At 38.1% G+C, this 72,089-nt stretch overlaps 1 protein-coding gene across 1 annotated transcript; it reads right to left on the bottom strand.

The window, feature by feature from the left end:
* Positions 1-14,449: 14,449 nt before the first annotated feature.
* Positions 14,450-62,143, bottom strand: col13a1 (collagen, type XIII, alpha 1). The gene is made up of 34 exons (XM_070841622.1): positions 62,099-62,143; positions 58,742-58,777; positions 56,997-57,023; positions 56,703-56,729; positions 55,373-55,399; positions 55,220-55,246; positions 54,720-54,746; positions 52,104-52,145; positions 48,616-48,708; positions 48,031-48,072; positions 47,900-47,917; positions 47,219-47,245; positions 46,769-46,813; positions 44,586-44,612; positions 39,788-39,874; positions 39,637-39,663; positions 39,486-39,521; positions 39,316-39,372; positions 39,205-39,228; positions 39,070-39,123; positions 33,952-33,996; positions 33,668-33,802; positions 27,939-28,010; positions 27,702-27,743; positions 27,535-27,585; positions 27,146-27,172; positions 26,914-27,000; positions 25,438-25,473; positions 22,889-22,942; positions 22,745-22,798; positions 22,002-22,037; positions 18,472-18,558; positions 14,698-14,736; positions 14,450-14,577 (listed from the first exon to the last, which is right to left on the bottom strand). Exons 4-34 carry the CDS (start codon positions 56,703-56,705, stop codon positions 14,575-14,577), a joined length of 1,431 nt encoding a protein of 476 aa, XP_070697723.1. The 5' UTR covers positions 56,706-56,729; positions 56,997-57,023; positions 58,742-58,777; positions 62,099-62,143; the 3' UTR covers positions 14,450-14,574.
* Positions 62,144-72,089: the final 9,946 nt, after the last annotated feature.

Below are 72,089 nucleotides of genomic sequence, written 5' to 3'. Positions count from 1 at the left end.
GTGCCAAGTCTCCCACTCGCCCTGGTTCCAGTCTCCGGCCCGCTCCAGTCCCCGTCATCTGCCCGCTCCTGTCCCCGTCATCCGCCTGCTCCGTTCTCAGTCATCTACCCGCTCCAGTCCACCTGGGCTGCCAGTTAAGTAGCCTCCCTCCTCGGCTTGGTCCTGAGCACTCTTGACTCTACCTGTGTTTATTGTGTTGGGGCTCTTTGTGGTGTTTTGCCGCGCCTGGTTGCGCTTGTATATTCCTGTGTCCACATTTGTGCTGTTGTAATAAAATACTGAAACCAGTAACTGTGCGTTGTGTGTTTTTTGTCTGCACTTGAGCCTCTGTCTCGCTACATAACAGAATTAATCTTACTGTTTTATCCACAAACTCTTTGCCATTATCTGAAGATATGCGATCTGGAAGTCCCCACCTGCTTATGACCTTGCGACACAAAAACTTGGCAACAGACTGAGCATCCTTCCACTTGGTAGGACAATCCTCAGGCCATCGCGAAAATCTGACCACTACAACTAGCATATATCTCTTACCTCCAACTGGTTTTATGTCAACGAAATCCACAACTAACTCGCGCATAGGACCTTCAGGTGTATCTAATGAAGTAGCCAGTGAGTGTATGTCCCCTTCAAGGACTGGTGCTGTGCTGGATTTTTTTTCATTAATGTTATGAACTTTGCAGAGATCGTGCTATTCTTTTGTTTAGTATGATGTTTTGGCACTAGTTTGGGTGACTATGTGTTCATTTATTCATTTTTTGTCTTATATATGTCTTTACTAGTTAATTTGTACTTAATGTTACTGGAAAAACATGCAATAAAAACATTTTCCTTAAAACACATTTTTCTCTGATACTTCCATTTGCACCTCTCCATTTACAATTTTGGATTTATGTGTTTGTCCAGGTTTTGGGATGTCTCTGAGATTGATGCCTCTTCCTCAATACTACATTAACAACTGCTATCTGTCTTTGTTTAGATTTGCTTTTCAAAAAATGATTTATGTTTTTTCATTTTTCCATCCATAGAATTTATGGATCTTTTCAACGGCATGAAATGACCGTAGATGGAAATTGTAGACAGAATTTTAAAAACTCTATATCAGTCACATAGTCAGGGTTTTGCAGATTTGTAAGATACTGAATTCTCTTCTGACAATAGGATTGTGCCATGAATAACAAAGGAGTTGCTTCACTGCAGTTCTAATAGCCAAAGCAAAAACCCACTAACAACCAAACAACAACAAACATCATGCATGTACAGAAACAGACATAAAACTAATTTTTTCCTTCTGAGTCAGTGGCAAATTGAACTTTTTTACTTGTACTGAACAGTGAACATGTTTGGCAATCAGTGACAACAGCTGCCATTGTTTTAATTACAAAAAGTAAACATTAAATTCTGTCAAGACACTAAACTAGCAGGTACTCAGCATGTGAACTGCAGTGAACACCTCATCCCCTGTGGTGAGAAGTCACTTTAGGTCTTGGAAAACAAACTTACATACATCTCATTGCAATGTTATGGTCATACAGGAATCTGCACAATGGTCACCCAGCAAGATTTCTTTTGAAAAAACACAAAGTGTACGGTACATGTAATACTCCATTACCTATATAAGAAAAAAAATGAAAACACATGTAAATAGTGCTTCATATAATAGCATGCAAATTCTGTTTAATGCCCTCTTATCCATTCTATATATTACACGATATTGTTCTCATCTGACAAGTACAGAATTTCAAACTAATTACAACATACATCAAAATGTCAACTTTGATCAAAATAAAACAGTGTTAATTAACAGTTTAAACATTTTTTTCCACTTAATTGTCTTACATTGAAAATTTGAATACAAACAGTGTAACCTGATGAACCAATTACAACTGTTGTTGTAAATACAAAGAAGAACGTGTACTTTACTTGAAGAGGTGTGTGATGCAGTCTTCATTTTTTCAACATTCATGGCTGCAGAAAATACTAGTTTCTGATTGACTTGCATAGTGGGAGGTTGCTATTTTACCATTTCAGATTTTTCTTGTAACAATCTCTGCAATGTTATCAAATACAGAAAACAGGATTCTCCCTAATAATGTAATGGTTTTTCTATATTTTTCTTTTTTTTTTCTTATATTGTACAGTGTATCCGGAAAGTATTCATACCGCTTCACTTTTTCCACATTCTGTTATGTTACAGCCTTATTCCAAAATGGATTAAATTCTTTTTTTCCTCAAAATTCTACACACAATACCCCATAATGACAAAGTGAAACGTTTGTAAATTTATTAAAAAGAAAACAACACATGTACATAAATATTCATATTGTATCAAGGCACAGATCTGGGGAAGGGTACAGAAAAATTTCTGTAGCACTGAAGGTCTCAAAGAGCACAGTGGTCTTTGGAACCACCAGGACTCCTCCTAGAGCTGGCCGCCTGGCCAAAATGAGCAGTCGGGGGGAGAAGGGCCTTGGTCAGGGAGGTGACCAAGAGCCCGATGGTCACTCTGACAGAGCTCCAGCATTCCTCTGTTCCTCAGCACAGAGCACATGGCGGCCTGCTTGGAGTTTGACAGTAGGCACCTAAAGGACTGTCAGACCTTGAGAAACAAAATTCTCTGGCCTGATGAAACCAAGATTGAACTCTTTGGCCTGAATGCCAAGCGTCATGTCTTGAGGAAACTAGGCATCGCTCATCACCTGGCCAATACCACCCCTACAGTGAAGCATGGTGGTGGCAGCATCATGCTGTGGGGATGTTTTTCAGCAGCAGGAACTGGGAGACTAGTCAGGATTGAGGGAAAGATGAATGCGGCGAAGTACAGAGAGATGCTTGATGAAAACCTGCTCCAGAGCGCTCTGGACCTCAGATTGGGGCGAAGCTTCCACCAGGACAACGACCCTAAGCACACAGCCAAGATGACAAAGCAGTGGCTTCGGGACAAGTCTCTGAATGTCCTTGAGTGTCCCAGCCAGAACCTGGACTTGAACCCGATTTGAACATATCTGGAAAGACCTGAAAATAGCTGTGCACCGACGCTCCCCATCCAACATCATTGGGCTTGAGAGGAACTGCAAAGAAGAATGGGAGAAACTCCCCAAATCCAGGTGTGCCAAGCTTGTAGCATCATACCCAAGAAGACTGGAGGCTGTAATCGCTGCCAAAGGTGCTTCAACAATGGAGTAAAGGGTGTGAATGCATATGTGGATGCAATATTTGAGTGTTTTATTTTTAATAGATTTGCTAAATGTTCTAAAACATTTTTCATTTTGTCATTGTGTGTAGAATTTTGAAGGAAAAAAATTATTTAATCCATTTTGGAATAAGGCTGTAACATAACAAAATGTGGAAAAAGTGAAGTGGTATGAATACTTTCCGGATGCAGTGTAGATGAATATTGGTCATCAAAACTATGAAGGAACACATATGGAATCATGTAGTCAACAAAAAAGTGTTAACAAACCAGAATACGCTCCTTCTTGGTCAGATAGCCCTTACACAGTTTGGGGTCATTGTCTGAAAAACAAACGATGGTCCCACTAACAGATGGGACCAGATGGGATGGTATGTCACTGCAGAATGCTGTGGTGGCCATGCTTGCCTGCAATTTTGGACAAATCACCAACAAAGCACCCTCACACCATCACACCTCCTCCTCCAGTCTTCACGGTGGGAACCACACATGTAGAAACCATCCGTTCACCTTTTCAGTCTCTCACAAAGGCAGTTTCATCATAGCAGTTGATAGTTTTAGCGACTGCGAAAACATTCATGTCTTACAGCAGTCATGTCTTTTTAGTTGAATGATTCTTACCATAGTATGGATTAAAACAGTAGTCGAATAGGGCTATTCACTGTATATAACTGTGTACCAATCCTACATTTGTACAACTGTTACATAAATCTCATGACAATATCACAGGCACTACCTACACTTATTTCACCACTTAATTCTGTTTCTGTTTTCATACTACTGTGCAGAGCCGTTTGTTGCTATATGCGGACTATGCAAATGAATAGGGCCCCTAAACCACCAGGGGGCCCCAAAGCTGCATGTTCAGCCTCATCTGAGGAGAATTAAAATTACCTGTCTTTATCTGTAGCTATCTCATGTGTTTATTATATCCCTTATATGCTTAAGAAAGTTAATGTAGGATATAAATAAAATAAGCTGCAATGATAAGCTGTGGCTAGTATTTTTGTGGCATAATTAAGTCACAATTGTTGGACTCCACTGTCACGCAGTGAGTGACATGCGGGCCGCCGACAGGTACGATGGGAATGATTGATAACTACCCATTATTCCCGTTAGTGAGGATATTCATGGAAAACAGCGTTATGGCATCAAAACAAATTTGCAGAAAAATGCAAGAAAAGGAGAGGGAGAAAAACGGTCAAAGGATAAAGGTAAGGCATTTTTTCGTGATGTGGGGTACAGTGAAAGTTGTCTCTCAGATATTTGCCACTTAACATTACTGTAGGATTACTTATGATTCATTTATTAAGTTTAGTGTGTATTTTATAGGCCTCCAATTAGAAGTGTGCTACTGCTTTATAATACACTCTGATGTTATAAGTATTATATTTAGTGTTGATTTGTTTTCAGTGTTGCACTTTAAAATAGATGCTGGTTTATTGTATTTTTATTCCAGGCATTCAAAATTATTACTATTTTTTTAAAAACACTTAATATCTGTTTTATTAATTGACGTATAGAGGATTGTTGTTTTCCTTGTATTATTGTTTTTTATCAGATTAACTTGCCTGGGTGGCTCAATTTAAGATGTTTAATTTTAATATGAGAGATTATCATGTCTGTGGCATCTTCGTGGATCATCGAAAGGGTTAAGAATCTCTCCATCGTAGTTTGACAAACTAGGGGCTCCCCCACAAAGCTAGAAATGGCCCTGCTACGGTGCAACACTTGCAATATCCTGTGCAATACACACGTATGTATTTTTTTTCCTCTCATTTGCATTTATTTTTATATTTGTAATACACCTTGTTTTTGCACTAACTCTACTACTGACACTTTCTTTCAGGACCTTTTCTGTCTCCTCTGTTGCTGTAACAAGTACACTTCCCCGGTGTGGTCTAAATACAGTCTCTCTTATCTTATCTCTGACTGACAGATGTAGGGGACTGATGGTCTCAAACACATTAAGAAGGCAAGAAATTCCACTCTTCACTGACAAGGCACATGTTAAAACTGAAAACCATTCAAGGTGTCTACCTCAAGAAACTGACTGACAGAATGCCAAGACAAAGCTGTCTTCAAAGTAAACGGTGGCTACTTTAAAGAATCCAAAGTATAAAATATATTCTGTTTTGTTTAACACTTATTTGTTTACTACATAATTCCATGTGTGTTCCTTCATTTTGATGTCTGCAATATGAATCTACAATGTAGTAAATAAGAAAGATATAGCAAAACCATCAAATGAGAAGGTGTGTCCAAACTTTTTGACTGGTTCTGTAATTTCTGGGAAATCACATTTTCTCTGCCAGTTTGGTATGGAGGATGGCGCTGGGGAGGAGCACTGGCTGTAGGAGGTATGGCTACGTAGTGTGTGATAATCTAGTAAAAAATTCCTTAAGCTATGTCACATATATAAAGTGACTTAGCTAATGTATTGTATTGTTTCCTTGAATAACTGTACTTTGTCTAAACATTACCTAGTAGTTTTGGCGGTTAAAGTCAACTTACTTCTCCCTGTTGTTTATTATTGTTTCCATAATGATGAAAATCTGATTAATTACAGCTGTCGCTGTGGGCCTAACTGAAGACTTGTTGATAATAATGGCTAAGCACAATCCTGTTTACTGGTAGGTAGTTGGCTATGTCTGTTAACTGGTCATTTAGTGGTCTGATAACATCTGAGGATGGAGCTTTGACAGTCACTAGAAGCAAATTTATGGCTCTTTTTTGTCAGCCCTAAATATCATGTTTAAACAGATACAAGCTTTTTGCATACATACATGTGTTTTGTCGAAACAATCACTTGTATTAACATAACATAGCAACAAGAATCAGCGTGATGTGGTGCAGTGAAAAAAGTTAATGTGGTGTGTTCCTCTTCAACAATGAGGAAATCTAGTAAGCTAGCGAGTTACATCCATGTAGCTATACAAAAGTGACCAAAAAAATGGCAGCAGTTGTGGATATGTTTTATGCAAGCTGTACAGGTTGCTGAATATTGATAAACAGAAATAACAACTATAACATTGACACCCAATCGTAATGAAAAACATTAAGGGAATTGTTGTTAGCAACTGCTACTGGGTTGTCTGAAAATTATGTCGGGGGACAAATACATCCCTACTGGTACAAATCAAAACAAAACAGCACTCCCAAACAGATATCAGCTAACACAAATTAAATTAAGTGAAACTGAAAGGCAGTCTGAGTGCATAATGGCTTACCAGAAGAAAAATGAAGTAAATTAAATAAATAATACCTAGTACACAGACTGCCATTAACAAATCTGTCTATCACAGCTTTGTGTACTCTTCATATAAAATGAGTAGAATAATGCCTTTATTTGGATTAAGCACTGCTAAAAACACATTTTAAATGGTCACAACCTGTTGCATATGGTGGATCAAAACTTTTTTTTAACATACTGACATAAAACTTACATTTTTGAACCTAAATTCCTGCACACAATTGTTCTTGCTTTATTTGTAGTGCATTACAGAAAGAGTACACTTTTACAACTCTACAGGTTAAAGATACTGAAAAGTAAATAAAAGAAATGACCAACTTGTAACAAGTACACAAACTGTTGTGCAAAATTAAAATGTGAAATTTAAAGCAGGAACTACAGACACAACTTTCACATACAAATCCAGAAGGTGTATCTACAAAATTAATTAATTGGTGAAAAGCTACATTGCCTGACAGGAAAATTGCTATTGAAATAATAATGTTAAACAAGAAGAGACTAAAGCCTACTTAAATGTTTCAATAAAATTAGATGTTAACAATTGTGAAATGTGGTCTTTTGCATGATGACTGAGACAGCTCAGGGCACTGCAACTTGAGAAAACACAAGTAAACAGACAAAATAGTGAAAATAGTGCTTTGCTTGTGTTTTCTGAAATTACAGTACTTGAAGCTCTCTTGACCACTGCACATTTTCTATTGAAAATAAAATCTATTCAGAAATAGCAATAATAGATCATTATTTAGACTATGTGTATTCATACACACAACTTTTGTCTTAAATTAAAGAATTAGTAATTGGTAAACCAACGTTCAAAAGCTTGGAATCACCAGCCACAAAGTTTGATTGGATACAGTCAGATGGCTGAGAGGACTGCTCTGTATTTTTGAATGGTCTTTATTGCCTTTAGGTGTAGAACACAATATCTTTATAAAAAACATATTACTGTAATGAAAAAAGTAAAAGTACTAAAGTGTTCATGGAAGACAAAACACTGTACAATAGTTCAACCAGACATCCCTCTTAACAAACATTAAAGACAACGAAATCTATAATAATAATAATAATGGAAGCTTAGCATAAAATGCTGTCCAGATTTAAACAGGAACAGGCTCCAGCTTCAGTATCACATTAATAATCATATCTTTACCAGCTATCCTTAAAACTCATCAGGAAAAAGAGCAAAACTTTTCTTTCAGATAATGCGTGTGCTCATCACTATATGATTTTTATCTGTTGAAGTATATGTACTCCCATGACTACATTCATAGCTATTTTGAGTTTCGGGACAATTGGCCCAGCAGTTTCAGACAAGATCTTGAAAAGAGGAGAAAATTTGAGAAAACTGTAATAAAATCACAAAATTTTACCTTTTTAGAAAAGAGGACCAGTGGAACAAAGATGCTCTGGACTTGAGGGAAAATGAAAAAACATACTACATATGGATGAATTGCCACATTGCTGGTAAGTAGGACATGGCCACCTGGGAACTGAAACCACAAACCTATGTATCCCCAGAGAAAGTGACTTACTGACTGTGATGCTAGGAAGACATGGTTCCTACGCACTTCACAACAGTAACAATTTGGTGATAAAATCATTCTGCTGGTTTCGGGTGTACTGTCTGTTTGACCACGTTTGACAGTAAGACATTGGATGTCACAGGGGATTCATCATTGGTAGTGTTTGTGGAGATGTAGATGTTAAGTGATTTTGAATATTTAGCAAAATATGGAGTGACAGACTTCTGACCATTGTATCAGATATTATATTATATACATTTATATTTATATATCTAGAAATTTTGATTCGTTGCAAATAAGCTACACCATCTTTAATCAGTCATTAATAAATTTTTTCCATCATCATCAGCCATGACCCTTGATCATGCAAAACTAATTTCATACGAAACTATGCATCCAATGATGAGATATACATTTTTTGCATTAGTTAGCAATAATGGTGATTTGCCTAGTGATGAAGTACAATGTGCTTTATTACTAAAGGTTAGAGAAAACACCTGAATATTTGTCTTGAATTTCAGGTTGGCATCTCAATGTGGTCGTTCATAAGTTATTGCAAAACTTTTCAAAATGACCTATTTTCATAAAAATTGATTGGCTTCTATAATTGGTGTGGACTGACACAACACAGCCTTTGACAATTTAAGATCAGCAGAGTCCATAGCTAACAAATGGCCCAGCGGTTTCTGACATCAAAAATACGTTTTTGCAAAGTTGTTTTGATGCAAGGTCAAGCTGTCAAGCTGTTTGACGTTAATGAGTATGATTTTATTTGCCTACGTAGAGGGTGGAATTTTCGAACCACCTACCGGTTTTGGTGTTTGTGGCATCTACATTTTTTCCTGCTCAATCCCCAATGAAAACAAAAACAACAGTGGTCTAGCAATGAGCATCTTTACATGGAGCCCTAATAATAAGTAGAACAAAAACAATTGGTGTCCGAATTATAGGCTCCTGCTTTTATCTATACATTACAGCCATTATTGAAGAAAAGAAGAACTATAGAATAGGTGATTCCAAACTTTTGAAGTGTGATGTACATCTCACCTACTAAATATTTTTTTGTAGGTACACTTCCACCTGTTGAAACCATGGAACTTCATTAATTTTCAAACTACTGAACTCAAAAACTGGATAAAAACAATTAAATAAAAATGAAATATCATTTTGACCTAGGTCTGTTTACAAGGCAGCTGTCAAAATGTCATACGGAATGCTTCTGCTTCTGCTGCTTCTGATACAAATTGGATATATGGAGCATGCAAATGTGAAAATAGTAAACATACAAAGGCCAAAATGCATTTTTCAGAAATTGTAAATGTATCAAGAATCACTTGTCAATCATCTGTACATAATCAGTGAATGAATGAGAATTCCAATGCTTATTCTGTATGCAAAATCATGTTTCATCAATGCAACCTATTTACAAAAACTGAGTACTTTTATACATACAATATTTTATCTTATATTGTACTTACAATACTTACAATAACATAATTTAATCATGTGTCCTTTAACACCTCAATACTGAAAAGTAAATAATATTATATATGTGACCAGGCATGTGTGATGCTGGTTTCTAAGTATTTTCTGTACAAGACAATCATTCAAGCTAAATGTCATAGCTGCAGGTGAAGGGATTTTTGACAAAGCAATCAGTCAAATAATATCAAGAAGGAATCATCAAGAGGGTCTCCCTTTGTTCGTTTGGTTTTTCATGGAAACACATCCATTTGCTATGTGAGCTGTTCTGAATTCTTTAAATCACCATCACAGTATTAATGTCACAACAAGCACAATAATAGCATGTGCTAAAGTGTCCATATCTCGCTGTCTCTAGGATTTAATAGAGCAAAGTGTATGCAGTCAAAGAAACACATCAGTAGTTATAAGTATCACCCTGTGGATGTGATGTTTGTGCTGTCCAGAGAGCCTTCACTGACTAATGGTGCAATGTCTTTGTCTTCACTTTCCAGAGAAGTTAAAATGTGCTCACTGCTGCCATCAGAGTCTCCAACTTTACTGGTCCTGTTGCCCAGCCTCCTGGAAAAACGTTGAAATGCCAACTCCAGGCTTGGGTACAAACTCAAAGATACTTACAGATGCCTTTAAGTTTTCTTTTGTGGCCTCATGGAGTCTCTGGTTGCCCTACTTCTTAGCCAGTTGGAAAGGATGTTGACCCTTTAAAAATGTGTGTAAATACAGTTTGATTACTTAGGAAACACAAGCAAAAGAAACCAAATTTATATAACACACAAAAGATTATTTATCATCAGTCTTTGATGTCCAGTGCATTTCCAGAGTTATTTGAGTTACTTGTATTGCACCCTGTATTGTATTGTATCATCTATCTTAACCCTCAAAAAGCTTGAATCTTGCATTACTGACCTTATTCAGCCTGCCCATTACCATTTCCGTGTTTGCCTCTTAGTACACATTGAAATAATAATAATAATCCACATAGCCTACAGTTTAAAAATATGAATTCACATCCATATCTATGAGTCACATAGTCTGACACAGGATTAAAAGAGCATCTTTGAAAATTGGACTACATGTTATCGTCAAGTACCTTACTATACCTGGTTGCAGTAGTTAGATATTTCCATCATGAAACATTTTCAAGAGCTTTGATGCTTAACTTTTCAATGTGACAGTTCATTACTACTTTTTGGGGTAATTTAAGAAGTCCAAATGATCTTCTGTGAATCTGTGTTGCAAAAATAGTTGATTGTTGATTGATGATTGGTTGATCAGTGTTTGTCCAAAGAGTGATAAAAATTGATTAGCTCCACAGTCAGCTAATTGGCAACTTACAAGTATTACAAGTTAACATATTTGTTGGCCTGGAAGCTGTTTTACAAACATAATCAGGGAAACTGACCTGATCATGTTTTTAGCACATTTATGTCCTCTTTTAATTGCAAACACACCTTCCCTACAACAAGGGTGGAAAAGTTCGGCTGTTGTCATGGTGTTCAGTAGTTATGTTGTATTCTGGTCTAGGAATACCTTTAATTAAAACAATCTCATTACAAGCTTGTTAAACATTAGTGCAACCTTCAAATATGATATGTTTATTAAGTCCAGGATCTACGGTGCATGTGAAGAACGTCTCCAGCATTTTCCTCGTTAAGAGTCTTGGGATTATATGCAATTCAGATTTATCTTATCTACCTTTATCAAACAGTGTCACCAAATCCACTCTCACCTAAAAAACTTGCTCAAATGATGTTTCTATCACCAAATCATTCAGGTTAACAGCTTCTGGGTACATTTTCTAACCCAAGAGCATTTATTGCCCTCATGGTAATATTGCATTTTTATGTGTTTGGTGCCTGGTCTGTATTGTTTATTTTTTCCTGGATTTAGTTTGTCAATATCATTCTATCATTCCCATAATGAAAAAAAAAAATGCAGAAAACACAACTCTGGATTGCACAGGAAATCATGACTGCTGTTTGTAAAGTGTTTGTTGATGTAAGACATTTGGTCCTCGAGACCAACCACAAATAATGTCTTGAATATCATTAAAAGACTCAAACCAAAACACATCATTAAGTCCATGCTGTCAGGCACACTCAAATTCATCATTGAATCAAAGAAGGTAAGTATTCCTCAGAGACAATCAGCATACCAATACAAGTGACCAAACCCCTGTATAGACAAGATTAGGTGTACATGGAGGGTTGAGTAGCATCATCCGCATGAGAAACTTCATCCAGCAAAAATAAACATAGGTAAAAGCAGTTCCATCTAAACTGTATTTCACCCAGATTAATGTTGGCTCTGTTCCTTAAACCAATATCTGTTTATTTTTAGGTTTTTAGGCTTTTCAATTGTCATATTTCAGGGGTTTACATCAAATTTGTGTACACTAAGAAACTAAGAAATCTAGTTGTGAGCAGAGGTTAGGCTGAACTGCAGATAAACCAGATGGATGATGAAGCCACTTTCTAAACAATAAAATAAAATAAAAATTACAGTCAATCAATAACTTGTAAAGTATTTTAATTTTACACATGTTAATTGCTGTTATAGATTGATGATTTTTGTCTCAATTTTGTATTTGATTACTGTCATTCATTCATGACTTACTGTGGCACATGACTAGTGCAAAGTAAATGTTAATTACTATTAGGCTTCTTTTATTTTTAAGTAAAAAAAAAGTTTTTGGAATACAAAAAGAACTTATTACACAATTAAATTGGTTGTCTTCATAAGATACACAGCTGTAGATAACATGCTGTAGACATCTGTCCTTAATCTATAGTCTGACATAAAAACTCACTTAAACCAGGTCAGCAGTAGGTTGAAGGTATGTCTTTAACAGTTTACTGAAGTGACATTGTGTGATTTATTTGTACTGAAAATCAACATTTTGAACATTTCATATTCGTTTAATATGACAGCAAAATGAGGCCCACCAAGTGACTAAGGCATGAGTTAATGTGAGGTACTGAGCAGCAACTGAACAGAATGTATGTTTTATTGCTGAAAATGATCCAACGACAATCTCTTGTGGTAACATCAAATTGAGACAGAACAAAACACAAACAAAGCTTTGTCAAAGAGCAGCAGCATATAATGGACCAACTTCTACTCTAGTCAGTCCACCCATTTCTTCAACACTGAGTCACTAGGTAAAATTATGAGGTTAGCTTAACGAGCAGAGCTATTACATGAAAATGCTTGTGGATAAAATGTTCTATACTTCTCAATTAAAAAAACATCTCCATTGGATCAACATTGTCCAAACAGGTTATAGCTTTCTTCATAAATGGACTGGACAATGTGATGATTGCAGCAGCATGCCTTAATGGTGAGCAGCAATATTTCCATTCAACAATGTGCTGTATGCTTTGCCTTAGATTAGAAGAAACATAACCAGTTTACAAACACAACAGTTAATACATTAAGCCTGACAGCCATAGAGCAGCAGGTGGCTGTCTGTGAAAATTGACAAAATGATTTACAATACACTCAAACCAGAAAGAACACACAGGAAGCTAAAACATAGAGCTGCTGCTTTCCTGGCCTACAGATAAACATTTATTTTTCAGGATCTTCATGCCTCAACCTCAAAGCTTCAAATGGTTAAGAGATCTTGGTTGACACCCTCCTCCAGGACACAAGTGTTGGGTTTGGAGATGAACAGCAAAACTCTGATTGTCTGGAATACTTGATTCCTCACAGCAATGAAAAATCAGACCTCACTGACTGAATTAAATTAAAAGCTGTCCACTAATGATTGATTGATACACATGGTGTGGTATGGTGTGGTTTGTATGTGCCTATTGGAATTTTCAGTCCAACATCCATGGACTACCATTACAAAGCCATACCAGTCAAACCCTAATTTACATAACTTGTGTAGCATGACAGGACATGCAGACTCTAGTGACAGCAGTGGTCATCACACCCAACTTTATTTGGATGGGACAATTAACAACATATATATTTTTCATGAAACATTCACAGCTCAGGTTTGTGATGAGGGTGACACTATCCAAACTGTCATGCTCCCCTGGGGAGCAGCACAGAAGATTCCATGCCAATTTGCTCATTAGCAGATTATTTGTAGCTTTTTGGGGTATTTTTTTGCATATAACTGAAGGGTGGAACTGATTGTGGCATTGAAGACCCAGCCAGGAATCACCCTTGATGGTATCTTCAAAAATTACTAGAATTGTTAAGAATGATCTTTTTTGGATTTGTGGAAAATTATAATATGATACCTACACAGAAGGTAAAAATGATGGTGTGTGCATAATATAAAAAACTTGTTGCCTGTAATGTAATTAGTAATGTGTAATATGGTATCCTCACTGTGCAAAGTCATTTAGACATTTTCCCCAAGTAGCTCCTGATGCAAAAAAAAGGACATGATTCAATGACTTCCAATTCACCCACCAACATTGCCAATTGTGTTGGTCACTATACCAAAACTGAGGGCCCTGCTGTCAGGAACTGAAACTATGAAACTAAAGCCCCTCTGACCCCCTCTAACCAACACTGCTACTTTATGGTACTGCTTAATAGGCCAAAACAATAAAGAAAAATCTGACGACAGCTCTAGATCTGATCTTTTAGGTATATACATGTTCATTAGTACAATGTGAGCAGAAGACCAGAAATTCTAAGTGCAGACTCTTACTTTCTGTCACTGTGTGAACATGTAGTATATATTTGGTTTTTTTTTGTTATCACTTTATCACAAAGAGGAGAGTTCAACTAAGTCAACTAACTAATGCTAGCACATAATCTTTCCAGCCCCACACCTCAGTGCAGCATGGTCTATTAGAACAGAACAAAATGACTTAATACAATAAGTTAATACGCATTATCCACTTCACATTATGCACAAATATCATGCATTTGTAGCCACATTATAATCTTTACTAATCTGATCATATTACAATAATCCATAGATATAAAAAACCAATACATAAGAATTATCATAAGTATTAAAATAAACAATATGTACAAAATGTTGCCATATCTTTTTAGGAGTTTAAAAAATGTTTCTACGTGCAACAGAATAAGGTAAAAGTAAAAAAATAAATATTCTATTTACAATCACATAAGCCATTCCAAAGTTATCGTCACTGCAAAGAGAAAGCAAAAAGCAAAATATAAAATGTTAGTTCAAACAATGTTCATGGTGAAGTATGTGAGCTGCTGCATTCATGAGCGACATGAACAACATGTAAAACTCTCCAACTTACTTTATTCCAACATCCTGGTACAGGTAAGCCATCGTCTCCCTAGAAAAAGAAAATAAGATACAAAGTAAAAAATACTGTATGCTTCAGACATGAACAATATTACCATTGCAGGTGTGAAGTATTGTCTTACAAAAACTGTTTGCAATTGTATGAAACAGGAATGTGTTCATCTATCCATTTATCCATATTTCACATTATATATACATACACATATATGAACATTTATGAAAAATGCAATAAACTTCATCATAGTTGTTTTCAAAAGTTACTTTTAACGTAGTGAAATGAATGAAAAAAATCCAGATATTTCTCATCATAGCCATGTAGCATGTTCTGCTGACAATTTTTAGAGACTGCATAACACATTCATCAGCTAAATTCAATTTCAGATTTGGGGTAATTCAGTATGAATTTGACAACTATGGCATCATGTTTTGTTCCCAATTGTAATGACAAATGGTTCTAAATTTGCTACTGCTCTAATCTGAACCGTTGATTGACTCAGATTAAAGTTATACAATTATCCAGGAGAGTGTTCACTGTGTTAAGAGTGTTTCAGGAATATGAAGAATATCATTAAAAGTAACCTTTGTAGTTTCTAGTTAAAATTACTTCCAGAACCAGTGTATCCCCAACTTTACTCTGTGCTATTTGTGATTGAAACTAAGAATCCATTGAGTATATTCATTGAGTATAAATATGATAAACAAATGAGACCACAGCCAAAGAGATTAGCAGCTTCTATATTTAGATGGATTTGGCAATAAATTTGGCAAAATAGATTCCTGTGCCGCTTTATGGCGCTAAACAGGAGAATGGCACTGTTGCTCCATTACAAGCTGGAGCTTTACAGTTCCTGGGAAAGGCAAAACCAATATTTTCCAACATAGTTTTTAATGCTGTCAAAATTAACATGTTAATTTATAATTAATATGGATTGACATGTTAAAAATATACATAATTAACACACGTTTTGTTTTCTTTGTTTCGTGGGCAGTGATCTTACATGCTCTAATGCCTGTAAGTGTGTTTCTGCCATAGGTATACATGTTTCAGCAAATAGGCTGACAAAAATAACAAATTCTAAATGATGCATTCAGTGCTGTGTCACTGTTGTCACCACCACACTACGGCACATCCAGATGCAGTGTGTTCTGGAAAACTGGAAATGGTGCAGCAACCACAGCTCGTTCAAACAAAGGTACATATTTGTTCTGTTCTGTTCTGTTATTTTTTGCTTTATTACGACACATGTGAAAGCTGTTGTCACGGTCACGCTCCTGCTGGCAGTTTTCTATGTGTTTTTTTGTCTGCTAAGTGGGTGTGGTGCTCCATTCATCCAGCCTAAACCTGAAACATGTATATTCAGAGGTCTGTGGAATAAGAGATAGTATAGAACTGCAGATCTTACTGTGCCATAATCTATGGTGCTGTGTTCTTTTGCATGTAAGAAATTACTGTCTTCTAAATTTTGTTTTGTTTTGTTATTATCTGTTAGCGTATAAGAAACATATCTTTCAAGCTGACAGTCAATTTCGAGGTTCTTTATGGTTATATCTGTAGTTCACAGGAGAGAATTTGTGTACAAGGTTAAAAAGAATACTATGAAACAATATAATTTGATTTTAAATATAGTTGCTTTGTGTTGAATCTACATTAATTCCATGATCTTCCTTTGAATATCCATTATTTCAGGCTTCAGTCTAAAGGGAAAAAAATGCAATTAGTTGAGATTAATTGCAGCAAATTGTGAGCCTAGTCCAGATATCAAAGAGACCTATATTGTTGATCCCTTTCTCAATTATTATATTTATGAACTGCGACCGAGGTAACTCCAAATACCAAGTCTAACCGCCTAGAATCCATTAGCCTAAGCCTTGAGACAGGACTACATCTGCAAACTCAGTTTTGCTGTAAATTTTGAGGTGTCCTAAGAATTGACTATGCATGCTGAACCCATATGCAGATTAGGGAGAGTGTTTCGAAAATCACATTACCTGAAACTCTGACAATCTGTTAACAACTGTTTACTAATGTAGTGCTTGTTCTAGTTCATTTTATGAAGTGATGAAACATCTGCTTTACAATACACAGCAGTGCCAGCAACAGACAGTTCCTGGGATGTGCATTTAGTATCATTGTCTGAGAAATTTCCAAATGCAACTCTACAGACCCAAAGCGGGTGGAGAACAGTGGAAACAAACGCAGAAATCACATCAGCAGGTTACCACACCAAACTTGAGAAATTAATTGTGCTGTAGTGATGCTTTCCTGATACCAGGACTTGCTTTGACTAATAAAGCCATCTGGTTCATCTCTTTTTCATCACCTGTGGTATTCTGTTGCTTTGAAGATGGAGAAAAGAGGTGCTCCATGCAAGAGATGGCGTAGTAAACAAGGGATTGTAAAGAAAAGCACATTACACCATTGCAGTTTCATGACTATATATTTAGGATTATTCCTGGTTATGTAATAATAGATGATATTAGTCACAATCACCTGCGTGTGAAGTTAACATAGGAAGTTTTAGTGGTTGTAATGGTAAGGGTGAAATTAATATTTATTTTCAAAAGGAGAGGTTTGTTGCATGTTATTTATTAAGGTATATAGAGTATTTAAAGTTCATGCTTTTTACTAAAGCTTTTTTCAACTTCAATAAGTAGATTTATAATTCCATGCAAACATGCATGTTTTGTGAATCTATTGTGCAACATCTGAGTGCCCATAGTCAGGCGTATGGTTAGGAATAGCTAGAGGCATGCTGGGAAAAATGAAGGGAAAGAAAGAGCACCATACCACAGGACAAGGGGCATCCAGCCCATCCAGGCCTGGCAAGCCCGGTTCACCTTTTTCCCCTTTAAAGCCTCGGAAACCCTGTTTGTGAAATCAACCATTTAAAAAACAATTTTGCAGCTCATGTGTAGTAGAGGAGTATTTCCTCCACTGCTTGACGACAGGAAGATTTCCATTCTTTCCCCTGGGTGTCTGGATGCAGGTTTCCTGAACATGCAGGTAACCTGGGATGGACAGGAACTGGGTTCACTGAGATGAGTTTGAAAGATTTATAAAGCTTTCAGGTATAGAATGTGATGGCAAATTTCTTTGAAAACAAAGTAGGGGTTAGTTCTCTACGGGTTTGATTAAGAGTTACGCTACCATAAAAATATTAGTTTTCTGGTCAGGTTTGGGCAATTTCATTTCATAATTTTCTGTTTGGGTCAAGTTTGGGTTTGCATCATTGCTCCTTTGGTTCAAAGGAGGTACTAAAGGCATGATTTTGGGTGGGTTTCAGGTCTCAGGCCTGCCAAAGCTCCGGTTTGATTGTCTCAAACCTATCCCCGATTATTTAAACTGAAGGACAGATTGAAGAGCTGCAAGAGGAAGGCAGCTATTGTTGTCTCAAAATTGAGACAAAACACTGGATACTCATCAGCAGTTGATTCCTGGTTCCTGTTGATCTCATTCCTGGAAAAAAAGAGGTTCCTCTGGCAGAATTGTGGTCTGTGGTCCACCCAAGTTAATTTTTCACCTGATAAATCTATTTTCATCTGTTACCATACCTTTCCTTTGCTCTTCATGAAACCTTTTTAATGGATGAATTCAATAGCATATCGCCAACAGGCGGTTGATTAGAACCACTGAATGCCAGAGACAAAAGGAAGGTGACTACTGAATACAGCAACAGAGAAACTAAAGCTCTATGGGATTGTGTTGTATTTTAAGATAGTGCTCCTTCCCTTTGCCTCTTGGTTACACATCAGACTACTGACATACCAACGGACAGGGGGCATCTAATCCAGGTGCTCCTTGGTCTCCCTTATCCCCTTTGGCCCCCCTGTTGCCTTTCTTGCCCCTCTCTCCCTGCAAACAACAGTGTATTAAAAAGACAAACTTTAGTCCTCCTCATCAAGCCACACTTAAAGCAAATGTTTGTTTGTAAGATTTCATATGTCAGGTATTCTCCCTCATACTGTATGCAAGTTATTCTAATGTACAAATAGGTTTGGAGTGCATTTTGATATTTTGATTTTAATCACAAGATTTATATGATTTTGTAATGTAAATTATAGTGGGGGTAGGTAAGTATGGGGAGTTAGGGAGGCGAGAGTAAAGCCAGTGCTGTTGATGAGCAGGTTTCATCCAAGCATTTTACCAAGGACAACATACTACTTGGTAGATTTTGGAAGGCTTGCAAGTGGGAAGTCAGAAACATGAGAGAGAGGGAAGTACTTTATGATTAATTAAGATAATCTGCTGAACAAAACATTAAATATAAGCGACAGGGTAATGTCCAAAAATGAAAGCTATAGAATAATGAAATCGTCCACACCTAGGCTAGAGACTAGAGGCTCCAAGCTATATCAGATGCTACTGGCACATAACACATTCGACAGTGGATTTGCATTATGGGTTGGTAATGTAGGTGCCAGGTTTTGATGAGGAAGAGGAATGTATGAAATAAAAGACAATTGCTCAAATTTTGTTGCACTGATTGACTTCCTGACGATCTGATTATGTTTTAGGAGTGCAATGCTAAATAGTGACGTATTCTACTCAGTTTCAAGCACTTGGTAAGACTTCATTACTACTGTATGCAGATTACAGGGTAAAACAGGGCCATTGCAATCATGGAATTAACACCTAGAAGAACACCTGCTCTCCAAGATTAAAGGCTGTAAAGGATTAGATAAAGAAATTCATAGGGAATACAGTACGATAAGAATGACGATAGGCTGCCTGACTACAATGTTCTCCCATTGCTGCCCTTAGCATTCCTGGCACAACTGTAGTCTCATTTTTAGACTTTCTTCAGGTGAAGGGCTTCTGTTTCAAATGCTTTTGTCTTCAATGCAAAACCCAGCTGTAAATGTTACTAATAGAAGGCTCACATTTAAAGGTGAGATAAGTTAATGTATCTGTGAAATAATGTGCAGACTTGCTATTCTTTGACAGGTTTGTGTGTTAAGAAATTATGAAGCCCACTGCATGAGTTCTCACTAATTTGAAAATCATTACAAGCCTACAAATAGGGCAAATTAATTATCAGCACCTGCTGTAAAGGTACTGGTTACATGTTGAAAGATTCAGCCTAGGTCGCTGTGTGGAATCTCACTTTGTTCCTAAATCATAGCTTCAGTATGTGAATGTGTGTGAAAGAATGGTGTCCTCCAACTTCGATTCCTCTGTATGAATAATGTGTCAGTGGGTGACTGTGAATGTAAAAGTGCTTTGAGTAGTTGAAATGTCTAGAGACGCTATATGAGTACAGACCATTTACCATTCACCAAACTAAACATTCAACTGTCCTTGAAATTGATTAGCTAAAAAACATTGAAAACAAACATCTAAATGCAGCACACATTTTGACAGTGATGGGAGAGCAGTGTTTGCCAACTTGGGGTATGGATCAGGAGTTGGAGGGAATACATGAAGGCTTGCAGGGAAGAGGCACTGTTAAGTAGGAGAGGGAGGAGTAAAGAGGAGGTGTAAGAGGAGGAAAATTAACCTAGGACTACATTAAAATGCAGGAGGAAGGAGGAGCAGGAGGCCAAGATTTGTGAGAGGAAGAGAGGGCAACCCCGGCAATAAAAAGAGCCACGGGCCACAGAGCAGGGTGGAGGGAAGTGAAAGGGGATAGGAAGACCTGCGGAAACAAAGGAAGACAGGACAAAGAATAAAAATACCAACACTATCCCATAGCTTTGTCTTCAACACCTTCAACTGGACAGACATTTATGCCTGTTTATCAGAGATAAAATATTGTGGTAGCTGCGCACTGAAAATATTTTTTGGCTAGATGCCAGTTGAATGTGCTGAGAGAGCTTATGAAATGTGAAGACTTAAAAGAGGGGAGTGGAAATATTAAAACAGTCACAGGTTAATGGGAAGGAAACAGAAACATTCTCTTAGAGGAAGGGTATGCGGACATTACAAATATATTCTTTGATACTCCGTAATCTTGTTTGGTTTATTTCTGAGAGTACAAGATGGATATCAATCTAATTTTTGTGTGTTAAGTACAAAGCTAGAGTTAAGGACATGGCTCTGTTCAAAGGTAAAAATAATATGTTTATCCGTATGCTAAGTACTTCTGTGCAGCATTTCTTGCTAAAGCAATTGCAAAATATTGTTAGTAAGCAAAGACTTTGATCTCTGTGCAGGCACATGATATCAAACCTGACAACCTCACAGTGATTATAAGACCTTTAGTGGTAGGTGTATGTGTTAACTTTACAAAGAGCCAAATTCTGCTTCCCCCATTTCAATCTTTATGTTTGGCAATGCTAACTAAGTTCTGCCTCTGATCTCTGTACTTACCCCTACAATAAATGATTTTGAGTCAATAAGGGCGGTGCAAACAAGCTGTATCACATAGCGTACCAATTGAAGTTGATATGGCAAATACTGACATATTTATAAATGAACATACAGAACTACATTAGCTGTCATGTCTCGCCTCTGGTCATCTGATGAATTTGAGTCCAACATTCCCTCTCATTTTAGCTCTGGCTCTGGCTGCCAGATGCTTCTAGATGCTCCACTATGTCCACCAGTTAGTAGTTGACCTTGTCTGTCTGCTGTTTAAGGCTAAGCAGCCTAGTTCTATCAGAACTAGGCTCAAAACTGCTTTAGGCTCAAAACTGCTGCCTGCTGCTGCTGGAAATGACACTATGAGAGCGGACAGAGTGAACCAAAACAGTTCTGTTGTGGGCCGTAAATAACGACAAACATATAGTATAGCTGTTTAAACACATAGACATGAGACTGATATCCATCTCTTAATTTCAACTCTAAATTGAATCCACATTATGATGTAACATAACAGACAATAAAATAGAAGGACTGCTTGATGCAAACATAACCCAAGGTCACTTAACACATTTAACTTTTTTTTTTTTAGTATAATCAAGAATTATGTTCCTCATGACGTCTGATCTGTTTAAGTTTATTCTGAAATGCATCTCAGACCCCTAGCTTCAAAACAAAGCCGAGGGCAAAACAAATACATTTCCCTCATAAGGCAAGACATATTGAAGTGTTCAGGGTCATTAAAAAAATCTAAGTCAGCTATATGACTCGTCTGGCTTTTTTTAATGTCAGGAAACATTATTTATATTCAAAGCAGTTACATTAGCAGAGGTACAATAATGTTGTAGAAATGTGCAAATACCAGCCTGGCCTATTCTTATATGAGACATACAGACTTTGTAAGTGGTCTGACTGTATTCTACAAATGAAACCTGAATCATGTCACTTGGGTTCTTCTATCTATATAACTGACAACACTACAGAGAGTATCTTACCCGGTTCCCTTTAAGTCCTTGTGGTCCTACTAAACCCTGAAAAAAGAAACAAGAAATATCACTGGTGGATATACATGCATGTTACACTTTGGTAAATATACTTCTTTGCCATCTTAGATCATGCCCAAACTGATATTAGCACTGTCTCTCATTCCTTTCAATGAGGCAGAAAAATATGAGTTTATCCAGGAAGAGACATGGCTAAATTTTTCCCACAATGCAATGCAACATCAACAGCAACCTGCACTGGCCTATATTCCTAGTAGATTACTTTGAAGGGTGAATGTGATAAACCTACTTTTTACCTCACAATTGTCATCTCACAATTGTTGGGGATAAAATGTAATAAAATATATTACCAGTGTCAGTCCCTAGACCTACTGGGTGCAAAAGTGTGAGATTGTTGTAACTCATTATGAGATTATCGTATAGTGACTATACAACTATACAAAAACTTTAGGCTAATGTCATGACAACATAATTGTCTGTTATGTTTTGATTGTACGTAAAACTTAAACGCTTCACATTTTTAAATCTTACATGCATAAGCAACCTGGACAACTCCAGATTTCATTGTGATATAAAATAAATTGAATGACACACATTCAATGTAAATTTAGGGCCACTCTGGTGTCAACCTGTCATTGTGCCATACTGTCAGAAGTCTGGTAAAAACTTTCACATTGCTGCTTCCAATTGGCTAAAAGATGTGATGAATATTTAACATGAAATTACAGACTTACAGGGATGCCTTGAGGCCCAGTTGGTCCTGGTAATCCTGCATCTCCCTTTTCACCCTGTGATGAGACAAAAAACTAATTGTATATTCTCCTAAAATTATATACTATGTTTAGAATAAAAGCAAAAAAAACCACACAGATACGCACTCTCTCTCCCTTTGGTCCTGCTGGCCCTGGCACACCTGCAGGTCCTATTAATCCCTTTAAAGAAAAAGGGGGAAATAAATACTTATTAGAAGATACAAGCAGTACTAGAGAAAATATCATCCTTAAATGACTCAAATCAGCAAATCAACAAGCTTTCTGGTGGACATGAATAGATGTCGTGAAGATAACGTCATGGACCATTTATACCAATTTTTTTTTACTAGTTACAGAAAAGGGTTTAGGACATACTTTTCTGTCCTGACACCTATAGCATAGCACCAAGCTGAACTACATTCCAAACCATTAAAAAGGAGGGAAAATGAGTAAAATGTCAACAGCTGCAGGTCTCTGTCTGCGTAGCCATCAGGATTGAAGAGGAAGATCTTGCATCTCAGGCATATCCGTACGTACAGTGCTGTTTGGAAAACAAATGTCCAAATGCACCGTATGACATATCAACATGCAGCACAGGCATCTCTGCATGCTTTACTCTTGGATAGTTCTTAGCAATGGCAACTTTGCAGCTCAAGTACTGATTCAGGAACATGAGGCAAAAACCCATTGAGACAGGGTTGAGGACTGAGGATTAACACTGTTAAGGCATCCAAAATCAGATAAGATGGAAATTCAAAACAGTACTAGGGAACATTCCTCTTAAGTGGCCCAAGATAGTGGTCGGAGACAAATAACAGATTTTAGGTAAATTTGGAAGACTATTAGACTGAAATAATGTAATGCTTACAATATCAATTTATAATATTTTCTCTTAACCACTTGCTCATAAACACTCAATAAAAGATGGCCATATCCAACATTGTAAAGAAATGCTACAGAAGAGAATAAGGGCCATATGTGAAAAAAATGATTTGAGATCTGACTTAATTCTCAGAATTCTGACTTAAAACTCAGAACTGCCTTTCATAGTACCAGGGAATTGAGAAAGAAAACTTTGCCTTTGCTTAACTTCAATGTTAGTGCTAAATGCCTGTAATAATCTAATTAATATTTACCCTATATTTCTGTAGTTTGTGGATGTTGATCCTTCTATATGTGGACAAGCTTGGTTTTAGGCCTTATTGGTTATGTATTAGTGCTATTTCTATAGTGAAGTAGATTACTCCAAGATATCTGATTTGAAAAACTAAAACTTAAACTGCTTCAAGTGTCTTTTGATGTAAAGCACCTGTGTAGAAAGTTGACTTTCATTAACCAGGGCATTAACAGTGATGGGAAAAATGGCAAAGTAGAGATGACTGGAATGACAATTGAGCATTTATGTTTTAACATTTTAATAATGCTTTTCCCCCCTCATAAACACAAACAATTGATAAGGATCACATGAATCTGTTTTTTGGAGTTGTGACCATAACATGTCATAAAAAATAATCTTGTCAGTGTTGAAAAACCTATGTATTGGGGACACTATTTCCAAATGACTGCAAACATTTCTTTCTTTGCTGACATTTCCTGTTTTTATCAGAAAATGTTGATACATGTATATCTGTAATTAGCTAGTATTAGCCAGGCCTAGACAGATAATCCTCCAGTGCAAATGGGATGGCATTTATTATTTATTGAATGCTCTTCTTTGTGTATTCAGGAATTTAGACTTTAGTGATTGCTATAGGGCAGGGTTATTCAACTAAAATTCAAAAAGGCCCAGTCAGAGAAAATGTGTTAAAGCAAAGGTCCGGAACATCATACTGTCTAACTTGATTTAGTGTGATATGTAGCCTAGTAGTTATATCAACGTCTGCATGTGATCAATAACTGACTGTCAAATCAAATAAATTCAGTATGATTCAAAAACATTTAAGTAAACAGACACATAATACTGTAGATAGGTAGAACGTTCTTGACTCTGCTGCATTTAGAAATAAGAGAAAATAAATAAAATTGTTTGAATAAATGTGCATCTTAAAATAAAGTTCATAACTCGAGAAAAATAAAGTTTAGCAGCAGTTTTCTTTAACTGTCACATCTTGACTGAACAGTCAATCAACTTTACAATCTATAAATCTCAAACCCACGTAGCGTCACGTGGGATGGCTTAACTCAAATGCAATTGGTCTGTGCGTTTCCTGATCTGCTCAACCAATGACACATTCAACTAACACTAGAAAAGCTGCACTGGTTAAAATAGAAGCATCTTGTCAAATTTAAAATCCCCTTATAATTTATTGATAATAGGTCCGGGTCCGCATAAGATGGCGTCTAGGTCCGGACCCGGACCGCGGTCCGCCAGTTAGCGACCTATGCTACAGGGGCTGTGGGCCATGAGGCCATCAATGTGATGTATACTGTGTAGAGCTAACATGGCTACTACTTTCAAATTTTCATGCCAGTGCATCCTCAGAATCCTCAACCTTAAACAGTCCTGCCCTCACAGATCTATTTTAGAAAGGAAAAGAGACAGGACAAGCATAGGAAGCAGGAGAGCAAGCGGACATGACAAGCAGACATGACAGACAAGCAAGCTGTAGCAGGGGAGTGGAGACGGATGAAGAGGAGAAGGGTGAGGGGACCGGAGCGGGACTTGCACCACTCACCACGGGACCTGGTCTGCCGTCTAACCCATGAGCCCCCTGTATAGTGTTGTACAAAGTTAGAGAGCAGAGATGATGGTGGTAGAAGGGTGGGGGTTGGGATAGGGATAGGGGTGGGGGGGGTGGGGGGGTGGATGAAGCTGTGGTGACTCAAGTGACAGAAAAATCTATTCAGATGACGACAAATGAAGGGTGATGGAAGTGGCATAGGTGGAGGTAAAGTGAGTGACAGTAATTGTGAGTAACTTTGTCTGACGTCAAGTCAACAAGCCATGGTGTTAACACTCTGTTTTCACCTTCATTGTCATGATATCATCATATATCATATCTTCATTGTCATGATTTGTAGACATGGGCATATGATACAGTATGTACCAGAGCAAGGGTGGACATAGTTAACCCAATGTAGGTTTCACTATGTAAAATGTGGTTGAAAGCTCAACAAAAGTATTAGGTTCATCAAACTGGTGAATGTGTTTCTTATTTTGCTTCAACAATGAATGTGTGCTAAAAATACAGAAAACACATGCATATAGGAAATCAAGGAAGGGCTAACATTAAGTGTATAACAAATATCTGTAATGACATCACAATCACGCACTCACAATATCAGAAATTAACAGTTAGCTCATTATGCAAACTCATTTTCACTGTTGTAGAAAATGCCCGTTGTGTTCTCATAGCATTCTGTACTGTTTTTGTCTATGCTGTAGATACAAAACACAATTTATTTCTGATTTATTTATTTGCAGCATTTATTTTATTGCTAGCTACTGTATGTGCTGTAGAAAGGATGAGGATACTTGCTCAGTCTTGCCCGTAATGACATATTATTTTAACAAAACAATACAGATTTCAAAATGTCAACAAGAGTTACTGTGCAATTCATAATGCGACACATATCGCTTTCATGTGAATACTTCGTGTGGCTCCACTGAGCCAACCTAAGTCCTTAGGATGACAAAGTCATGAATATGGTCATAGAGGACAAGGCTTTTACCTGAGACTGAATGTACACTGTGTATATAAATGATTTTTATGATGATTGTAAACTTACAACAAAGAACCAAAACCCAAAGTGAAAGACACTATTTTGGAGAGTATGAAACGGCCCAAGCATCATTTGAATAACATTTTCAATAAAAATGTACAAGAGTTGTTGTACAAGAATGTTTAGATTTGGAGTGAAATGTTGGTGATTTTTCTTTTTGCCACAATCTGCCCTTCTCCATGCAACATTTTAACAGGATTAATGGCAACATAAAAGCAATATCTGCAACATCAGTCAGTATAAAATATTTGACCCTAAACTAGTTTCAAAGCAATGTTAGTTTTAAGGCTGATGCTTTATAATGCTAACATTTCTCTACAGAAGCAGTGATATAACCCCTAAAACTTAAGGGCAGGACAGAACACATAGACGATAGAAGACAAAGAATTCTGAAACTAGTAAACAGACAGGAAGTCTGATGTACTTACAGGGAGACCAAGATGGCCTCTGTCTCCCTTGTCGCCCTTCTGACCTGAAGCTCCCTTTTCTCCTCTGATTCCTATGCCTGGTTCTCCCTGAGAGACAAGGGTTAGGGTACATAGGATCCCATTCTTACACTTTGTTGCATAGAATGGCTATGATGTACACAATATATAAATGGAAGCAGATTTAATAAAATGAGGAGCTGTTGGATATTATTTGATGGAAATAATATGTCACCTTAGGCCCTGGAGATCCTTGAGATCCCTGAATGGAACAAAAACAGTGGGATTAATAACACAATTTATACTGTATTCTATTTCCCAATGTTGCCAGTACTGGTGTATTTGAGTACTCCATAGAGAATAGAAATACAAGTTTCACATGGGATCAATGTACAATTAATCAATTAATTATTTTATTCATTTCAACTCCATTTTACTTCTCATTTGAAATAGATGAACTGACTATGACATGTTGTGAATCATTACATTTCCATTTGGAAATGTAATGTCATTTTCAGCATATCTGTGCTGAGGCCTACTCTGTCAAATAAACTGAAAACATGTTGCACATGTGCAAGGCTTTTAAGCATGAGTTTTAGGGGCTATAGAGCATAGTTGACTCACTGCCGGGCCAACTGGTCCTGCAGGTCCTTGGGGCCCTGGAGGACCATAGATCTAAATACAGACACACACAAACAGAAGCAAAAGGTTCCATTAAAAATATTGATCAGAAAACACTCTTACTGTGCAATGCACTAGTCAGACCTTGTGGGTTAATGACTGACCCTTACCATTTCTGACCTTCCTCCCTCTCCAGGTTCGCCTTTAGGACCCTGTGACAATAGGTGACATAGAAAAACACAAAGTTGACAATATTCCCTTGTCTGACAAGGGAATTAAGTGAATGAAAATTGAGCAGTTTTTCATACAGCACTTGGAGTGAGTACAAAATGTATTCCACTATTCCCCTTTTGCCAGAGCAGACACTACATTCAGAAAGATGCAGCACGATGGGCACCATTGCATACCATTGCACCAGGTAATCCAATGGGGCCCGAGCCCCCTGTAGCCCCCTTTTCACCCGTAGGGCCATCTAAACCCTACAGAACAAGGAAAGGAAGAGGGATTTATATAGCACTTTTTCTAACAAGGTCAGAAAATGCTTTACTGAAAACAGCAGTAAATAAAACAGATGAGATAAAAACGGCACAAATAAAGAACAGCAGATAATGACATGCATTCCAGTTTCATGAAAATCTGGTCAGGGATTTTTCTGAGGTAATAGTAATAAAAACAACACGGGGACAGTAAAACACCAGGAGACAAAGTAAAGCGAAAATTTTAAAATAAAAATGATTTGTCAAATGAACCGCTTTCCTATAAAGGAAATTTTTAGGAGGGGATGCTACTGGTTTAGCCAGTCTAATCTCAATAGGAAGACTGTTCTAAGGGAATCACGGGGGCCTTGGGAGACAATAGATTGTTTATATGATTTGGAGCTAGGCCATTTAATGCTTTAAAATTGATCAGTCAATTTTTAAAATCAATATGGAATAAAATGACAGCCAGCGTAAGTTGTCTATCACAGAAGTGATGAGGGTTTCATTTAAAGAACTGATGAGTTCATTTTCATGGTAGAATCATAGTATAAAAGACAAAGGAGAAAGTTTTGTTCAAAACATTACCCCAATCAGCACTGGGTGCAATATACCTCCATTTCTTCTTTTTTGTGTGTTGAAATTAAAAATATGCTTTAGTGTCAGCAATGAGAAAACTAAAATCCTCATTTTTAATGCTGTTGAAACATTCCATGTTAAGCAAATGCCTTAATATTTACCCGCATCATGTGGTTTTTTAAAAAAATTATAAAAGTGAAATACTCTGACCTTGATAAACCAGTTGAATGCTCAGTTGTTCATATTCTGTTATTAATATTTATGGCAGAGTAATATACAGTGCTTAACAAATGTATTAGACCACCACCCAGTGTAAGGTGTTTGCCTCCCCTGCCCTAAATTAACAGTATTGCTGATTACCAAAATATTTTTTTAATTTCTGTAATGGTTAACCACCAGTATGTGTAAACTCTTTAATCAAAATGATGTATTTGAAATGATGTAAAAGGAATCTGGAGTAGAGGAGCTGATGGACTGGCCAAGTCAAAGTCCAGACTTGAATCCTATCGAACAGATCTGCGATTTATTGAAATTTGATAAGCAATGTATATGAAGGCTCAACACAGGAACATATGACAGACACCTCATGCACGTTTACTCTGTCCTTATTGACCCTTGTGCAACATAGCACATCTCACAAAGGTTCCTACCTATGTTTTTTGCTTGATACTACAGTTTGTACTTTGATCTGTTTTCTCCAGCCCATCCCTGTGGTCCCATCCTGCCCTTTGTGGTGCCTATTTTGTATTCTATTCGAGTGGGTAGCTAAGATGCCAGTGTTAGTTCTCACCACAAATGTAGAGAAGAATTCTCCAACAAGGCTAGATTTAGGAAAAGTGAATGATTTAGGTTAAAAAGTAAGTTAAACATTGAACTGAACATTGAACATTGAACTAAAATCCTTCATCCCCTCTGCAATAGCTGCCCTCAATAACACAAAATAGACTGCACTGTGTTTTTAGTTTATTTTATGTGTTTTATTTGTTTCACCTGTTGCTGTTGATGTGTTGGGGTGTTTTTAATGCCTGAATGTGGGTTTTTAAACTTTGCTTTACAGCCATAACAAAAGAAAAATTTCTGGTTTTACCTGGAACAGACAATAAAGTTGAATTGAATTGAATTGAATTGAATTAAATAGGCGGAAATGGCAGGAGTGACAGAAGATTTATGTCACGTGCTTCTTACAACACATAAAAATAAGTCAGTTGAAATAAGTACCTTTTGGTTTCACACAGGCCATGAAGAGCAGTCTTCTTGTTCAAGTCTTGTGATTGACCACAACTTTATACTTTAAAATTCTGGGGGGGGGGGGAAGTATACTCACCTACATTTATGAGATTGTTTAGTTACAATTAAAGAGTAATATTTGCATAAAATATTTGAACTTATTTGGTGAACTTATTTTTCATTTAAGATGAAGAGAATTCTTCTCTTAATAAATGAATAACTCATTAATATATAATGTATTAGATAGGTGACTTATTTAAACTAAGCCATTCATTCAACACCCATTAAAAAAAATCAACTAATCAACTGTAGCAGAGTCTTCTTACAATGTGCAGTTTTGGATTGCTGAGTTGAAAATTAAATCCAAATTTCAGTAAGTTTTTGCACTCAATTGAAAAAAGTTGGAGTAGCAACTCAGTAAGCTTTGGACTACTGGGCACATTTCAACAACAAGAAAAATAAATATAATAATATCAAAGTTTACGCCATAGCTGGCTGGAAAAACCAGCAAAATGTTTCTAGCCTACACAAAACTCAGGAACTTGTCTTTCTCTGAATGATTGCATGATTTATTTTGTGATAAAAATAAGCAAGTGCGAGCAAATGTGGCTCATTATATAGGTGTACAGCTACATTCACAATTTATACTGCTCACCCAGCACAGTGTAGATCAGCACGTCTGTGTCTGCTCTGACGGCAGCTGTAAAACCACTCCCTCACTGTTGCTCACCCACTCACTCATTCAAAATAGTTAGTGAGTTTTCTTTTCCAAGGATGGCAGCGGAATGTTTTGCCTTGACCAAGCTCAGGGTACTAAAGTACCATTTTATTGTCAAAAACAAAAAACTATTAAAAAAAAAAAATCTAAATCAAGTCGAACAAAGTGGAAAAAGTGTCTTGTTCTTTGGTTGGGAGTAATTTCCAGTGTTCAGTTTTCCCTGGTGACCACAGGTGACTGAAATCAATGGAGAAGGTGAACTGGAATCAAAATAAAAACATCAAAATGCATGAGAATTTTACTGCCGTGAGGACGAGTCACTTTGGGAATTAATTGTCTGCAGCTTCATCTTTAGATCAAGCTTCAGTTTGCTAGTTTGCGTGACATGTAGTGATATTATTGTAGTTGAGGGGTATCAATTAAGATTGTGGAAACGGTTACAGGAGAAGAAGAAGAGGCAGCTGGGACAACCAATGAAATTCGTTTTGCCGCTTAGAACCTTCACTTTTTCAAACAACCCTCTTAGCATTCGAGTATAGTTTTCAGAGTTTGTCTCTCTGTCTCTGTTGGCACCAACTTACAGCCTCTAGTACTTAAATTCATTGATGGGCCACTTGAGGCTGGCTCCAAAGCTGCAATCTTTGTATTGGCCAGCAGGGGGTGACTCTGCTGCTTACAAAAAGAAGTCAGAATGAATGGAAGTCTATGAGAAACTAATCCTACTTCTCACTTGATTTATTACCTCACCTCAGTTAACACTTTCCTTATGAGTTTATGGTCTCAGCCGCTAGTGTCTGTTCTGGCTCGTCAAGTTTGTTAAGTTTAGTTCATGTGCTTTACTTCTATATTGTCTATGTTCTTCTCTGTCCTGTGCCAGATTGTCTTGTACCCTTGAGTCTAGCGTTCCAGCGTCCTTAGTCAGTGTTACTGTGAGTTTCTTGTAATAAGTGTTTTCTGAGTCTAGTCAGGTTAGTATCTATTTGTGATTTTTTTTGATAGTGTCTGCTTTTTGGTGCATTGTCCTGGTTGTATCTTGGGCAACATTAAATTGCACCTTGTGTCAAGTTTTTGAGTATATCTTCCTGTGTGTGCTTCTGGTCATAACAGTGTCAAGTCTTCTTCAATACAGCATGATATTAGTTTGGTAATTTATGGTCATATTTAGAGGGGAATAGACAATAAAGCAGGGTAAGCTTTATGGTGGGACTATATCTAATGTTTGCTTATGAGGGGATTCTTGAATCCTTAATTTTGAATTTGCTGGGTCTCTTAATTAAAGAGTTTGGTCTAGACCTGCTCTTTATGGAAAGAGTCTTGAGATAACGCTGTTATGAATTGGCGCTTTATAAATAAAGATTGATTGATTGATTGATTGATTGACTAAGTGGTGACAAATGGTGGTATACAAACCATTGGGTGATGTCACTTCATGTCCACTTCTTACATACTGTCTATATTCAATCCCCACTGGACACAAGTTAAAATGCACAACTTTATAGCAGAAATAACACGTTTACAGCCTGGTGCAAAAAAAGGTTTTGGTCCTTATAGCCAATTTCTCTGACAACTGTATGGAGGGGGAATTTTTGAGTGTTGGTGTTAGTGTGATTCACATTGTTTCTGCAATGTTTCTTGTAGTTACAGTTTGCTGTTGTGAAAGAAAGCAGTTTGTACCGTGACTTAAGTTATAATAATAATAATAATACATTTTATCTATAGGCGCCTTTCAAAGCACTCAGGGACACCGTACAACACACAGATAACGCCGTCTCTACGTGTGTGTAAATGTCCAACATGTGCCACTGCTCTGTTTGTGCACAGTTAGTACCTCCCCTCCAATATGGGATAAAAGGGTGTTTTTTTTTTTATCATGATGGCAAGCTAAGTCATGACCAAGAAAATCAAGCTGATTCCTTTGAAATCATCTCTGAGCGTGACATTGCTGATCTTCATCCACCAATTTCTACAGCTAAAGTTACTGATAATTTGGTTGCCCTCTGGTGGCTTTTGGTACCCTCTGCAAACGCATGCTCTGTGAAACAGCTCTGTATACAAAGAATTGGATTTTAAACAAGATAAATAATAAAAAATAAAACAATGACTAGTTATTTTGTTCGTTTAGTAGTTTTAGATTGTTGCAGTGGTAATTGTACTTAATCAAGGAATTACTGATTAGTTCTGCTATCATTGACTACCCTCCAACAGGCACACTTGCAAATTCCTACAAAACTGAGATGGGGGTAATCTATCTTGATAATCTGTTCATACAGCCTGCAAATGTCAATTATGGACAGCACAATCTAAATACATGATGGGACCATTTGGGATGAGCCCTTGATGTTATTAATCATTTAATTTTATAAACCACATGGTAAAAGTATATACAAAGGCTTCTGCTAATTCTTTGTTGCATTTTGGGTGTTTTCATGAAAAAAACAATTGACCACTTTTATACGGGACTAACTAATGCAACTTTGTGACAAATCGTCTTTTACAAACAAATACCAATTTTCTGAGCTTTAAGGGGATGCTGCAGTCAGGGACGCAATGGTGCCCATCTGACCTCAAGAACAAACAAACAAAACATAAGATACTGTATAAGCTCAGAGGCTAAGAGGTAGAGTGGGTCATCCATTGATCGGAAGGTCAGCAGAGTCAATCTGAGTCACCATGTCAAAGTGTCCTTAGGCAAGACACTGAACCCCAATGTGTGTGAAAGAACTCCAACTTACAAGATTCCTCCTAAATTAATGATGTGTGAATGGGTGAATGAGGATGTAATGTAAAAGCGCTTTGAGTAGTTGAAATGACTAGAAAGGCGTTAACACTTACAGACAGACCATATAAGGTAATTACTGCAGGATCTTGAAGTAACACAGGGTTACAAATAGCACAGCCTTTTGCAGTATATTGGGGTACATTTGGGATCCATGCCACAGTGAATTAAAAGTTAAACTCAGTGTCATTCCCGTGCTCTCTTAGAAGCTACTAAGTCTCTAATTAGATAATAAGAGGGCAGCTGCAAAAACCAAGGCCTTCCCTCTGGTTAATGTCAGATGTGGGACTCAGGCTTTGGTCAGGGAACGCAAGGCAGTTATATGATGTGGAGTGGCGTGTGCCTAAAACAGTTACTCACAGGTGATCCAGATGGACCCATGTTTCCCTTGTCTCCCTTGGGCCCTGAAAAGCCCATGACACCATTTTCCCCTCTGGGACCTTCAGGGCCGACTGGGCCTATGGGACCAGGCTCTCCAGGCTTCCCTCTGGGTCCCTGAAAACACAAGAGGGCTTATTTGTACTCAAAGGAAGCTATGACATATGACATATTTTACATAAAAGCTAACATGGGGATGATCTGCATATTTGTCTTTGCAACATTCATGTAAGTATTAAATTGCCTAGCTAATAACTAAATATTACCTTCTCTCCATCCAGTCCTGGAGGACCTGGTAGACCAACTTCACCCTGAGGACACAGCAAGGCTGGATTACAAACTCCCCAGAGCCACCGAGCCTAAGACCCTCAGGAATTCCCAGTTCACTGTATGTCATTTGGTTTCTAGTAATTTCATTAATTGCAAGTTTGTTAGTAGGCATTTAGACCAAATGCTTAAATCAGAACAAGGGGCTGCATTAGTGGGGGTATGCTGCATCAGGTACCAGTGAGACATGAAATCTGATTCAGGAAGTCCAGTTTGAGTAAGAGAGTTGAATTTATTGGTCTCTCAATCAAAAACAGTGTTATATAGTGCTCTAGTGCTATAGTGAAAAATAGAAATACGGCATTGTTATGTGCTTGCATGGTTTTTATTAGCCTTCCCAGTTCCTGTCAAATGTGTTTTTGTTTTTTTTAAGCTGCACTGTCTGACTGCCCTCATACATATAAATGCGAGTGCTGCATTTTGGTCTGAATAGGCCTTGGGCTAACATTCCAAGGCAATTGGATTTATGATAACCATCAGTTATGCATTTGTGGTTGAACAAATCAGTATTAAGCAGGCTTCGGCCTGTCAACAGTTAGAAGCAAGTATTCGTATGAAAAGGGCAATAGCCGCTCCTGAAGAGGTTAGGGCAGAGGCTGCTAATGCATCAGTTATATCTTAAGTTGAGAGTATTTCTTCATTGAAAGAATAGATAAATTGTTCTGATTATTTGAAGTTGCCTGTTTTAGACGTTGATAGACAGATGGCTGCAGCTACTGCTCTGCTCTGCTACTGCTCTGCTGCTGCCATTCATGCTACGCCTCCTGTGTAAACACAGTATTAGGAAATTTGCACCACCAAAGTACAACATGAACTAAGATGCTTGCATTATTACTCAGTCTTCTGGCCATGTCTTGAGACGTAGCCACCAAGACGTCATCATTTCGTTTGTGGACTGCTGTTTTGAAGCCTGGAGTGTAAGCATTTTCAAAATGGTTTAATGGCTCTTGCCATTCCTCTTCTTCTTTTTGTTTTTTTGGCAGGTGGCAACCAATGTTTTTTTTTTAAATAGTTATTTGGCTTTTACAGCTTTATTAGATAGTGACAGGATAGGAAAGAGAGGAAACAGATTAGAGAAGAGAAGACATGCAGCAAAGGGCCACAGGCTGAAGTTGAACCTGGGCTGCTGCGGTTAGGCCTAAGCCTTTAATAGCACATGCTCTACCAAGTGAGCCACTGGGGCCCTGCTCCACCAATGTTTAAGTTGAATTAACACCACCTACTGTGTTGGAGTGTGACTAAATGATAAAAAACCTAGCTATATCTAAACACAAAATTCTTTTAATCAGCATATATTCTTTCAAATAATGTAATAATTTCTCAGACCTAATGCCAAAACACTTTTGAGACAAAGTTCCTCCATTCTTCCTGATCTCCCTCTTTAACATCTCACACTCTCAAGAGTATTTTTGACAGTGAAGAATGACATGTTCCTCTGACTACCTGACAATACTCACATAATCCTGTGGGATGCTGGCCTATTAAATGTCGTGTTTTATTATGTATGTTCTACCCTCAGCCATGTTAAAATGTTCTCTTCTTTAGTGTTCTTTCTAGCTGTCCTCACTGCACCAACTTCTCTGACTGCAATGACATTAATGCAGAACATGAATCTGTACAAAGGATAACCTTTTTTAAGCTGTAATTCTTCTATTGAATGTAATGCTATTGCAAATGCCATCATCTCAACTATAATACAGACAAATGATCTGATGTCCTTCTTTGAACAAAAACTTTTAAGGATGATATAGTGAAAACAAAACTTGTCATCCCTGTCTTAGGTTTCTTGGATCCATCAGTATATACTGGGATGGGTGCTTGATATAATGTTGTGAACCCATCTTCAACCAAGACTGTAATATTTCCAAAATCTTTAAGCATCTGCATTTTCTCCAGTACATAAAAATCATCTGGCACTTAGGGAAACAGTCAGGGTGGTGTTACTGACAACGGTACAGTAGGAGTGTAGCTCTTCTAACTTAATGTCATGCTTCTAGCCAATTCCTCACTTCTCCATGGAAAACACTCCTGTTTAGCCCTTTCTCTTTCCCAACATGAGACAAGTATCTTTGTAGCTGGATGTCTGTCTTCAGAATGTCCTCCAAGATTTTCCATCATTAACTGTTCTCCCACCTCAACCAGAAGAGCGGACCTGCACCACCCTCAACTCCTTTAATGAGCTTTTTGTTGCTGAACCATAAGCAATACACTCATAGTCTAGCACTCACTCATAGTACCATACTACCCCACTAGAGCACTGTGCTCCCAGACTGCAGGCCTACTGGTGGTTCCTAAAGTCCTCTAAAGTAGTGATGGAGCCAGAGCTTTCAGCTATCAGCCTCCTCTCCTGTGGAACCTCCTTCCAGTTTGGGTTCGGGGGGCAGACACCCTCTCTACATTTAAGAGTAGACTAAAAACCTTCCTTTTTGATAAAGCTTATAGTTTAGGGCTGGATCAGGCCTTGGACCAGCCCCTAGTTAGGCTCAGACTGCCGGGGGACTCCCATGATGCACTGGGCTCCTCTCTCCTCCTCTTCCTCTCCATCTTTATGCTTCATGTCTGTGCAATGTCTGTTACTAACTTGGTATCTTCCCCGGAGCCTTTCTGTGCTTTTCTCATCTCTCAGGTTATGATATGTGGATCGTGGTCTGGCGGCACACCAACACTTTTTTACCAATATTAGTCATACTATTATTATTCATATATTAACTATTGTCATGTTTTTTAATGTTATCATATTGGTAATTATTAGTCAGATTCCTATTGTCAGCACTAGTTGCTGTTACTATTTTGGCTGCTGTTTGTTTTGTCTCTCTCTCTCTCTCTGTCCAACTTCCACCCAACACGGACCCCGACAGAAAGCCCCCCCACCTCTGAGAGTGGTTCTGTTCGAGGTTTCTTCCTGTTAAAGGGGAGTTCTTCCTGCCACTGTTTTCTAATATAATATCTGATGCTGCTCATGTGGGGATTCTTGAATCCTTAATGTTGAATTCCTGAATCGTTGGGTCTCTCTCTAATTAAAGAGTTTGGTCTAGACCTTCTTTTCTTTATGGAAAGCGTCTTGAGATAACGCTGTTCTGAATTGGCCCTATGTAAATAAAGACTGATTGATAAAGATTGATTGATAAATACTTAAACATTTCTTATGCACTACTAAATACACATTTCCCCAATATTTTCCCTTCTTGGTTATTCCTTTGTATTAATAGGATATATAACACCGGAAAATGATCACTACCTTTTGATGTTTCTACCAATACACCCCACTCACATATCCCTGCTAAATTCCTAGAAACTAAGGTCAGATCTAGTGCTGAAGTGTTTTCTGTGTGCACATCAAACCTAGTCCCTCTCCCACCATTCAAACAAACCATGCTCTTTTCTTTTAGCAGTTCTTCAATTTCCTCATCATTTGCATCTGTTTTTACTCCTCTGTCTGTCTATCTATCTTCCTTAATAAAATGTAGCACACTCCCCCTACTCTGTCTCTCCTATTACTCCTAACAGAAACATACCCAACCATTCTGAAATCTAAAATTGGTCTCAACCATGTTTCCTGTACTCATATGACCTCCAGCTAACTGGATAAATCGTCAACATACTTTTCAAGTTACTGTCCATTAACTTCTAGCTTTCCGTGGTAGCAGGAGGACCAGCACTATCCCACCCGTGATTGCTCCTGGCTGACCTGACCTGAAGTCATTCCTCACCTCTTCCCATGTGAGTCCACTGATATGTAGAAGATGATCTGCTGGCTTTACAATGATTTGTATTCTCTCTGTTTTGGATTTAATCTCCATTGTAGCATTTTCGACCCCTGAGATGAAAGTGACTAGCTTCTTCAAATCAACCATGACTTTATGAACCATGACCCTTTATCTGTCTGGTCTGATTCTTTTGTAGTTTGTTTTCCTGCTCTGCTTCTTTCAATTATTTCTCTTTTCTGATTAACCTTTTAAACAGCCTCTGCATATGTGATCTTATCTGAACTCTCCTTGCTGTATTTCCATTTCTCCTTTCATCTCTTCACGTGCCCAGAAAGCCACACTGTGAGTGCCTTCACAGTTACAATGTTTGTTGATAATGAATACATTTCCGATACTCATGAGCTTCCTCACATCTGGCACATCCAGCTCCTCACCTCATAGACTCTGGGATGTATTCTCTTACACTTTTTTACAAAATGAACATCATGCTATATTGAATATGACTTAAACTAGCTATTATGACCATAAGTGTATTGGGAAAATGTGTATCAATAAAGCCAGATGAATCCAATCTGTTGATTCACAGGAATCTGGGAGTTATCTTAGGTCAGGATTTGTCCTTTAACTCCTACATAAAACAGTTCCAGGGCTGCCTTTTTCATTCTACGTAATATTGCTAAAATCAGGCCCATCCTGTCTATGAATGAAGCAGAAAAACTATCCCATGCATTTGTCACTTCCTGGTTGGATTATTACAGTTCCTTATTATAAGACTGCCCCAATAAGTTTGTAAAGACACTCTATCTGGTCCTTTCCTGGTATCTTCTTCCAGTTTGGGTTAAGGGGGGCAGACACCCTCTCTACAATTACAGTAGGCTTACATCTTACTTTTTGATAAAGCTTATAGTTAGGGCCTGGTTGGGTCTGTGTTGGGTCTCTCTAAATTAAAGCGTTTGGTCTAGACCTGCTGTTTTATGGAAAATGTTTTGAGATAACATTTGTTATAAATTGGTACTATATAAATAAAGATTTATTGGTTGATTGATTGATTGATTGATACAGAGGTAATAAATCAAGTGAGAGTTAAGATCATTTTCTTAGATGTCCAAACAATCTGGTTTTTGGTAGAGCCATGGTGATGCCCCCTGATGGCCCCCCTTAGACAGAATGCAGGTTTAAAGCACTTCCGCATCAGCCTCACTTTTCAGACCTGAAAGCTATCCCCACTTCTTTTATACAGTCTTTGGTTTTAACACCTGTTAAACATAAACAGTTGCATTAACAATTCAGTGTGTAATGAAATAGCATGAGAATATCCTGCGTCAATTGCCATTCTAAAATGTCTCTTACCTTGGCACCAGTGGCACCAGTGAGCCCTTGAGGTCCAGGTAATCCAGGGGGGCCCTAAAAGAGGAGATGATATTTAATAGAATTTCAAAAGTACTGTGTTTTCACATGTCATGATAAAGCCTAGAAACTACTTACCATCAGGGGTATGTTGCGAATATCCTGTGGAGGAATGTTAAATGTTAATACAATTTTTTTCTCTCATTTTTTTACATTTGAGAAAAGTACAGCTCAACATGTGTGACATACATTTTCATTGTTGTGGATTTCAGCCTTTCCTGGCTCCCCAGTTGGGCCTGGAGGACCCTACAAGGAGAGAAAGACCATTTTTAAAATTCACTATGAAAATAATGACTGTAAATTGGACATTTCATCAATATTTGTAATATGTCGTTGTGAGTCTGCTGGTTATGACTTACTCTAGGTCCAACTGGGCCTTCTGGACCTGCTTCGCCCTAAAGATTCAATGAATACTTTGAATTTTCCATAAATAATTTGAACTTGTGTTAAAAATAGAAATAGTCATCTCATTAAAATGTTTTTCAAATGCTATCAGCTGTCTATACTTACGTTAACTCCCTTGTCGCCTTTGTCACCCTGCAAGAGAAATATCATATAGTGACTTTCATGAGCACAAGCTTGTGTTGAAGTGTTACTGTCTTGATGGAAGCATTGCTGTGTATGCTGGAATCTATCCACTAATCAAACAATGTGCCTTTACCTTGGGTCCCATTAGGCCTGGCAGACCTGGTGAACCTGGTTCTCCTTTAATTCCCTGTTCGGAAATGCTTGAATCTCCCTTCTCACCCTGCCATACACAGAGAATAAAGTCTTAGCTGAACGTACTGAAAAATATTATTATTAACCACACAAGAACAATAACATAAAGGCTTTGACTAATAAATATAGAATTTTGATGCCTACTATAATATTCTTAATCACCTTCTATCCAGTAGATGATTAAGAGACAGTATGCTGGATGTCGTCAAAGTTGACAATCAGTGAAATTTTTGTATATCCTATTCTCTATCCTTATCCTCAACGACAAGAGGTTTTGGGCACTATTGAGCACATTTAGTCCACAGCACTCCAATAACACTCCAAAGTAAAGCACAGCGAACAACACAGAAAGGTAAAACAAAACAAACTGAGATTAAATGAGAGCATTATCCAGTTAAAAACACACAATACTGCTGTGATGAATATCTGACTTCACAGACATCCAGTTACTAGCAGAAGAAGGTTGATTGACAGAAGCACAACCAGACACTTATGATGCTCATTCCATTCCAGGCCTACCCTGTAGCCCCTCTTGCCAGGGATGCCAGGGATGCCAGGGGTACCAGGGTTGCCAGCCTGGCCCTTTGCAGTAGAAGAAAGACATTGATGACTGGCTGATCTGATTAGATATATAATAACAGCCACACTGATAATAAAGTGACTTTACCTTTAACCCAGGAGTGCCAGGGAAACCTGGTTCTCCCTACAGAACCAAGATGGCATAAATGTCAAAGATGGTGGAAAAGAAACAAAATACAACAGCTGATGCAATTTTGTCATCAAGATGTTGAAAAGAAATATATTACATTAATACATTATTTAAGGCGTCAGTAGGGAGTGACAATATTTCTCGTTGAAAATTCAATCAAATGATTAGATAAGAGATGCAAAGGGACTATAAATAGATACAAAATTACTATAACATCTCTCAGTTGTTTTTCTATTTCTGAGAATTTGAGAGTACTAGTTCAATCTAAAAATGTAACTGCAAATTGACTACAAAATGTGTCTCTTCCATTTTTTATCTCATTAACTTGTGTCTTTTTCCTATATAGAAAAGGTTGAGGTCCCATTGTCTCAAAGTCCATCCATGTTTATGGTGAACTTAAAAACTGTGACTGATTAATATATGCCATGTGCCTTCCACAGTATTTTGAACCCTCAGAAATTGGTTGTTAAAAATAGAAATTAAAATATGCCCGAGTCAATTAGTTCATGTGTGTTGTGGCTCCTCTTTTTAGAGGAACAAGTAGATGGTTTAAAGTTGATGCACAGTCACAGCTGTGACCACACAAGCGGGCATAGCTGGCTGCTAGGCAAGGGAGTTTCTGTAATCCTATCTGCTAAAAATACTACTAGTATAACTGCTAAAAAATCACTGATGATACCGTTACTACTACTTCTACTGTAGTTACTACTACTTCCAGTACTACTTGTAGTGTACTAATGTTTGCACTAATAATATTGTGACCATAGCACTACAGGGAGCACACTTCTCTGGGCTGCACATAATGTGTATGGATGTCATTCAGAGATTTTCATGCAACTGTTTTTTTACAAGAAAATTTGAGATGCAACATTTACAGTACATATATGTTTGCAGAAGTATAATTGCACCATATAGTACAACTACTGATAATATTGCTACAGCTATTACTACTATCACTATAACAAATTTGAACACTGTATTCTGAGAAACTGCTTATTTTTAAAGCCTAAGTTTTAATCACACATCACAGTATAGTAGCTTCATGGTGTCATGGGGCTGCACACGCATCTATCACTTATAATGTGGAGATGGAAGGGACAACATTAGGAGTGTCTACTAGTGCACATGAGTTTGTGGTCAGATGAAAGTACAGATGTCCTTATGAGGACCTGTGCATTGGTGGTTCTAAACTGAAGGGTTCATTACAGATGCTCCCCTACAACCAAAAACTGAAACAGGAAACGGCATTTCCCTTTGATCAATGCTTCAATGCTTCTAGTAGCATTCCTCTCGCCTCAACAGTTTGTCCTTCATCCACCATGTTCCTATTTTAACATTTCTCTTTCTATGACATACAGTGGGTGTTGGCCCACATGGATCTGTTACACTCACATGCCATGTCATGATTTATTAATATGCTAATCTCTTTATTGAAGCTATGCAGCCAAGACATTCCACTTCAAAGGAAAACTACAGGGAGAGATGCATTTGAACCAATCAGTCACCCTCACACTGAAAGGAACTGTAATCATCTTTCAATGACACTGCAGGATCACTTGTTTTCATTCTGTTTGTGCTGCAGCCAAATCATCCTGCCTCTGTTTCTGAGGAAGTACACGTTGCATGTCTGCACTACACAGTGAAATAGTGTGCTTGGTAACCGATGTGCAGGATTAGGTTACCAATATATCAGTGAGCTGATACAAATACAAAACTAAGATCACCTCAATATCAAACCTTGGATCTCACAGAGAAATCTGGTTCAAAATTGTCAGTCACCTATCCCCCAGTGCAACCTGCCACTCCTTCCACACCATGTCCCACAGTTTTCCTCAGTGTGTTCCCACACTACTGCATCCCCTACTGTAGCTTCCACACACACTTACTCCCTATCCCCTTTTCAGCTCCTCCTGCCATTGTTCTCTGCCAGATTGTTATTGTTGCTTTACTGCCATTCTAGCCCCTCCTGCTAGTATCTGTACCTGTACTTGCCTGCCTGTGTCCAGTTCCTGACCCCTACCCTCCTACTATCTACAACAATCTGCTACTTGTATAGACCTATTGCCAGTTTGTGACTAGACTTCTGTCTTTTTTTTCTCTGTCCGGACTGCCTTTTTTTCTGCCAGCTGTTCATTTAAGTGACTTTTTATCTTTCTGCTTTGCCTTGGTGTCTGCATTTAGTCCTCTTTCCTCTTGTCTGTGCATTAGATTAACTGTAATGTTGGATTTCTACTTGCTCTTTAAAGATTCTATGCCCACAAATGGTCTATGCAGAGTGGGCAAGACTTTGGGGTAATTCTTTTGCTAATTTATTTATTTTTTTATTCTGACTGTAATTTCTATTCCCACATTCTACAGGGTATATTCCTTTGGGATCATTAATGTATCAAGTATTACATGGAATTCTGTCTGTGAAACTATTAGCTGTCTTGTGTATGAAGTTGATATTTTGGCCTGTGTGACCTGCTTGAGGAAAGCTTGTGGGGTGTCCCAAAGATGATGAAGGAGAAGTAATCAAGGAATCGTCCTGTGGGTCCCATAAACATTGGTAAACACTATAATTCTGCATCTTACTCTGGACTAAGGTATAAGATAGATAACGTTAGCCTTATCCCTACATGTCTTCCTTCATAGTTTTGACATGTTCCATATTAATCTACAATGTAGAAAATAACAAAAATAAATAAAAACCATTGGATGAGAGGGTGTGTCCAAACTTTTGACTGGCACTGTAGATCCATTCAAAGAGAGGGATCAGTTTTGTTCATTTTTTTGCTTGCAGAGGGTCAAAACAAGAAGTGCTCCATACAGATGTATGGCCACAGTGAAGAGTGATAGAACGAGGTGGGTAAATGGAGAACTTAATTGATGTCTTCCCATCTGCTCTGTTCTTTCCCCTTCTTTTCAAGGAATTGGTACACTGAGGTGGACTTTACAATTGTTACAAAAATATGTCTCTTGTCATAGAATGTGACATGAAAAGATTTTTCATGGATTATATATGAATTGGTGTTAGCTGAGTATAGTCATCATTTAAAGTTTTCCATCAGATAAATAAGATCTAAAATAATTAGGAATAGAACCAAAAAGACCAGATAAACCATCAAAACAATAATAGATAAATGAAGAAATGAACAGATCCTAAGCACAAGCGCTCAGTGTTCAATGTTTCCAGGTAAAGCTGTGTTAACATTCATTTCATTACCAAAGTGTTACACGTCCGCACAAATGCATTTAAATGTATCAGGGATTTCAAGATATCTGCGTTCAAAGATGGACAACAGTTCTGCCAAGAAGTGCAGACTTTTGAAGTGCCGAGGACTCAGCGGCAACATCTGCAATCCCGCCTTGCATAAATAAACCTCAACATGCCCCCTCCACACACAAACACACACACACACACACACACTCCATGCTTGACTCTCACACTACCTTCTCTCCCCTCTTTCCTGGGAAGCAACCTTTTTCCTTCATCTCCCTACAGAGTGTATGGAAACATCAGCTAAAAGAAGCAGCGGTGCCGTAAAAGTAGACACGCCCTTTCAGTCAGGGGAAAATCAAAAGAGGAGCAAGGCTCAAGGGAATAAGGGAGTGCTTTCTCTTGACATGGACCTAACAGGAGGAGATGTAAATCTTTAGACATGACATAAGGGCCTTCTACCGTGTCGTTTCCTGATCACAGGTAGCAAGTGTTTGCCTTGTATAAACATTAAACCAGTGGAGAGGTGATTTCTTATCCAGGCTGAGCAAGTAACATGACTCAGTAATTTGATTAACACAAAGACCTAAAGTTTGTTCATGATACAAATCTGGATTCAATGGTCATGTTTTGATTTAAAGGCTTGTCAAAAGTTGTCCATTCACAAAAAGATGTTAATGGTAGGGTTATCACAACCATAAGCCCAGCCTTGGGTGGGATAAGTTTGGACTGAGGTTGTGATACACCTACCTTTAATGAATGAACCTTCATCTGCAGCTGATCCTAATATTTTGTGACACTTGAAAATTGAGAAGGTAAAAAAAATCTTACCTTAATTCCTTTCTCTCCCATAACTCCCTGTGAAGAAAAGTAGAGACAAATTCTGTAAATGTTCCAAGCAGTAACAATCATAGCAGTACATTAAACAGAGCACAAGATCCTCTATAAGCGTTATGATCAGCAGTGACGTCTGTGTCTAAACCCTAACAGAATGGATGTGCATACTGAAGGAGCATTTTGCATTACATTTGATCCCTGTTGTACAACCTCTAGGAAAAAACAGTGCCTGCAAATTACTGTTATCTGTCCTCTTTGTGACCGCCAACTCAGTAGCCTGATGTGCTCATGAAGCCCATGGCAGAAAACAGAAAAAGGATTCTGATTTCATGAGACAACAAAAAACAAAACAAAATCATGGGTTCAAGCTAACCTTGACCAAATGAGGCACTGCAACTTTGACCTAACCTCAACCTGAGGAGAGGTCTTCCTTGACAAAATAACTGCAAACACATGTGAGTCAATTTGGGATGGAAAGAAACAACAATACCAAATTTGATCATAGTGAGAGGTGTCACTCTTGTACCGCAAAGGATCATCACCGACCCATTTGTGACCAAAGCGACTTTTACATTATTTTGTGACTTGCACATGCACATTGTGTGTTAGAACTGATTTCATCCCTCATGTCCTCTAGATGTGTAAATATGCAACTGTGTGATAACACTCCATAAGTAAACTCTCTTCAAATCTTTCATGTAGCTTCTTACTGAAATGAAATATGAGCATCATTATATAGTTCCTCCAACTTCAATAACACTTTTAGACCATGGTGTTCTGTCTCTGGTCTGCCACAGATAGCTTCTTTTGATCCTTAACCATACTAACATAATCTTTGCTATTTTGTCCTTTTGTGTTGTTTTTGACCTTTGTTTTCCACCATTATATTTGCTTCCCCCCCCCTATTCCATTCACATGTACGTGTCTGATGTGTGTCCTCCGGTGGAAGTCTGTTAAGCCATGGAAAAGTGGAGAGGGCCAAGCATGTGGACTGTGGCAGGCATAACTCACCTCGCCCCTCACACAGATTCAAAGCCAAGGTTAGATCCTTTAAGCTGCCACTCACACAGTGTATGTGTGCGTCTGTGTGCTTGTATGCTTTATCCATCCTTGCTCATTCAATACTAAGGAGACTATTATGCAATAAACCAATAAACATTTTCCACTGAATAAATGTCAATACCATAAATGTAGCAGCAGATGCTACTGGCATCATTTTGTGAGCTCAGGACCTAGGTATTTATGACATTGGGTCTTATCTACTCCAAAAGCTTGCTTTAATTTTTTTTTTTAACATTTATTGTACGTGAAAAAATATGGTGCTTTCTGGGAAAGACCACGTGATGCAACTAGGCTGGAGGAATAAAGTCCAAAGTCCTTACACCTTAATTTAAACTAATATGGAGCTCCAGCAATCTGAGATGGATAAATCATGTAGGACTCTCACAGTCTTTGTGCTTCCATGGACAGTAATTCCCTGCTGGGTTTGACAGTAGACTTGTTTCCAAGACAAAACACAGACGAAAAAAAAACTGTACATGACTACCAAGATACATACTTGATTTGTACTTAAATTGTACTTCTGCATTGCTGCAAGGACCCAAGTGATAAACCACATAGCAGCACACACCCTTTGTTTTAATAAAGATATATATATTACTTTATATATTACTACATTACTCAACTAAACTGACAAAAACCATCTATCCATGTATTCAGAACTATTTCAACAAATGACTCTGAGAAGCCACCAGATGATACTTGAATTTTTTTTCAGTATGTTTCAATACGTAATGTGCTCCTCATGGAAGTGTTTGTGTTTTGATTTGCACAATGTCAGTTTTCTTAGTTTAGTTTTTTCTCTTTGGGTTCTCTTTGGACAGTGTTTCAAGCTTTCAAGCTTTAATTGAGTTCATGTTTTTCAAGGGAACATGTACAGTGGAATGTGTTCTAAATTTCTTACAGTGTAATTGTGTTAGGAAAGGATCACTAAACACTCAGTGTGGAGCAGAGGAATGATCACAGTGATCCATAACCCATTTGAATATTCATATGGCATGTGAATGTTTTATGAAGACAAACTTTAACTACTTTCACAATCTTCATGTCATGAACCTCTCAGTGAAACACACCATGTTTGAACATTTAAATTGTATAACAGACAGAAGGTGGAATACCGTTGGGCCTTTGGCACCTGGCAGCCCGACATCACCGCGGTCACCCTGTAGAAAGGCAGAAAGACAATTAAGAAAAGCAGAAAAGTGAAAAGTTTTGCCTACTTCCTTCCCTTATTGCACGCAGATAGCTATTCTTTTTGCCTGTGAAAACAATAAAACAGTATGTTTTTCAGCCAAAGAAAAACAAGAAAACCAAGACAAACAAGAAAAAATACAATGAACTTCCTTCCCTTTCTGCATTAATTCCTGCAAGTATCTGAAAGGACATGATACATACAAATCCATCTTTAGTGGGGAAAATAGATAGTTAATACATTCTGTTCACAACGAGAAATCCATCATGGATATTCAACAAACAATGTGTATTGTGCACTAGACTAAGTATTTCCTGGCCAATCTATCCACATCCTGGCTTCTACTGACCATACTGTTTTTCAAAAGAGAGCTCACCTTTTGTCCTGGAGAACCTGGCTCACCCTGGAGAGATAAAACAAAGTGTGCACACTGTTACTGATATAAAATACTTAAATATGGACAGATATACTGAAAAGAAAGAGGAAGAGGCTTGATTTTGAGGGTTTCAAAATCAGGTTTTCTAACTAGATGCTTCTCTGGTGCTGAGCCCAACTCAGCTGTTACTGCTCATGCTGAAGCATATCATAAGTGAGAAACACAGTGAGGTACTTTTCCACCATGAGAGGTGTTTACAGGATTCTGTATGTTTCTCTACTTTCATAATCTCATTTAAAATAATATTTGACAGTTATTGCATCATGTGGAATTCTACTAATCCAATCCAATGGGAATATGTAGTATTGTCTAGGTGGGGTTGGTCTGAATGTCAGAACAGTTGCTCAAAGACCAAGTGGAAGCATCTTGATCTGATCTCTGTTTCATTCGGCTTGTGTTGTTTGGGCCTGAGTGTGTTTTTTTTGCAATATCTCTAGAGTCATGAGAGGCCACAGCGATGTTAATCAAATATTTCAGAATTGTACATTTGTTTGTTTGCACAAGAATCAATCAATCAATCTTTATTTATAGAGCGCAAATTCACAACAGCGTTATCTCAAGACGTTTACAAAAAGAGCAGGTCTAGACCAAACTCTTTAATAAGAAGAGAAATGCGTTTACCTTCAGTCCGGGTAAAAGCTGCGGAGACAATGTGCAAAATCACAGGAAGATCAATGTCACACCTGCAAGATTTCCATAATAAGAAGATTCTGGAAAAATAAAGGTGGAGGACTCACTGAACCAAAGCTTACCCTTGGGTCTTTTCCTGGTTTGCCCGGTTCTCCAGGCTTACCCTGCATGAAAAGAGCAAAAAATCTTTAAACTAAATCTACATTACTGTTTTCAGTAATAACAGTTCCATGATATCATTTGAATTTGCAGCTATGCTTTGTGAATATACAGTAGTGAGAGCCTAACAATACATTCTGAGTAGTTTCCCCACTAAAATAATTAACAACTAGAACAATAATAAAGTTAGTTTACATCAGGCTTCCACTTGCACCTTAAATTAGAGTGAACTATAGTCTTTGGCTCACCTGATGTATCTATGTATTTGCTTTCCAGGCACTTCTGTATTATTATGTGACTAGTCAGATGTACCATAACTCCCTGAATGACCTGAATGAGTCATAATCCACAGGAAGGAAACAAAGCCCACAGCATGATAGAGAACGTATTTAACTCTGCTTCAGGGATTAGCTGATTAAAAGGTTTATACTGTTTTTGAGTGTCTGTCCAATAACTTCTGTTGTGCAAATGCTGAAATGTTTCATGAGGTGGCTAACAGGTGTAAAGGTAAAATGTCAAATTCTGGGTGAATTTGGGCTTGGACTCACTGGTGGGCCACTGGCTCCATTCAGGCCTGAGGGCCCTGGGGGTCCAGGTGGCCCTGGAGGTCCTGGGGGTCCCTGTGCTCCAGGCTCACCCTGCTGAGAGACTTTGAGTTAAAACCTTCCATGCTGGAATGAGCCTCACAACACTGGCCATGCCACCATTAACTCACAATACACTGCAAATAACTATAGCAGAGGGGTTGCAAAAAAGACTGAGGTGTTAGCTGAGATGCAAGGCAAGCGGTTATAATGCTTGAGCACAAAGATTAATTCTTGAATTTGGGAACTCCAGGGAGATATTCTAAACTCAAGTTTCTCTTATTAGCTTTTCCTGGGCTTTCTGCTGCCATCCACTCACTTCAGAGTCCTTCTCTGTAAGTGGGGTTCAAGGTATGGTTTGGGCTAAGGGCTTGGAAACGGCTCCCAAACCTGGGGTCAAACTGACAGTGTACCAGCAACAGATATTCAGCTGTCTGTGAACGTGAGACCAAAACTGCTCACAACAACAACTGTTAAGTGGTCACTGTAACTGACGAGAAGTCAGTGGATGGCTGGAGAAAAATCCAAGGAAAAATACGATACATTCACATCTGACATCGGTGTCCGTCTCTGAACAGAAACAGGGGTTAGGATTTGTTTTGTTATGTTGCTAATGTTTGGTCCTTAGCTCACATGATGACCAAGTTCCATTAACTGACAGGGACACTGGAGCCGAAAAAGTCCAAGTACAGGCTAGCACATGCACCCTCTGTTTAGAGTGTCTATCACTGATGTGGTTATAATGCTGTTTCTTTGTAAAAAAAAAAAAAAAAAAAAAAAAAAAAAAGGGGGTAAAGTTTCAATTTGAGATCACAGAAGATGTGTATCTGCTTTTCCTTTGATTCATACTAAAAATAATTTCCATAAGTCATCCTTTGGATCTCATAAAAATCAGTTTCCTAATTCCAGCAAATTTTATATTAGTATATAAATATTAATTATCAAAAAGATCACCAAGTTTGCGAGGCATGACATTTAATGGATTATGCAACAGTAAATGATTTATTTGCACACATGCTCTGACTTTAAGAAGTTCCTAGAACAAACAGCTGGCTTTACTTAACTTACTATGGCCATCCATATTAGATCTATATTTTATCATTCCTCTTCTGCACTGCAGTGTCCAGATATGATTTATGTAGATGTTGGGCTTTTCTCAGAGCTACGCACATGCAATTATGAACAGATTGCAGCTGCCAATGTACTATTCTGCACACTACATTAATGACAGAGTATTATAGCGAAAAAAAAAATGAATCAGCCATAATTTGATTTTCATCATGATGAAATCCCATTATATCAGATATCAGATATCCGATTTATCATGGGGAGGCAATGTGATCTCTGTACAGTAGGTTAGTCCAGCTTGTGTTTTCAATGTATGCCAACAAATCGTGCTGATCTTCAAAGGTATTGTGTCCTGGCACAGAGCAGACTACACACCTGTGATAACAAGACAGAGCTGATGCCAACTAGGCCAATCTGTGCCAAATAACCCATAGTGTTCTAGGAACTGATGGACAGTCATGCCTGCAGGATGGTGTAATAACTTATATGGTAAACAATTGGATCTGATCAATTGCTGATTAACTTCTGCTTTGTATTTTCTTTTAATAAGTGCATTTCATTAAATTCACTTATTTAAATAAAATTTCATTTTAAATAAACTAGTGTTGATTAACAGTTTCATTAATTGTCATTTAGGGGCCAGTATTTGTTATTACTATTACCATCTATAATTTTTTTTTTATTACAAGTTCTATTACAAGTTATTACATTGTCATTTGTTTAATTAGCAGCTGTGGTTGTTATCGAGCAACCAACCACCAACAGTATGTCCAAGGACTAACCTTCGTATGGAACTGTTTTGCATAACCCAGTATCCCTGCAATTCATGGTCAAATTGGTGATGTGCCAACATTCAAATGCCATAGAAGGAGTGTGCCCAAGGTGGAAAGGGCATTAGATGAGCTGAGTATCCACCTTTCATGTGACAAAAAGCTTGTGTCTCAGACCAGCAATAATGTTTGTGTTTTTTTATTGCGTGTATGTATAGAAGTTATGGAAAGATATAAAACCACAAAAAATTTTTTGTGTTTTCGAATTTGGATTTGCCAAACCATTTGAACAAATCTGCAAGAAAAAAAAACATTTCTTTTTTGTTTTGTATTTCTCCATATCATATCTGCAAATGGCCAGTGAAACACGTGAGTAAGAAATGAGTCTGATATGTTTGCTGTCTTGACAAAGCATATGTTTCAAACTGGAGGTGTGGAGTTTGAAAGAGAAGACAGGGAGGGTGTAATTTGAATTCTTTAACTCTGTAAGAGCACTGTTAAGTCAGTTAAATGTTAGGGGAAGATGGTGAAGGCTAAAACTGAGTGTGATCAAAGCAATGTTGTTGTCAAAAGCAAACCCTTAAATGTTGTGCATGATGTATGCATATACATTTGCAGTTGAAATGTCTGTATGAAGATGTAAATTCAGGTTTTCTTTTTTTTTTTTTAATCAGCAATACAGGACTATGTTGCCACAGGGAAATTGGTCCACTTACATACTTTTCATTCATCTTAGGGATTTATCACTTGATTAAACTTTTTTGTAAAATTACCATTATTATTTTAGATTGAGGAAAACTTTAAATTATTTCTGGTTAGCTTGTAAAACTGAAAAAACGCAGCATTTTTCTTTTCATATCCTGTCTTACACCATTTACAGAAAAGACCATGACTTAACATTCAGAAGCAGTAGCAGCCAAAAGTTGGTTAATTACAGCACAATGGTAAAGGACGATTGGGAAGATTTTGGCGACGGATGGTGATATCTACAGGGTGGGCAGAGAAATGTGGGCAAGTAGGGGGCAGAGAGAGTTGTACCTTGAGGCGTTTTAGGATTAGAGGGCTTATTGAGGGCATGTTGCGCACGGTGATGGGCAACATCTGCCAGGGGCAGTCACAAAGCACAGGTGGCCAGCGGTACAAAAAGGTCACAGGGCAAAGGTCACCAGGAGGCCAGAGAAAGTAAACAGGGCAGAACCAGGAGAACAAGGGAAGAAACGGGAGAGGGTTGTGGAGGAAAAAGAGAAACAGAACATGAGGGTGAAAACCAAGGAAACGGGAAGGTGAAGGAGAGAAAAAAGGAATTAAGGTTGAAGAAAGGAGAGACAAAAAGGCACCAGCACAGCAAACTATGGGCCTGGAGTGGCAAAGGGTATGGTTGATGTCCTGTGATGCATCTTTATTTCAAAAGAATGTGAAAGTGTTCAAAGTTCTTACATATTTCCGAAGTCTGTTGGTAGCAGATCATCAAGCACCCCCTATTCTGGCATTGTGTGCATCCATTTCCCCATTAACAGTAAGCCAGGCCCCTAGATTGCAGTGGAGCAGAAGTGGGCACCAGTCTTGCCACAAAGAGAGTGCAGCAGTACAGGTACAGTGCACAACCAGACTTACTGTGGTTAACTGTCCAACACAGGTCTGTACAATGCGTCGTTTCTGTTGAGATGACCAGCATGATCAGATACAAGTTTAGGAGAAGGCGGCAGAGATAGATATGCTCCCATTGATACTGACACCAAGTAGACCCAGCTGCGTGCAACTTGCCTACTTTTTACATAGTGTACATATTTCCACAACTGTTATTATGCAGCAGCCTTTAAAGAAAAGATTACCATCACCCAATACATTAACAAACATATTTCTAACATGAAGTCAGTTTTCTTTTCATTGTTTTGTTCAGTGTTTAGTGTTGTTGTTTTCTTTTCATTGTGTGATCAGTCACAAAATTATAAGATTTTAATCAGATCAATTGAAAGCCAAAAAAACAACACCAATAATTGTACTATTTCTATGGAAATATGTACAGCATTTTTATAAGTAAATATAAGTTGGGGTATAAATGTAGTAAAAGTAGTCAAGTGTGCAGCTTTGTCCCTCACCATTTCAAGCTATCCACCACAACTTGAAATATGTTTAAGAGTATAGAGGTCAAGGACTGCCAATATTTAAATGAAATCATTCATCATCATCAATTTGAAAAAAAAACATAATTTTTCAATTGTGTTAAAGTTATGTATGACAAAATTAATATTAAAATAAAACACTTGTTTTCATATTTAGATATTCTTTTGTTGATTTAAGTAAAATAAAAACTTTTTTAGGACCTATTTTTTTTCTAAAGCTACTTTTGGACCTATAATAGGTTGTGTATTAGAAAAAAGGTACAGAATGTGCACACACATTGAAAAAGGATTTTTTTTTCTAATTTCAATATTGGCATCCGATGCTTTGGCAGTGTGACATTAACTGAAATTCAAAGAGATACTCATTGGATTGATATGAAATTCTATTCATTGACTTTTCACTTGAAAAACTGTTGAACTAAACCAGTTGCAGCCTTGTTGCAACACTGATCTTTTTTTTCCTTTGGGTGGAGAGCAGAAGGTTGAGGAGTGCCTTGGCTCTAGGGCACTGGCTCTCTTTGCGGCATGACTTGGTGAAACCCACGCTGAGGGTTATCTATCAGGGTGTTTGGAGGCACCCACAAACCTTCAGCATCAGAGCCTGACTGGAGCGCAAGGCAGCCAAGGTTTTCAGAGGAAGATCCTGCACAAAGAGGCCCTACACACCAGGGAAGTGGTCATTTACAGTGCTGGTAATGGTTGCAATGAGCCATTATCCAACCACACAAAAAGCGAATCCATTCTTGTGAAGTCTGACTTTAGATGATAACTATTTGAAGGAATATAGTTTGAGGAATAGTTCAAACTGTTCATTCATTTTCTTGACGAAGATGAAGATGTTCAGTTGGATATCAATCTAATGCCTTTGTGCTATATACAGAGCTTTAGTCAGGATGTTTCGCCTAGTTTTCCCACACAATGAAGAGGAAAAAAATCATGGATTGTCATGAAATAGTTACAAAATATTTATTGTAACTACCAATAAAACTGCAAATTATTATTTTTGTATTACTTTCTGTAATAGTTAAACAAAAGGCAGTCTTTTACACAGTCAGCTTAATAGTTGTGTTTTTTTCTTTGACAGAGCCAGGCTAGCTGTTTCCCACTGTGTTTATGCAAAGCTAGAATAACCACATCCTGACTATAGCTTTGTGCTTTCACAGTGGTATGACATTGATATAAATCTTCAAATCTCACTCTTGGAAAAAAAAAGGTTGAAATAATAACAATGGAGCTGCTTCACATTACTCAAAAACACAAGGTATATTTGCTAATCTGGCTGGCTTTGTCCTGAAATGCCTTTCAAGTCTCTTAAACACATAAACATTTTACCTCCACCTACAGTAACCCCCCCAACCACCACAGGTCTCACTATAGGACAGGGGCCTGGAGAGTGAGCAGACAGTTGGAATCCCTCCCATACAGACTGCTTCAAGGGGGTCTGAGAAGTGTATGAAAAAGCCTTAAAGCATGAAACCCAAAATCCTCTCTGGATCCTTGTTGCTCTAAACTCCCCATTCTGAATTGGAGCTAGGTCAAGCATATACTGTCCTGAAGTTTGAGAGCTTTCAAACTTAGTAGCAAATGTTTATGAAAAAAACTCAGACTCTGATCATCTTAGCAGGGACCATTTAATAACTGTGAATTATGATAGAATTGGGTTTAGCTAAAATCCCCCCTCACACAGGAGACTCTTATTCTTGGCACCCACACACACAGGCTCTTATCATGTCTCAATGTGTGCTCCAACAGGCCACCAGTAATCGCCTTGTGTTATCTCGACTAACCAAACCCCTGACATGGTGAGCTAAAGAATTGTAGAGCTCACCATGTCCTACCCGTCAACACCATTTCTCTCTATAACTTCTGCAGTAATTTCCCTTCTTCTAACTTACCATTTTCTATTCTGTTTTGACATTATAAAACAATACATACATGTGGACCTGTGAGAGATATTGTTACACGCTGTGGAGGACACAGTTTGTGTCATGATAATAACATTTCAATTGCAACACAAAAAGACTAGCATTTCTAATTTTAGCAAACACTGACGTTGAAGTGGAAGCTTTTTGAGACAGAATTTTTTTCTACAATAATGTTTTCTTACCCGGTGTGTGTAGTCTCCACATACACCCTGGAGAAAACAGAAAAAAGAAGTGAGAAGACCACAAATAGTAGAGGTTTTCACATATTTTTACACCAATTACTTATAATCACACATTAAAAGGGAAGTCCAGAGATCTTACATAGGAAGATCAGTTTACTTGTGAGGAGAGTGGAGTTCAGCCAGGGAAAGCAGTTTAATGTGTCATGGGCTACTCTAGAAGGGCTTTGCCAAGTCTGGGCAAAAAAAACAGTTGTGCAACTTGTCATTTTTGTAAAATGAAACAAATTACCTTGACATTTTGATTATAGGATACAGAATGTTCTGGAGTTTGACCCTCTCTTGTACCACAACTTTATGAAAATGCAATACTAAATTGCTTGAGTGCCCCTTCAACAGTCTTAAGTGAAGGATCTGAATATGTCTTCCACCACTACTGGCTGGTTAAGTTCAGAATGATACTCATTGCCCAAATTGTAACATTACTGCAAAACATGTCTCACCTTTTCACCTTTCGGTCCAGGTTCCCCCTGGAAACCAAAACAGCACAGATGAATGATATAAGATGATGAATAAGAGGGTGACTGATTAAGTAATTAGCTTAAAGATTTAGCAGTTTACTATGTAAGGACTAATATCAGTCTTCAGCAACGTACTGGGATTCCTTTAGGACCTCGCTGCCCCTGAAAGACAACAGCAATACAGTCATTTTTGAATGTGATATAGGCATTGATTTGAAGCTTGAGGAATTCCACATGGCAGAACAATAATCCATCTGATTAACATGAAAGCAAAATGAGTAAAGCTGTCAAGGTATCAATCAAACCTGATTAATTAGCATGTATTAAATCTATTCCAATTTATTCAATTAAATTAGAATCTATCACAATTACATGCTGTAGAAGAAGGCACTCAATTGACATCCCATCAGGCCCTGGGGTGTGGCCAGTGTAAGCAGCTGTCAGAGCTAAGTGACTGGTTGATTAATGGACTCTGGGTGAGGGCCAAGTAGGACAAATCCAGTGCATCCCACGCTGGTGACCCCACAGGCTCAGCTGTTCCAAAGCCACTTTGTGAAGGCAACAGCATCTTTCTACAATTACCAAATAACCCTTAAAACCCCTTTTAAATACTGTGATCTTCACCAGAAAGCAGATTAAAAACAGGAGCTTGTTACAGAGAAATTGATTAAGAGTATCCAATCCTAATTGGCTTCCTTGAAATTTTGCCATTTTTCCTGGAGTTGATGCAAAAAACCCTTAAGGTGCACATCCCCTCACTTTGTAAAACAAACCCTGCCATGGTGATTTCCATAAATCGTCATCTATTCTAACATTTTTACAATTCTTTTAGAATTCCTGCATTTTGCATCTACAGTATGGTTAGGGGTCCAGAAAGATCATGGTTGTGGTAAATGACCTGTGGTGAAGGTATGGTTAAGATTAGACAACTAAAACACTGGGAGCATTTAACATAAATAGCAAGTGGAAGTTGGAAATCAGCACAGTTGCTTTGGCTCTGTAATATCAGCCAGGGTTAGTCGTCAACAGATGATTAGCTATGAAAAACACTGAAATGGATTATTTAAAAAACCTAGTCCTATTCTACCTGCAATATGATGTTCATTGTACTGTGTGGCTGCTAAAAAATCAAATGATAATCAAGTGAGAATATAGAATGTTAATGTGGAAAAAACTGCTTTAGGCATAAATGTATCAAGACTAAGTATGCACCATTGACAAATCCTGTTTCGCCCATTTCAGTTAATTTACCTTGTAAGCCAGACTCAAAACCAAAATGTGGGTAATAGCTTCCATCTGCTTTGGCCTTTTCCCTACTGTACGCAACCCAGTGTTAACCCACTGTGTTGCACAAATCAGACCACAACTCTGTTGTTTTAGGTTTTAGGTTTTATGGGGTTGAAATGAGTGCTTGACTGGTAATGGTATTATAGTGCAACTATGTTTATAAAAAAATCATACTTACCATGTCTCCCTTCAGTCCATTCTGCCCCTGTGTGAACATTAAAACAATGAATGCAGGCAGCAAACTACCTGAATCAACAGGTACTTCAACTACTCAGAAATATCCATAGCATGTTTAACCCCAACCTATAATAATAGTAATGACACTGATAGAGATTTTATTACAACAATGACCACAGTCATTCTTAGCTTAATCATGCTCATTATCATCACAGATAATCACAGTTCTGTGCACTGAAGGAGCACTCAATTACTCAGTAGTTTCACTTTTTAACAGGAACTTGGGGAAACTCACAGGCTTGCCATCCAACCCAATTGGACCCTGTGATAAAAAAAGGAAAAGGAGATGTTTGAGCATATGATTATCAGGAGTAGCATCACAAATTTCATCACCAACAGCTGGCCCAATAATAGATAGGCAATGAAGTAAAATTAGGTCACAATTAACCGTGATTCAGGATTGTCATACTCTGTTTCATGGGTCTGGGTGTGCCTCTTACACATCGCAGACATATTAATCACTCAGGACCCCAAATATTTTGTGAGAGAAAGAAAATTGTAAATACTTCTTAGGGACTTTTAAGATGATGAAAGACATAGAGTCCGTGTAATTAACAAAAAAAGCTTTCTTCTTCACCTTCATCCGACTTGAATAGAACACAGGCCACAATGCTGCCACTGGTGGCTATTTGTCACAATACAAGTAATTGAAATAATAGCATAATTTATCAATCTTCTGGCTATCCATCAATCTGGGTGCATTATGGCCTTGTATTGATAATACATCATGTTTTGCTACTTCACAAATTGTGTTTTACATTATTTGTCAACAGAAAATTGCCTACAACCCTGTGAATTTGTTATTTAAATACGTAATAAATTCTATGATTGCCTGAAATGTTTGGGATCTGGGAAATGGCTTTGTTGCAATGTCTTGTCTTTAGCCTTGTAGCTCTGCTCCAAAACAGACGTGGTAAATGCGGAGATATAGCTCCATTAAAGCAACAAACTATTTATTTTTGTCTTGTGACTGTGCACATCTTCATACAGATAAGGTAAGGTAAGCATGCTAAAAGTTGACAAAAATCAATACAATTCAATAAATGACAATATTATAGAGATGAAACTATGCCGCTGACATACCACAAAAGTGTAAATGTGACTGTGAAGAAATGGATTGGATATGGATTTCTAATAACTTCTAGTATGATGCACTGCTTAACTTAAGGGACACAAAAATGAACGTAACCCTAGAACACTAACGTCGGGTGATTTTCACCCATGTGATTGTGGTCATGTGATTTTCATTGTGTTTCATTGTGTCTTTTTTTTAAAGGACTTTTTCGTTAACGATTCCCTAACTTTAAAGCTTTTTTATAGGGCCTCCCTACGATAAATTTGCCATGTATTGTTGTACTTTAATATATTTTGATGAGAAGTATTTTTTTATCGGGTATATTATATCAGGTAAAATATACCCGACGATAGTGATGGTGTTACTGACTGTTAGTGTTTCTAGGGTTAAATGAAGAGACTCTTTTCTACTGGATGGCATTAACTTATTACTACTCGCTCAGTAATAAGAATAATAATAACTTGGGTTTATAGAGCGACTTTCAAGAAACCCAAGGATATTTTAGAGGAAATATTGCAGATTTTGGCAGGGAGAGCATTCCAGAGGGTCATGGCTGCAACACTGAAAGCTCTGTCCCCGAGGGTCTGAGGACCGGAGGGTCTGGGACGGGTGTATGGTGGAAGGAGGCCAGCGAGGAAATGGAGGCATCTGTATGTGAGTATGGGGATTTTGTAATTGATGCGGTACTTGATTGGATGCCAGTGCAGGTGGATGAGTGTTCGGGTGCTGCCAGGCCTTGGTGCAGGTGACTACCCTGGCAGCTAAGTTTTGAAGGTGGGGTAGAGTATGTAATGAAGAAGTAATTTTGTCTGTTTTTTGCTTATAAAGTATCTTTGCATCTTTTACACAAATCATCAAACCACATTTACAGTATCAACCTGAGACACAGCATGGACATTACTTACTGGAAAGCCTGGAAACCCTCTTGTTCCTGGTTGTCCCTGAAGAGAAACAGAAAAACAGCTTGTTGAAAATCTGTTTGTTTGATACACTTTTGAACGTCTGACATCAGAATCTGCTGGAAGGGGGTCAGTGAAAGACAACACATTCCTGTTCCCCAATCCCTTCACCACACTGAGGTATTTGGTGAGTACTGAAATTGATCTTGACTCAAGGAGTAATACTGAGGACTCTGGGGAGAAGATTAAATGTGTGGGAGTGTGTTCTCTCTGCACAGGAGAAAATTTGACTCTGAGATGAAACACTGTAAGGAAAGAACAAATGATTCTAATTAAAGACAGATGTACATCTAGGAAGAGAGGGTGAATAAGTTCAATGAGTGTTTGTCAATAACAGTTAGCGTGCATACTCTGATCGTGACCTGCTGAGCTTCTTTCCCTGACAAGATCTGACAATCCTGCTTAAGTCTTAAGTCAACATGAACAAGAAGGCCAAAAAAAAAAAAAGGAAAGGTTCCCTATGTTAATGAAGACTAAAATGAAGCATGATTTTCAAATTGGTGCATTTCAAAGGGGTTATCTTTTTGTGCCTACAGTTCGTCTTTTTCCTGCCAGTAGGACCTCTGTAGGACCTGGGAGCACTGAACCTGTCCTATTAATTCTCATAATGCTGCCAAACCAGCCCCTAGTTATGCTGCTATAGGCTCAGACTGCTGGGGGACTCCTATGGTGCACTGGGCTTCTCTCTATTCTCTCTCCTCCTCTTCCTCTCCATCATTATGTCCCATGTCAGCCAAATGTCTGCCTCTAACTTGCTATCTTCCCCGGAGCCTTTCTGTGCTTTCTCATCTCTCAGGTTCCTATGGATCCTGGTCCTGGTCCTGCTGATGTGGTTCTCTGCTTCATGAATCACTGCTGCGGCTCGTCGGCCACTCGTCATGTTTTTCAATAATATCATACTGCTAATCTTTTAGTCACACTCCTATTGTTAGTGCTATAGTCACTGCTAGTACGTTGGTTGCTGTTTGTGTTGTCTCTCTCTCTCTCTCTCTCTCTCCCTCTCTCTCTGTCCAACCTCCACCCAACACGGACCCTGACAGAAGCCGCCCACATTGAGCCTGGGTCTGTTCCAGGTTTCTTCCCGTTAAAGGGGAGTTCTTCCTCCACTTTTGCTCAATATAATATCTGATGCTGCTCATGTGGGGATTCTTGAATCCTTAATGTTGAATTCCTGAATCGTTGGGTCTCTCTCTAATTAAAGAGTTTGGTCTAGACCTGCTCTTTATGTAAAGAGTCTTGAGATAACGCTGTTGTGAATTGGCGCTATATAAATAAAGATTGATTGATTGATTGATTGACTGTACTCAACATTTAACCAAAAAATGTTATCCATGTTTTCCTGTCTTCCGTTGGTGGTACGGAAAGGTCTGCTGCTTGTCACAAACATGCCCTTTCTAGATCAACAATATGACGGGTTAATGCAACGACCATCCATTTTAATTTACTTTGCCTTTGGTCCTGGAAAATCATGTTTTCTTTTCAATTTTTAAGAGTGGAAGTGGCAGACTTTTTGTATAAAGAAAAAGACGCTCCGCTTTTCCTCACTGTCACCACTTTCTTGTTTAAAATTAAACACAAAAGTATCCTTGATAGCTCAACAATATGACGGACTATCATTAGAGCAATGGGTCTGAGTTATTTTATCCTTGATTCTGAAACAGTAAGGTCTTTCATAGCAGGTCTTTCATAGTGGAATTACCCATGAGCCTCATTGACCATTGCTATGGAGACCAAACTTTGTAACCAAACTTTTATTATTAATATGATACTATTATATGGTTTACTAGATATTTAATATTTTTGATAGATATATCATTTTACAACCCTACTTCCTCATTTCCTCAAATCCTCATTTACTAGAATACTAGTTTAAATATTTGACATAAACCAAGATATTTAAAAAAGAGATATTAAAAATATATCATCTAGATGCAGCTTTATTAATTTAGTTCAACTAGATATTTGATCCATTCGATCTATATATATATATATATATATACATATATATATATATATATATATATATATATATATATATATATATATATATTACAACCCTACGTCGTAAACTGTAAGAATTGCCAATCCAAAACCTCATTTTCTAGAATACTAGCTGAAATATTTGCCAAACCAACATTATACATTTTTACAAGAAAGGTCGTCTTGATGCAGTGTAATTACTAATTCAGGTGTACTAGATATGTGATATTCATCCATCCATCTACTGTTCATCCTTAAGGAAGGGCTGGAGCCAATCCCAGCAGACATTGGGCAGTTTACACCCTCTTTGACCATACTTTTGACCATACATACAATCTTATTAATGTTACTTGTCAGATCAAGACATTTTTAAAAATGTATTTGATTTAGCTCTATGGCAAAGTTTTCATTTTCTCATTTCATGAACACAAGGCATCCTAGACCTTGCTTCAGAGAGCACTTCGAAAGGCCAACTTCACAAAATGAAATAAATAAAGTAGCTCAATATTAAAATTTAACTGAAAATGTAACATTTATTTGCAAAGTGGACTAGTAGGCTAATTATAATGAAATGGAGAAACTTGATTAGATATGTTGCCCATACAAAGGATATATGGAGTGTACCATGGACAAACAAATAAAGTGTAGGCCTATGAAATATATGAAGGTGACAAACACAAAAATTAAATGCGACGTGGATAAATAATCAAATTGTGTAACAGTGGAGATTGGATGCAATTCACAGTCAAAAGTGTAGTTTGATAGTGCAGGGATTAAACGAGAGATGTGAAGTTACAATCATAGGCGATAGAAAGTGGGGGTGTTTGGATTGGGTTTACGGCTGACTGGCAGCAATTTGAAATCAAATGAAGCCCACTGACAACGGAGAGCCCAGAGCAATAGTGCCCACAACACAGTGCAGCTTTATAAGATATGTCAGCCACATATCAAATATCTAGTACAGTCGAATTAGTTATAACAATGCAACAATCATTTTAATCATGATTGATTCATGATTAAAAACAGCAATGTAAATGGTATAATTGTATCACAGTAATGAGTTTTGTAACGTTATGCAGATTGGACTGTCGGTAATGAAGCTGCTTCTGCATTTACACAGTTTTGATTAAAGACAGTTTGGCTGGGCTAACATAAATCTGAGCCCAGTACCCCACAATCCTGGGAAGAACTCCCGAATTTTCTAGATTAATCAACATAATTGAGTCTGTTGGTGTCTAAGAACCTGATGTGTTAAGCAGAGGTCTACTGAAAAGACTGAAGATAAGAGATTCATTAGGCGTAGTGAGAGGTGAAGACACTTACAGGAGGTCCTCTTGGTCCAATGATAGACAGACCTGGCTCACCTGGTGCTCCCTAAAAACAGATAGAAGAGCACATCATGAAAAGATAGATGGGGAGGGGATTCCACTTGCTTTGCCAGTCACCTCCACAGATATTATTAGAGAGATTCAGCACACTGATGCATTCCTCTGAAGGTAAATATGCACAGTGGGAAATAAAAACCTCCTCTAATTCTACTGTGGTTGACATACAATACTGTGTAAAAGTTTTAGGCGGGTGTGGAGAAAAGCTGTAAAGTGAGAATGCAAGACACTGGCAAGACACCGAACCCCAACTTGCTCCTGAAGTAGCTTCAGTGCGTGACTGTGTGTAAAAGAATAGTTTCCTCCAAGTTAGACTCCTCCTGAATGAATGACGTGTGAATGGGTGAATGAGGATGTGATGTAAAAGCGCTTTGAGTAGACGAAATGACTTGAAAGAATCAGACGCCTCCCTGATGGTATTGCATGATGGATAAGTATCTGCCTGTATTTGTCAGCAGTGAGGACATCATTAACTCTGACCAAATCCCCAACTCCATCTGCAGAAATGCAGCCCCAAACTTGCAAGGAACCGCCACCAGCTTCACTGTTGCCTGCAGACACTCATTGTTGTACTGCCCTACGGTGAACAAACTGCCTTCTGCTACAGCTAAATATTTCAAATTGCTCCCCACTTCCTATGTTTTCATGCATAGCTGAGTTCTTGGCCATGTTTCCATGTAGAATGGCTTTTTGGCCACAATTCTTCCATGAAGACCACTTCTTACTTCCCCGGACGGTTGCCCATGGACAGAGTGACACAGTAATGCTGACTGTTTCTTCAAAAGAGCTTGAGCAGCACATCTTTAAACCCCAGTCTGCTTTGAAATCTTTGCCTGGGTCTGTGTCTTGTTGCTGAACATGATGACCTGTGACATGAAATCTTCCACAACCTCACTTTGATAGAAGAGTTTTTCAGCCTCAGACACCGCTGTTTTGGTTTCAGTCAATGACTGTTTCAACCTATAAATGAAATGATCGTTAGCACCATCAATGGTTAATCATACACCTGACTATGATCCTACAAAATCCCTGACTTTGTGCAAGTGTAAAAGAGTTGATGATTTGAAGTTAAAGGAAGGTCACACCAAATATTGATTTGATTTAGATTTTTCCTCTGTTCACTCTGCATTTTGTAAATTGATAAGAATAAATTTTATATTTTTGAAAGCAGTCTTACTTTACAGCAGCCTAACACTTTTGAACACTAAAAGGTTCCACAGTGAAATTTATCTGTATTTTCTTGTAAAATAAGTTGCGCTAGAAACTTGGTGATGTGAATATTTGTAGGGTTTGTTGGTCAGAGAATCAAACAAAACATGCTTTAAGTTTCATTATTGAAAATGCAGGATATAAATAGGATCCAGAATTTTTGGAGCCTGACCCATACATATTTGTCTTTCATCCAAGACAAATAGGATCAGACTTCACAGTCAGTGTGACTTAAACAGTCCGCGGTACTGCTAAACAAACAATAGAATGACACTGGGCTTTGGATTTGGCACAAAAATAATTGATTTGCACTGTAAGCATGGTGGTCTGTGCAGCCCTTCTGACTCCCTGCACAATCCCACAAACCAATAAGGCCAGACTGGTCCAACTCAGGTTTCATGCACTTACCCTCCTCCTAAATTGATGACAAGGACATATGTGATCATCCATCAAAGACAAATGTTATTCTAAATATTTCTGAATGTCAAGTTTAGGAGGTTAAGAATTTGTTTTCTCACTTTGGGTTTGATTGGACATCAGGGGCCAAAAGGAAAAAGGTAATGATAGAAAAACAGGGTTCATGTCATCTGGGGCAGTTTTCAGTTACTTGGTTTTCTACAGCTTTAGTAGATTAGACAAGCGACGATCTACAGATGCAGTCATAGAGAGATTGGATTACTTTGGTTGTAAGAGGTCATGGTAACAAGGCAAAGGCAAAGCTAGAATCACAACTAAATCCAGGACCCACTCCAAAACTATATACGTCTCATTTTCATCTGAATGGAATTTTCTTGAGCCCACAGATAGTATGTCCATCTGCTGTGGTTCTTTAGCTGCTATTTTTTTGCAAAACCAATTCATCGTGTCTTTCTGTTTTTTCTCTCAACCTCTCAGCTTACAAGCTGCTTGCCCCAAACATTATCTCACAAAACCCACAGAAGCCATTTGCTTGAAGAGTGTATACTGTTCTGGAAAAACTTGTCTTCACTGATTCTCTTTGTGTCTGCCTCTCCCTGCTTTTCTGGGGAAGATACTTCCTTTTGAGAGATGATCTAGTCTGCTGTGTATTATTCCTGGATTTCATCATTCTCTCTGTCCTGGTAGGTAAGGGGCTAACCACAAATGGGACAAATCCCGATCAAAGTATTACAATATATTCCCTGATGAGAAAAAAAAAAAAAAGCCAATGGATTATTTTGGATGCAGACCTTCATAGTGTTCCAGAGAGCTGCCACTACGTCGTCTGCTTATGGTCTTGGTTGTCAGGTTATCATATATGATCTCTCACAAATCAGGCCGAGGTGGAAGCTACTGTTGTTTTGACTGACTGGCCTTATTAAAGATACTTGGCTAACAACCACACTTGCCATTGTGGTATGACCGATTTGCAGTGTTTCTCCTTTCATTGTAAATTCTGCCCTGCATATCACAAATCAAGCTGTATTTAAAGAGAAAAAATCAAATCTGTAAATCTGCCGTTTCTGGCTTTGATACAGCTGATAAATGGGGACCTTAGGATTGTTTTACAAAATATGGAGAGAGAGTTTGAAGAGTGTTCACAAGTGAACACAATATTTTATTATGAGGAACATTCTAGCAAACAGTTGCCTCTATACACATTCCACAGACCCACATTATCATTCCATTTGAGTGGTGTTTCTCGGCCAGAATATGAATGTATGGCCAACATCTATGTTCTTTTTAGCTCTATTTTGGTCTCCATCAACGCCTGAGAAAAATATCTGGGTGATTAGCTGCTAATTTTCCGCACCAACTACTTGCTACATTATTTGTCTGCCGTTTGGCAACAATATTGCGGAGTTAGTGAGAAACAAATATGCTGGCTGGAAAATCAAAACTTTGAGGTAAAAGAGGCTTTTTTGGTGCAGCTAAATAGAAACTTTTCAGGGAAATATGGTCAGTGAGCACCAGTGGTGAGTAGTAACATGTTTCTAATTAGTTGTACTTCTAAGAGTAGTTGTTTTACAGGATACTTTTCACTTTATTTTTAATGAAATATATGTAGTTTTACTCTGCTTTTACTCTTCTTTTACTTTATGCTGCACACTCTTGCTGTTTTTACTCATGATAAGGTGTACATTTGAGTATGTGGTGGTGCAACTGAAAGTGCGCGAGCAGCAGGGAAAGTGATGTTGAATGTGAGCCGAGTAGTGGAAAAGTTTAGCAGTAAATTTACAGTTTGTTAGGAGTAAAGGCTGCAGTTTCCCAAGAACAATATACAGTAAAGCTACTCTTATTTTGCTGCCAACAACTGATGGAAAAGTGGGACACTTGACAATTAACATGCACTTCACATTTGTTATATCATGGTCTGGGTGAATACTCTGTCCATTAAAAGTGATAATGGACACCCACTAAGTAGTTCCAGTGAAACTGTCTCTTCACCGCTCTAAGTTAATGCGCTAGCTGAGGTAACCATTGCAACAGGGACGCAGTAAACCTCTGTTTACAATTAGTTGAAACACTTTACCAAGCTAGATTATTTTCAACAGTGATAGTAACGCTGGTTCTCCAATGTCACACCTCTGAACACCACAAGATGGAAACACATGAGCTGCAAGGAGTAGACTGATCCCCTCTGAACTCACTGACACATTGGATTCCATGATCACTCTCTGATCACATCTTTGAACTGTTTACATCAATGATCCCCGTTCAGGGGATAGAGCTTGTGATCTGGAGCTTTTGTCTCCTATCCTGAATACTGTCACTGTGTGGAACAAGCAATCATCTCACATCTCACATTCAGCTCACAGCTTCAGGCTGCAGCCAAGTAACGTTGCACACCACCTTTGTGAAAATCTGTGAAAATCTTGAAATTGATTAGGGGGCAGTGACATAGTTGATTAGGTAGCTAGTCCTGATGTTAAGCATACTGTGACATTATATTTATTGACTGTTAACTGTTGCTAGCACAACATTAGCTTACAGCTTGTTATTATGAACCTGGTAAGGATATGTTTGAACATAGCGTTACAGGGATACAGTGCATTCAGTGAAGTTGTTAAATGGTTCTTTTAGTACTTTTCTGAGTGCAATTCTATTTTCTTTTTGTATTTCCAAAAATGTTCAACCAGTACTAGTTGAACATTTTTGGAACTAGTACTGGAGCTTTCTTGTGAACACAAGGTTTCTGTTTACATTCAAGTTTTCACCAGAACACACTGTCTGTATTTTTGAGACCCAACCCGATTTGAAAAGTTGGCATCACATAACTCTTTTTGGGCAGAGTTTGTAAAATTGATGCTTGTTGCTGTACAACTGACATTGTGAGATTTACTGTATGTTAACTGTGTCTGTTGACACACCTTTGCTATCCACAAAGCCGAGTGGGAGATGTTAGAGCCTACAATAAAATTTGTCTTTTATTTAAGTATGACTTTGTGGCCAATATCAATCTTTTCTTTCCCAGCTGGCAGCTCATATTTATGGCAACTTCCACATGACATAGAGCTAAGATTCATCTGTTACGTAAGGCACTAGTAACAACATTTATTTATCTCAATATAGAACTATATTCATTCTGAATTCTCTTAGAGAATCTCTTCATGTAATCTGCTCTGGTCTCCATAAAAGTCTCCCCACTTTCCTCGGGGAGTCTTAAAATAGAGCTTTCAGACGCTTATGTGACAAATCGTTGCTATTGTGTTTCATGGCGTGAGGAGTACAGGTAATCCAACCAGGGTGGGAAACCATTTACAGAATGTGACCCTCATGCAGTTTAAAATACAGACCTGCGTCCGTCATATAAATCACATGCTACCTGTACACACAATTCACTGCAAAGCTCTGTATTGCTTACCACCAACACCACCACCCACTAAGTCACATTGTAGCAATGTCTCAAATTATACTGAACTGTTTTTCTACAACTTATACTTGCACTGATCCAACCTACAAAGTAGGTTTACCATACATGACCAAAGTAACAAAGGGCATCAAAGGCAGAAAATTACAAAATTTGGAACTAAATAACTACATTTTTATGTAATCCTGCAAAAGGCACGTGACCCTAAACTTACCTTCTCCCCTGCTTGTCCTTTTATGCCCTGGGATCAGTCACAGTCGCATGCAAAAAGGTGTGAAGAGGAAAGAGAAACAAGAGAGAGAGGAACCAGTGTTAGAGACATGGAGAGGGTTCAGGGCATGCAGCATCCTCATGAATAGTGATGGGGATGTGGTGAAAGAGCTAAGAGGAGCTACTGTGTGTATAAGGTAAGTGGAGTTAAGTGGAAGCTGAAGGCCTCATTGTGCTTCAAATAGATCATCTAAGTGTCTGAAACATCCTTTCTGACATTTGAATCAGGAGTCCAACTATGTTACAAACTAATGTTTGTCATTTTTTGACAGCACATCATTTTGCCTACTTTTAATTTTGTTATTTATACAGCTACTTTCATCACGAACCATTTGTACAATTGAGTGTGATGTTGTGCTTTAAAAGAGAGGCTTGGAGGTGGCTTGGAGGTATCTTTGGATTTAAAGATTCGCTTTTAGATCCTCGGCTCCTCCAATCTGCATGTCAAAGTGTCCTGGGGCAAGACACTGAACCCCAAATTGCAAAAAGCTGTGCTTTAGAGTATGAATATGTGTGAATGAACAGTCTCCTTCTCAACAGGAGTCCTCTGGTATGAATAATGTATGAATGGGTGAATGTAAATGTAGTGTAAAAGCGCTTTCATCAATCTTAGTAACACGTCTAAGCACAATCTTACATAACACACAGCAACACATATAAAGACTACTGATATACAAGTGATAAATTTAAGGCAGCAGCAGGAAAGTCCCATTTAGGGGGTTATGTTTTTGTTGAGTTAAGTTGATGTGGAGCTTCCAAAGTTGATTAATGAAATAGTATCTGCATTAAATTAACTTTTAATTTTCATCGTTAAAGCCAGTTTAGATGTGATTAGTTTTTTGTAAAATTGTAAAATGAATATGTTGCTATATGGCAACTATACGCATGCCCCTGACTCAGGCTGTGCTTGCTCTGTGGGTTCTGGGTGTTCGAAAAGCCTTCCAGGCACAGCCTCTTGTAGCACTGGGCTACTCTGACACTATGCTTACAACTTTTGATTACATTTAAAAGGGAAAAAAAAAACGTTATTTCAATTCATATTTTGTCAATTCAGGCATTTTATAACTGTAACAAATTATCTGCAGTCAACACAAACCATAGTAACACTGCATTGAGATTGGGTTGACTGCAGTGAAGAGACTAGGTTAGTGGCGCCAGTCACTGTTTACTGCCCTCTCTGAGCCAGAGCCTCACATGTGGAGGCACTCCTCTATACAGTGTTGGAGGAGGAGTCACGCCAAGGAGACTTCAGTGCGTCATGGAGCCACCATTTTAGCCCGCCTATGTTCTAACGCCACAATTCCATACTACATAGTTACATGTTTTCAGTAGTCTATGATGTATAATATGTTTAGAAACAAATCTCTGACTTTAAAATTAAACCTTTCACAATAGAGCTTCAGCAGCAGACTGACAAGCACTGGTGCACTCCTCTGCACATGTCATTTCAATCTCGCCTCTCTCACTTTGCCTCCAAACTGTCTAACCAGAACTGTAACTCTAATATACTCATCCTAATTCTATTCATCCTCGTCATCAGGTCTGCCTCCTGTCTTCTCATCACTGCCACTAAACCTTAGACATAGCTGGTATTGCAGGTACCCGTCTGTCGCAAATCATTCCTGACACTCTTCCACCCATTCCACCCTGCCTGCACCCTGCCACATCTTCTTCACCTCTCGTCTGTACTCAGTGTTACTTTGAACAGTCAAACTCCAATTATTTACACTCATCCACCTTTGATACCTCTACTCCTTACATCCATTACTCCTCTGGACACCTCACTACTGTCACACTGCCCACATATACATCCCGCATTACTTTTACATACTCCCGAATTTACCACACCTCCTCACACACCCTGCAGTGCTCTTTCCTGGCACGAAACCAGACTGCCGCTCACTAAACATCACCTCCTCTCTTAACCTAGCTTCCACTACTCTTTTCTATATCCTTATTCTTTAACTGATCAATTTTCTGTATTTGCTGCAGCTGTGCACAATACTGTTATTCTTGAAAATCAGCACCAGTAGACTTCTTCTCCACTCCTTAGACATCCTCTCATTTTCTAAGATAGTCAACAATAACAATCAATCAACAACCTAGGTTAAAACTCCACTGCCATCTCTCCTTTGTTGTAGCGAAATGAGGGCATGTATGATGAAGCAGGATAACAGTTCCAGGTAAACCCATGTCAGTTCCATTTTTATGATGACTGATGAAATTATAATTGGTAATGAAATGTTAATTGGTATTTCCTGACATCATGGTACAATTTGTAATTTAAAAGACTTGCAAGCTGACTTGGGAAGCCTTGACCTTGTTGTTGACTTGACACATATTAGATATATATCTCGTTATATTCAGTTTTCAGTTATGTTGCTTGATTTAGACCTTGCTCAAATTGAAGGAATTCTGTGGTGTGTATGAGGTAACATAATTTATCAAACTAATGATGAAGGTGTCATTTGTCCCACCCTAAGAGGTGAGGGAGATATCAATCAAGCAGTCCCTACACCCCCAGAAAGATCTGAGAAGAGCTCTAATCATAAAATTAGAATTTTATTTTCATAAAGCCACTGCTTTCCTCAGAACTGACATGTTGCTTTTGCCATTGGCTATGTCATGATGAATGTAAGAGCTACTATAGTACACTTGAAGCATAAACCCAAGTCACTCACCATTCTCCCAGGAATTCCCATACTTCCTTTGTCACCCTATTGACCAATGCAAATTCAGTAGGAGAGGGTCAATAAGAAGTTTAGATGGAAGTCTGAAGTGAGGGTTAGGTTAGGTTAATGTTAGGTTAGGTTAAAGGGATACCTTGACATCTAGACTTATAGGCTCTGTCATATTCAAGGCACTAAATGAATCGAGTCCAACTGAATTAAATTGAACCTAATTTGAAACATTTTCCACTGGAACATGGTAACACTGGTTTGTTAGCACTGTTAGAATTGATAATTGAATCTAATAGGTGTTACTAATAAGAAAGAGTTCCAGATGCCATAGTATCCATTTAAGGGATAGAATCATTGGTGTTTAGAGGGCTTAGTCAGTTAACCATGCCATGCCTAATGTGGAGACTTAAGACAAGCATTCCATGATAGTGGGATCGGAAAAACACAACACAACCCAAGAGTCCTGATTAATACGAGATATTTGGAATTATGTTTCCAAGTGAGCATCACCTACCTATTCTTTACATCATTTGAAGCAAGTGGTTGGTGGCCATGACAAAAACTCTCCTTTGACACAATCTAAGGCCCATACAGTAGCTTTATGAACACAGGGTACAAGGTACATTTATTGTCATTCTACAACACAGGGATGCACAAGGAGATGCAAGTTATAGTTCCACTTGCTACGTTAAAAAATAACTATTTTTATGGTGGAGGATGAATAATTTAGTCTAACAGATGCTCAGATGGTAGCAGGACAAACAGGCTGTGGTGGGTGAGTATGGTCTTTTAATATACTTTGGGCTCTGCACAGGCAACTCACTTCACCAATATCACTGATGTTCAGTGGATCAGTACCGATGATGTTCAAGGCAGTTTTAATCACCTGCGGCAGAGCCTTCCTGTCCTGGGCCAATTTGTGATGTTTCCAATCAGGATGCTTTCTATTGCTCCTCTGTAAAAACTGCTGTGAATGGACCTCGTCAAGGCTGAGAGTTATTAACTGCTTTCCCACAAGTAATATACTGCACAAGATGTTTTTCTGAAGATCAATTGAACATTAAACATTGTTTAATGTTCAATTAAACATTAAAAGACTCTTGTCTAAGCTGAAAGCAAATTGAAATAAATAATTCTTATTTCAAATAAGACACAACCTGACACTTTACAAAAACAGATCTTTTGTTGTGTTCTCCTGTTGACTAAATTGACAGATACAATTGGCCACTGGGGGAGGCAAACATTCACTGGTGCCTCACCACACACACACACACACACACACACACACACAGTCACACACACACACACACACACACTGTAGGCCTTAAGCTGACAAACACATTGTTGCAGTCAAAGGTTCTTAGCAGTGCAATGTCAAGATGTCTGAGCGACATTTACAGCCTTAATGAGCCTCAGCTGGACCCTAGACTCAGGCCAAACACACACAACAGCTGACCAAAATCACACCAACCTATACTCACCACCAGTATAAGTAATACTTGTGAAACAGAGACCCCATTTGATGTGATTTAGTTTTGTGGTGGAGTGGAGTGAATTGGGAGTGAATTAATAATTTTTTAGTTGCAAGTTACAAGTCAAAGGGCTGGGTGGAATTTTACTGCACATTATGAGATTGGCCCACCTTCATGCCATGAAATATAAGTTACTGTATAGTTGAGGGGGGAAGGATAAGTTTATGATCCCTCATATCAGTGGGGTCTACCCCCTTTGATTATGAAGACCTATATAATGTCACATTCTGAAATAACTACATTCTGTGGAAAACACTGGTACCTGATGTTCAGGTTTTACAGGTCCTTTTTCCATATCCTCCCACCCTCACCCGTCAAAGACCACCTGTGATTTTGTTTCCCCTTGCTTGATGGGTGTAATCAATCACAAATCCTGGAAAGAATCACACCCTAGCTTTGACACAAAAT

The sequence above is a fragment of the Pempheris klunzingeri genome, chromosome 12 (genome assembly GCF_042242105.1).
Source record: "Pempheris klunzingeri isolate RE-2024b chromosome 12, fPemKlu1.hap1, whole genome shotgun sequence".
NCBI classification, from domain to species: domain Eukaryota; kingdom Metazoa; phylum Chordata; class Actinopteri; order Acropomatiformes; family Pempheridae; genus Pempheris; species Pempheris klunzingeri.
Note: the sequence above shows the minus strand (reverse complement) of the source record. Positions and strands in the feature narration are given on the sequence as shown.

What these genes read in the sequence shown, in the direction of transcription:
- col13a1 (XM_070841622.1), bottom strand. An exon ending in GTGGAGACTACACACACCGG is followed by an intron (nt 52,146 to 54,719) that starts GTAAGAAAACAT and finishes TCATCTCAACAG; the next exon opens with AAACGACGCATTGTACAGAC. An exon ending in AAGGCCCAGTTGGACCTAGA is followed by an intron (nt 39,373 to 39,485) that starts GTAAGTCATAAC and finishes CTCTCCTTGTAG; the next exon opens with GGTCCTCCAGGCCCAACTGG.